This window comes from Heloderma suspectum, chromosome 2 (genome assembly GCF_057233095.1).
Source record: "Heloderma suspectum isolate Gila_16-S chromosome 2, 16-S_ref, whole genome shotgun sequence".
Classification (NCBI taxonomy): Eukaryota; Metazoa; Chordata; class Lepidosauria; order Squamata; family Helodermatidae; genus Heloderma; species Heloderma suspectum.
In genome coordinates this window covers 190,872,683-190,938,798 of record NC_139459.1, presented here as the reverse complement: position 1 = coordinate 190,938,798, position 66,116 = coordinate 190,872,683, and the positions used below count along the sequence as shown (strand labels likewise).

Below are 66,116 nucleotides of genomic sequence, written 5' to 3'. Positions count from 1 at the left end.
CGATGAACATCTAATACAGTGGCATAAAATGGCATAACAACAACAAATATAGCGAAAACAACACAACAGGAATTATTCAGTGATAAAACTGCACATTCTCCTGTGTGCTGCAAACCATAGCTGGCTGGGTCACAGGGAAAGCCTGCGTAAAGAGACGAGTTCTAAAAGATGTCTGAACATCAGAACTGTGGAGGCTTGTCTGATGTCTGTTGGTGTCGGTGAAGTGTTCCAGAGGGTGGGTGCTGCAACACTAAATGCTCTATTGCAAACAGCAACTGGACTGGCACACAAAAGCAACTGGAGCTGCTTTGTTATGAGCTGCTGGAGAGTAGTGATCAGTTCACAAGTGTCACATGAACCTCTGGAGCATGTAGCACCTTCAAAAGTGCTCCCTTTGATGATTGCAGAGATCGGGCAGGGACATAAGGGGTGAGGAGCTCCCTAAGGTAACCTGGTCCAAGTTGGTTAGTGCTTCATTTGTTAACAGCAACACCATGAACTTGGACTGGTAGCTTATTGGCAGCCAGTGCAGTTCTTTTAGCAAGGGTGTAGCTTGCTGTCAGAAGGAGGCCAAAATCAAAAGGGAACAGCTGCACCAATTGAATTCCCAATGTCTTTTGATACAGGTCTTTATCAAGGGAACTGAAGAATATCAAATATGCAATACACACAAAATAAAATATAATGTGCACCAAAGCATTTAAAATACAGTTTTACATGTTTCCAAAAAAATTTCTTGAATATAAATTAGCTACTTAAAAACTTCAGAACATGCTAAACCATCCTACAAATAATATTAAAATTCTCTATACATAAATTTTATAATAAAAAAATAAAAACATGATAGATAATATGTATATACTATGCATTTAAAATACAAGTTTACATATTTTCAACAAAATCTCTGGATACCATAAATTCACTAGTTAAGGGTGCAATCCTATAAGGGTAGTTGGCCTCCTCCGAACTCAGAGGCAGCCGGCTATCCATTGCAGGGCGGGCTGAGCATGGATGGGATCTTCTCTATGCTCTGGCCGCCCCACATTTGCAGCCAGATGGATGAATTCGGCTGTCTAACTGGGGCACATCTGGGGGTGGGATGGGGGCAGGGGGTCAGATTTCTGGGAACTGCTGGTTCCGAGCTTGGTTTCCAGAAACCAAAATATCTTATGGCCATCTAGACACTGTCTAGTGGGCATAGGATTGCACCCTAAGAACTGCAAAACACATCAACTGACTGAAAAATGATGATGAGATTCTCTGTACTTTGATACCCAATGAGGATCTAGCAGGAATATTTATAAACTTACTTACAAACTCCAAAGAAGAATAAAAGGTATTCTACCTTTCAAGGCATATCTAAGGTGGCTTGTTGTCAGAAGGAGGCCCCCAGTTAGCAGCCTTGCTGCTGCTGCATTCTGTACCAGCTGCAGCTTCTGGACCATGCCCAAAGACAGCCCCTCGTAGAGCGCATTACAGTAACCCAATCTTGAGGTTAATAATTCACAGGTTTCTTAAGTTAGTGCAACATAATTTGATTTAGCACTAGTATCAACTTGGATTGTTCGTTGTTGTTCAGTCGTTCAGTCGTGTCCGACTCTTCGTGACCCCATGGACCATAGCACGCCAGGCCTTCCTGTCCTCCGCTCTCTCCCGGAGCGTGCTCAAGTTCATATTCATTGCATCGGTGATGCTGTCTAGCCATCTCATCCTCCGCCGTCCCCTTCTCCTTTTGCCTTCAGTCTTTCCTAGCATCAGGGTCTTTTCCAGGGAGTTTTCTCTTCGCATTAGGTGGCCAAAATATTGGAGCTTCAGCTTCAGTATCTGTCCTTCCAATGAGCACTCAGGGTTGATTTCCTTTAGGATTGACTGATTTGACCGCCTTGCAGTCCAGGGGACTCGTAAGAGTCTTCTCCAGCACCACAGTTTGAAAGCATCAATTCTTTGGCGCTCAGCCTTCCTTATAGTCCAGCTCTCACAGCCATACATTACTACTGGGAAAACCATAGCTTTGATTAGACGGACTTTGGTCAGCAAGGTGATGTCTCTGCTTCTTACTATGCTGTCTAGGTTTCTCAAGGAGCAAGCGCCTTTTAATTTCATGGCTACAGTCCCCATCTGCGGTGATCTTGGAGCCCAAGAAAATAAAATGCTTCCATTTCTTCCCCTTCTATATGCCAGGAAGTGATGGGGCCAGATGCCATGATCTTCGTCTTTTTAATGTTGAGTTTCAAACCAGCTTTTGCGCTCTCCACTTTCACCCTCCACAAGAGGCTCTTTAGATCCTCTTCGCTTTCTGCCATTAGGGTGCTACTGTCTGCGTATCTGAGGTTGTTGATAATTCTCCTGGCAATCTTAATTCTGACCTGTGATTCATCCAACCTGGCGTTTCTCATGATGTACTCTGCATATAAGTTAAATAAGCAGGGCGACAATATGCAGCCTTGTCATACTCCTTTCCCAATTTTGAACCAATCGGTTGTTCCATATCTGGTTCTTACTGTTGCTTCTTGACCCTCGTACAGGTTTCTCAGGAGACAGGTAAGGTGGTCTGGTACTCCCATCTCTTTCAGAATTTGCCACAGTTTGTTGTGATCCACACAATCAAAGGCTTTAGTGTAGTCAATGAAGTGGAAATAGATGTTTTTCTGGAATTCTCTTGCTTTCTCCGTGATCCAGCCAATGTTGGCGATTTGATCTCTAATTCCTCTTTGGAACCCAGCTTGTACTTCCAGTAGTTCTTGGCTCACATACTGCTGAAGCCTAGCTTGTAGGATTTTGAGCATAACCTTGCTGGCATGTGAAATGAGCACAATTGTATGGTAGTTTGAACACTCTTTGGCGTTGCCCTTCTTTGGAATTGGAATGTAAACTGACCTTTTCCAGTCTTGTGGCCACTGCTGAGTGTTCCAAATTTGTTGGCATATTGAGTGCAGCACTTTAACAGCATCATCTTTTAGGATCTTAAATAGCTCAGCTGGAATACTGTCATCTCCGCTAGCTTTGTTATTAGTAATGCTTCCTAAGGCCCACTTGACTTCACTCTCGAGGATGTCCAGCTCAAGTTCAGTGACCGCACTATCATGGCTATCAGGGACATTCAGATCTTTCCTGTATAGTTCTTCTGTGTATTCTTTCCACCTCTTCTTAACCTCATCTGCTTCTGTTAGGTCCCTGCCTTCTTTGTCCTTGCCTGTCTTTGCACAAAATGTTCCCTTGATATCTCCGATTTTCTTGAAAGGATCTCTAGTCATTCCCATTCTATTGTTTTCCTCGATTTCTTTGCATTGTTCATGTAAGAAGGCCTTCTTGTCTCTCCTTGTTATTCTCTGGAACTCTGCATTCAGTTGGATATATCTTCCCCTTTCTCCTTTGCTTTTCGTTTCCCTTCTTTCCTCAGCTACTTGTAAAGCCTCATCAGACAGCCACTTGGCTTTCTTGCATTTCTTTTTCTTTGGGATGGATTTCGTTGCTGCCTCCTGAACAACGTTACGGACCTCCGTCCATAGTTCCTCAGGCACTCTATCAGGTCTAATCCCTGAAATCTATTCCTCACCTCCACTGTATATTCATAAGGGATATGATTTAGGTCATACGTGCATGGTTTAGTGGTTTTCCCTACGTTCTTCAATTTAAGCTGGAATTTTGCAATAAGAAGCTCATGATCTGAGCCACAGTCAGCTCCAGGTCTTGTTTTGACTGACTGTATAGAGCTTCTCCATCTTTGGCTGCAAAGTACATAACCAATCTGATTTCGATATTGACCATCTGGTGATGTCCATGTGTAGAGTCCCCTCTTGTGCTGTTGGAAAAGAGTGTTTGCTATGATCAGCGTGTTCTCTTGGCAAAACTCTATTAGCCTTTTTCCCGCTTCATTTTGTACACCAAGGCCATGCTTGCCTGTTATCCCAGTGATTTCTTGACTTCCTACTTTAGCATTCCAATCCCCTATGATGAAGAGGACATCTTTTTTTGGTGTTAGTTCTAGAAGGTGTTGTAGGTCTTCATAGTACCAATCCACCTCAGCTTCTTTGGCATCAGCGGTTGGGGCATAGACTTGAATTACTGTGATGTCGAATCGTTTGCCTTGGATTCGTACTGAGATCATTCTATCATTTTTGAGATTGTACCCCAGGACTGCTTTTCCTATGCTTTTATTGACTATGAGTGCTACTTCATTTCTTCTAAGGGATTCATGCCCACAGTAGTAGATATAATGGTCACCTGAATTAAATTAACCATGCTTGTCCATTTTAATTTGCCGATTCCCAAGATGTCGATGTTCAGTCTTGCCATCTCATGTTTGACCACCTCCAGCTTACCTTGATTCATTGATCTTACATTCCAGGTTCCTAAACAATATTGTTCTTTACAGCATTGGACTTTCTTTTCACCACCAGACACATCCACAGCTGAGTGTCCTTTCGGCTTTGGCCCAGCCACTTCACTCTTTCTGGCGCTACTTGGAAATTCCCTCTGCTCTTCCCCAGTAGTATATTGGACACCTTCCGACCTGAGGGGCTCATCTTCTGGCATCATATCTTTTAGCCTTGTGATACGTTCCATGGGGTTTTCTTGGCAAGAATACTGGAGTGGGTTGCCATTTCCTTCTCCAGTGGACCACATTTTGTCAGAACTCTCTGCCATGACCTGTCCGTCTTGGGTGGCCCTGCACGGCATAGCTTATGGCTTCACTGAGTTACGCAAGCTCCTTCGCCACAACAAGGCAGTGATCCATGAAGGGGATCAACTTGGATACTGCCCCATAAATCTACCTAACCTGTACTGTATTCAAAGCACTAACTTACTCCCATGTAGGGCACAGGAGAATATGACACACACCTCCTCCCTGAAAATTGGGAAAAGACGCCAGAATTCAGAGGAACAGCTCGTCCGAATAATGACGGACTGCAGTAGCAAAGAGTCAAACAACTGTATGCCCTTTTATTAGGTTTAATCAGAAGGAGAGGACAAGGGAGCCCCTCCCTTGTGACAATCACATACATAGAAAATGCTCATTCTCTTCTTATTAGGCTGGGAAGAAAAGGGAGTCAGAAGTCAATTAAGGAGATAATACTTTGCCCAGTTCTGGCAAGCTGGCTATCTCAAAAGGAGGCTTCTGCTTTGTATGTTTGTATGCCAGAAAGACATAAGGGATGCCTAGATTCTCTGTTACAACTCTGACACACAGCAAGAAGGAACAGAGGACACCTGGTTTATACTAAGTCATACCATCAAGTGCAGTATTGTGTATTCCAACTGGAAGTGGCTCTCCAAGGCTTTAGGCAGGAGTCTTTCCCAGTCCTACCTGGTGATGCTGAGGACTGAACCTGAGATCTTCTGCATGCAAGTGGGTGCTCTGCTACTGAACTACACGCTTTACCACTGAACTTCTCTATGACATACAGAGAAGGAGTGAAGTGGACAGAGGAAGTGAAATAAAGAGCCTTTCCATTAGGCCTACGCTGAAGTTAGAAACTTGTGAGTTCCATAGGAAGCTGATCACTACTCTCCAGTAACTCATAACAAAACAGCTCCAGTTGCTTTTGTGTGCCAGTTGCTCTGCAAGACATGGAGAAGTGTGCAACTAGCCTAGACATAGCCTCAGGGATGGCATCAAGGGTAGGCATGGTCAGGCACCCCTGCAGCTGCTCCCCCTCTTCACCATTGCAGCCTGCTTGCTCACCTGCCTCTCGCTCTGGCCCAGACAACGGTGGTGGCGAGAAGGAGCAGCAGCAGATGCCACGGCCTGCTTGCTCCCTGGCTCTCTGCCTGTCAAGCAAGTGATAGCAATGATGAGAAAGAGGAGGACGAGCAACAGCAGCCGGGGACAATGGTGGGGGAAAGGTAGAGTCACTGAGGGAGGGAGCCCAGTGAGAGCGCCTTGCCCAAGTGCCCTCCAAAATGAAGAGCCAGCCAGCCTTATCCAATCAATCAAATGTTGATATGAGCTAGTGTCGAAAACCACAAGGTACCTGTGTCATCTCAACCCTAGACTTGTTGGCTGAGTGTTTCACCCTCTGTAAAATGGCAACACCAATAATAATCGTAGGATGGTTGCATGGAAGTGCCACATATATTCACTGTTGTGGTGTTATGTTATGTTGGCACCAAAAGGCAACGGATCTGTAGCAAGAACTGAGGAGTAAGCTGACACAAATGGGTTTCCCAGGGTATGAGATCTGTACAAAGGGTTCCTCATGGTATATTCAATTCTGCAGTACAGAGGCCTCTAGAAAGAATCGATCAAAGCTGGATGCTCAATTGGTACCTACCCACAACCCCACTCTCAGAATCAACGGCAGCCCTGTCAATTCACACAGTAATCCAAAAAGGAAAAATGGAGCTTCTGTTTTGCTGCCCATAATTCCTGGGAATGGGGAAATTACATTGCAGTATTTACTTAACAAAGGGTTGGATTCAGATGGTGGATCAACTGCGCTGTCAAAAATAGATTTCCCCTCATCCTCCCCACGGCAGTTCCTCCTGGTCCCTGAAAATGCTACACAAAGAATCAGAGATCCTACTGAATGGGGTTAGCTGTGGTATGGGGGGAATCCCCCAGAACTGAAGCCCTTCCACTTGCAGGCCCATCCTTTCAGGAAGGCAGATTCTGGATCCAACCCTATCAGGTATCAGTGTTCAATATAATATTAGTTTTATTTATTTTTTATTTATGTATTTAATTTCATTTCTATACCCCCCAGTAGCTGAAGTTCTCTGGGCAGTTCACAAAAATTAAAATCACAAGATACAGCATAAAACAATATAAAATCTGAAAGCTTAAAACCACAATTTAAAAGTACAACCAGAATAAAACCTAGCAGCAATGCAGATATTTAAAATACAGATTTAAAACAGTGAAGCAAAAAGGCTAGGATACTAAAGTACTGGGAAAATAAAAAGGTCTTCACCTTGCACTGAAAGGAATACAACGTAGGCACCAGGCGAACCTCTCTAGGGAGCTCATTCCACTGCCAGGGTGCCACAGCAGAAAAGGCCCTCTTCCTGGTAGCCACTCGCCTCACTTCCTTTGGCAAGGGCTCCCAGAGAAGGGCTCCTGAAGATGATCTTAAGGACTGGGCAGGTACATATGGGAGGAGGTGATCCTTCAGATAACCTTGCCCCAAGCCGTTTTGGACTTTGAATGTTAAAATCAGCACTTTGAACTGGGCCTAGACATGGACTGGCAGCCAGTGCAACTGGAAAGGTACTAGTGTATTGTGATCTCATTGGCCAGTCCCCAGAAGTAATGAGTAAAACAAACCTACCCTGATGCTATCACAGAGATGCAAAAGAAGAAGTGCTTGTGAAGAACCAGTAGTGAAATTAATATATTCAGCTCTTTGCTATGCATATATTTTTATGGAATGGCTTCTTCTTCTCAATCCTCCATCTCCCTCCATCTTTAAAAACCAAGTTGTGGGTGAAAATGTCCCCAAGGTTTTTTTTCCCTCTTGAAAGTTTTCATTCCCCACACATCTCTTCACAATCACATCAGTATTTATGCTGAGTGCTGACACTGAAATGAAATGAGCAAGGAAAGAAAAAAAAAAGCTTGGTGCTTTGAAATAACTAAGTCAGAACAAATTATAAAATAATCATGAGTTTCACTGCAGATCATGTTTATTTACTGGACCAGAATTTTCTGTCGCTTGTGAATCAGAAGTTATCGGTCCTTATCAAAATTTCTGCATTTGTTTACAGATACCTTGCTGCAGTGCAAAAGCTGTTAACTTCAGAAAGAATAAATAATCCCGGTTTGGATAAGCAGCAAGGATAATTTAACAGGAAACATGCCCCTAGGCTCTGTCTGTCTGAGGTCTCTACTATCTGAAAAGGTACACATCTTAAAATCTGAGAGACCTCCCTGGGAGAAAAAAGATTTTCTGCAGCATTCACGCAAAACTTCCTAAGAAAACCAACCTACACAGGTTGAAGGGAGACTGCCATCGTGTGAGTCGTGTTTTATACTGAAGGTGGGTGATAACCAAGACAGAATTAAGTAGTAGGTGACATATGCTACAAAATAGAGCCCCAGTTAAATTCAGGGCCACGTTGCAGTATAATTATCAAAGTACTTCTGGACAGGTAGTGCATATCATGCTACCAAAACTGAGGACCTTTACTTATCTGACACAAGACTTTCTGATGGAGATGAGTGTGCTTATCATGCTATCTACATGATTTTTTAAAACCCTCACTTTCTAGAATATTGGAGGTACAGAGGGCCTTACAATTCTCTCCGAAAAGCATTTCTCAGATGTGATCTAAAGTGGGGAACTTTAACACTCTCCACTGTCCAGAACTTTGAGGGATGGATTTATTATTTGTTATCTTCCTTCTACATTATGGAGAGGAGGGAGATCAGTAAGCCGCCTTGCAAGAAGAAAAAAGGCGGGATATAAATGTTGTTGTTGTTGTTCAGTTGTTAAGTCATGTCCGACTCTTCGTGACCCCATGGACCATAGCACGCCAGGCCTTCCTGTCCTCCGCTCTCTCCTGGAGTGTGCTCAAGTTCATATTCATTGCATCGGTGATGCTATCTAGCCATCTCATCCTCTGCTGTCCCCTTCTCCTTTTGCCTTCAATCTTTCCCAGCATCAGGGTCTTTTCCAGGGAGTTTTCTCTTTGCATTAGGTGGCCAAAATATTTCAGCTTCAGCTTCAGTATCTGTCCTTCCAATGAGCACTCAGGGTTGATTTCCTTTAGGATGGACTGATTTGACCTCCTTGCAGTCCAGGGGACTCGTAAGAGTCTTCTCCAGCACCACAGTTCGAAGGCATCAATTCTTCCGGCGCTCAGCCTTCCTTATAGTCCAGCTCTCACAGCCATACGTTGCTACTGGGAAAAGCATAGCTTTGATTATACGGACCTTGGTCGGCAAGGTGATGTCTCTGCTTCTTACTATGCTGTCTAGGTTTGCCATAGCTTTCCGCCCAAGGAGCAAGCGTCTTTAAATTTCATGGCTACAGTCACCGTCTGTGGTGATCTTGGAGCCCAAGAAAATAAAATCTGTCACTGCTTCCATTTCTTCCCCTTCTATATGCCAGGAAGTGATGGGGCCAAATGCCATGATCTTCGTTTTTTTAATGTTGAGTTTCAAACCAGCTTTTGCACTCTCCACTTTCACCCTCAACAAGAGGCTCTTTAGATCCTCTTCGCTTTCTGCCATTAGGGTGGTATCATCTGCGTATCTGAGGTTGTTGATAATTCTCCCGGCAATCTTAATTCCAACCTGTGATTTATCCAACCTGGTGTTTCTCATGATGTATCTGCATACAAGTTAAATAAATATAAATGTAACAATATATAAATAATAATAAAATATTGTCAGAAATAGGAAATGTGGTTGCTTTTGAATCTGTATATCATGTATGGCTGCAAACATATGCCCATTTAATACAGAATAATTTCCATTTAACTCAATGGGACTTATTTCAAAGTGGACATGCGCTGGTGTGAAGGTTTGAGGCCTACAGAGGCAAAGGGGAAAAAAAAGTCAGGCTTGTTTTTTTTTGTGATGGGAAGGGGTATCCCTGAGAAGAATAGTTTCATTTCCTGGGCTAAGTTTCAGTTTCATTTCCCCAGTTAAATGTCATTTCTACAGATTTGAAGCAGTACTTTTGGTTTTGGGGGAGGAGGGTAGAAAAAGAGAGAGTCAGAAAGACCACAGTCACTCAGGAGACCAGAGCCTGAAGAGGGAGCAGGAAGAAGCAGCTTAGAGTAGCCTAAGTACAGCTATGGTAAAGGAACACTGCATTTTCTTTTAAGACCCTTTGTATCACTCAGCTCTATTGTACTATAAATACCTATAGTTGTGATTGCTTGCTTTAAATTTACCAGTAAACTGTTGTGGTTTAACCCCAAGAGTCTGGTGTGTCAATCACCCCATGTCTACAGCCTAAATCCCACATTACTGGGAAAGGGAAGTTAAAAGAAGGAAGGTGGGACTCTTAAGGAGGCAGGAGATCCTTAAGGAGTTGATCAGGGGGTCCAGGTCGTAAGGGGAACCCTGACGGTTGGATTAGGCTGCACATGTAGAAGGAGAAGAGGGGAAAGCAGTCTTGGCTGACCCAGGACCCATCTTTAAGCCCAGTCTGCAAGTTTGGTACCCACGTCCCATTCCCTTCCCTTTTTGTATCTGTCTTATATAGATATTATGCCTGCCCGCAGGGTCTCTGACACTAACTTAAATAACACAAGAACATCCCTGCTGGATCAGAGCAATTTAGTACCCAGGGGTCCTATGCCATTGGGAAACCAAAAAAGCAGGACATAAGGTCAATATTATTGTTCCCCAGCAATTGGTGTTCAGAGGTGTGCTGCCTCTGATCTTGGAGGTAGTCCATAGCAATCGTGACCATTGATATTATCTTGATATTATCTTGATATTTTCTTGATATTATTTTTCCACTGTGCTTAGTAGATTTTAGGTGATTTCAAAATAAATTGGCAATAATGAATGGTATAGGAAAAGCAAAATAAATCTCACAAAAGAGCATTTTCCAGAGATGAAAACTGTAGTCATACTTGAATAACCCATATGTTCTAGTACGGTTGCTAGTCTGCATTGAACAGTGGAGTCTATCTGCCAGCCATGCTTATCTGGTTTGCAGAATATTGCTGTCTTTATTTAGAACTTGTATCTCACAACTTTGCTAGTGTTATTCAGCATTATAGGCCATTTCACACATGCAACAGCAAACATGTTTTCTACTCTGAGTACATGTAGCTCTCTGGACTGGAGCCTAGTTGCAACTCAGGCAGGGCTGGCCATTAGGCAGAGTGTGAAGTGGCCACCACAGGCAGCTGATGTTCCTTGTCTTGAAAGGGTAGAGAATTGTTTAATTTTCACTATTGTATTTCAACTGCCAGGGCAAGGAAGAGGCACTTGTGGGATTTTCTGCCTCAGAAGCCAGAATAACTTGACCAGCCTTGTCTAATGCGTACCTTGAGTGGGGAATGGGGGTGCCATTTGCTGCTCTGCCTGACTGCAAAATATCTTAAGCCGAACCTGGCAAGTATCGCCTTCTTGAAATCACCCCGACACATGTATGGTATTCTTCCTTTGGTGCTATCCTCACCCCAGCAGCCTACTTGCGTCCTCACCTGCATACACCTCACCTATTCCAAACCTAGCACCTCTGTACCCCTTTTGTGCGTGCATTTGTCACAGGGCCACCTTTCAATGTTTTCACCAACAGAGCTCAAGGATGTGCACACAGGGTTCCTGGGCAGTCTCCCATCCAGGCACTGACCAACCTTGTGGTGAGGGAATCTGCCTTAAGCAGCAGTTTGCAGTCGGCAAATGGTCAGTTATTGTATTTCTTACCACCATTGGAGGGCACCATTTGGATTTTCTGCCTCCGGTCGTGGGCCATCCCTGATTTCCATATGCACGTGATATATATTTTCGGTCCACCCACTGCATGTTTTGGGTGGCCTGCATCTCAGAAACATCAGGTGAGATGCAGCCCTTAACATCTGGGAAACGCGCTGTGTGTGTCATCGAAAGCGTGCATGTTTATGAAGTATCTCCGTACACTTCCTTCAGCATGGTTAAGTGGGTGGATTGGCATTCTGGTAAATGTGTATCTCAGTGAAGTGGGCACTGCAGTCATTCCTGTTGTGCTGGGCTGGACGCCTGATTTGCCCACCCCCAAATTAGTGGCTTGTTCTCTGCCACGCTGCTGCCCCCTTGTTCGCTTTCAGAACCAACCCACCGCCATCGCTCCTCCCCCAAGCAACCTTTTGACATCGGTCCGGTGAGCAGGAGTCCATTATCTGTGCCAGGGTTCAACCTGGAACTACACAAAGGCGCCCCTGAGCAGAAGCAGAGTGTCCTCACGCGCCGGGAACTGGGGTGGTGGGAGGGCTTCTTTATTACAGGGCTGGTGTCCCAGTCAAACCCTGAGCCCAGACAACACACCCGCCCGCCCCAAATTTAGCGCTGCTCGCGTCTCGCCCGCTGCCGCGCGTCGCCGGCGTCTCTGGCGGGTCCCCCCTGGCAGCGCCGCTTCCCCGCAGCGCGCGGCCCCTTCGTCCCCCGCCCCGCCTGCCAGCACCAGCAGCGGCCCTCCCCTCTCGCCCTCCCCGCCCCCCGCCGCCCCGCGCCGCCCCGCGCCGCCCCCCGCAGCCAGCCAGGCGGTTTCTGTCAGCCGCCAGCAGCTCCTCGCTTCCCGCGCGAATCCCCCGAAGCCGGGGCTGCTGCAGTGCCCCCTCCGGGGCTGGGGGCGGCGCTGGGCCCGGCCGTCTCGGGGCCGGATGAAGCCTCTTGGCCGGGGCCGGAGCAGCACCTCCTCGGCGAGGCCGGGCTGGCGGGTGGGTAGAGAGGGAGGGAGGGAGGGAGGCCGGGCCGGGGGAGCCGGAGCCCTTTGTGTGCGTGTGCGCGAGCGGGGATGGTGCCCGCAGCCTCCCGGGTAAGGGGCGACCCTCCCTTCCCCTTGAAGGAAAACGGCCCCGCCCCGCCCACACAGGGCTTCAGGCGTCGCCCCTGGCAGCGCAAGGGACCCCTCCCAATCGCACCTTCCCCCGTTCCCTCCAGCCCGCTTTTCCCCAGCCCCATTCACTCCACCCCGTCCTCGTCTCCCCTCCCCTCAACTCGCCCCAGGATCGCTATTCCCGTTGGGGTTGCGGGGAAGCCTGCACGCCGCTTCCCTCTGCGCCCCGAAATATCCCCCGGCCCTTTGTGCCCCGCTTCTGCAGCCTGGAGAGAGAGAAGCCCCTTCATCCCGCCGTCCCTTCTCCCGACCTCCTACGCCTTCCTACCGGACTTGCTCCCTTTCTTCTCTCCCCCCTCCCGCCAGCCCCCCATCCGACATCACCTTGCCTACGATATATCCCCTCCGCCCCCAAATCGCCTGCACTTTTAAGACTCGTTGGCCCGCTTTCTCTGCCTCAAAACTTTTTGTTTTGTTTCGCCACTCCCCTTCTCCCTCATCATCCCACCGTTGACTCTGGACCCCTCCTTGTCCCATCTCACCCCACACTCCAGACGAGGGATTCCCTCTGGCAAAATCCCCATTCATATCCAAGTTGACATTATTTCCACGCCTGTTTGCTTTACCAATAAAACCATGCTCTGGATTGACAAAGATCTTGTTCCGTTTACCTGTGTTCCATCCATTCCGTTAGTGCATGCTTCTCTCTGCAGTGATGTGGAATGTATTTTTTTAAAAATCACTTCTTTTGATTATTAAGCGATCTCCATCACATCATGTTCTTGCATGAAGAGTTGGTATAATGCCCACTTCTGTGTTGGTGTACAGCTTTTCTGTATTCTTTCATCCCACTGTGATGGCAAAGTCTGATTGCTCCCTAGTGTTTTTGAGTGCCAGATTCTTGAATCTGCTAAGATAACATGCTAAGATAACATCCGTGCCTACTGCCTTATTAACAGAATGTTAGGAAAGCACAAACGGGAAGTTAAAAATGAGCTCTGTGCTTCACATATTTATTTTATTATTGGTCAACTGGGTTAAAAGTTAAAACCCATCTGAAGGCTCAAAAACAAAGATGCAACAGGTTGCGTTTGAAGGAAGTGTGCAGAGAGGACTTCAGAGTCCTAGTTGCCTGTTATCAACTCAGTTTTCAGAATTTCAGCCCATCTGTTAAAAGAGATTAGTAGAACTTCACGCAGAGAATATACATCTTAAAAGGAGGTTTTTACTTTTCAGATAGTGTCATAAGAAGCGGAAAGAAAAAATAAACAGACAGGAATAATGGTTGAAAAGAACCTAGAAGGGTAAGGTATGAATTGGCAATCCCAGTTTTCTCATTCAGGGAAATGGACTCTGTATCTCTTATGCAGAGATGTGTGGTTAGCTGGTTCCAGAACTGTGAATAAGCAGAGGTAGAAAATGGTCTGGGAAGAAGTGTGCCATATTACATTATGGAGAATGCATTGGTTTAAAACATGGGAGGAAATTTGTTCCTGGCTTTCTGCTTTCTAGTATGTGCCATCCAAATACACACCTACTTTATGTGCAGAAAGAGCATTTACTCCAAAGCAGCCATGTTTTCTTGTTAAATAAATAATACCTATATTTATTTGGTTGTATACTAAAATCACATTTACCTGTCTTTCTGTTCACAAACTGTCCAAGGTTTTATGCACATCCAATAAGCACCTAAACTGTAACTTTGCATTTTCTTCTCTGTAGAGTCCCTCTTGCCCAGTGAGATTCAGAGACTGGCAGCACCCCCTCTGGTGAAGCTGAAGAACGTGCAAGTCTAAGCAAGAAGTGAGCAGGAGAAGGAACTTTCCGGAAGTTGCCAAGATGGGCATGAGGATCAAGTTGCACAGCACTGACCACCCCAATAACCTGCTGAAAGAACTTAACAAATGCAGGTTGTCAGAGACGATGTGTGATGTTACCATTGTGGTGGGTAGCCGTTCCTTCCCTGCACACAAAGCAGTGCTGGCGTGTGCAGCAGACTATTTCCAGAACCTTTTCCTCAGTACAGGACTGGATGCTGCCCGCACCTACGTGGTGGATTTCATTACTCCAGCCAACTTTGAAAAGATCCTGAGCTTTGTCTATACCTCGGAGCTCTTTACAGACCTGATCAATGTGGGTGTCATTTATGAGGTTGCTGAAAAGTTAGGGATGGATGACTTGCTGAAGGCCTGCCATTCCACCTTCCCAGACTTGGAAAACTCAGCCATCACTAAACAGCCCTCTGTCTCGGGTGAAAGCCGGCCAAGTGGTGCTTTGGCTGAGCCGAACCATTCTCTGGGTGAAATCCGAAACAGTGGAGAGCATTTGGGACCAGAGCGGAATTGCAATGTGCATGGTGAAGCAGCAGGAAGCTATAAAGAAGATTCTGCAAATGAAGCTGGTCATAATTTAATGCATCCGCAGACGCCCAAAACTGAAGAACAGGAGTTGCCTGCGCAGTTCACTGGTGCCATGAGTATTATGACACAGGCTAGTCTCAGCAACATCAGCATGGCTGTTCAAACGACTGTGAACTCTTGCCAGCCCTTTAAGATCCAGAGCAACGGGGATTACAGCAAAGGCAATTTTTTTGCCTCTGATGCCTCACTGGATATATCCACAGGCAGCAATTCCTGCCCGAGCAATAGTGACCACTCCAAAGACCAGGGCTTTGGGCAAATGGAGGAGCTGCAGCTTGAAGACCTGGGGGAAGAGGAACTACATTTTGAGGACCCCAGTGAGGAGCTAGGTGCTGCAGAGGAAGTGATTGAGCTGAGCGATGATAGTGAGGAGGAGCTATCCTTTGAGAATGACGACCGGGATAACAAGGCCATGCCTTGTCAAGTGTGCAAAAAGGTTTTAGAGCCCAACGTACAGCTGATCCGCCAGCATGCGAGGGATCATGTAGACCTCCTGACTGGCAACTGCAAGGTCTGTGAGACACACTTCCAAGACAGGAACTCCCGAGTCACTCATGTCCTGTCACACATTGGAATATTCCTCTTCTCCTGTGATATGTGTGAAACTAAGTTTTTCACCCAATGGCAGCTCAACCTCCACCGCCGAGAAGGGGTGTTTGACAACAACATTATCATCCACCCCAGTGACCCACTGATAGGGAAGGGCAGCTTGTTCAGCGGGGATCTGGCATGTTCTGCCTGTGGGAAATCACTGGCCAAAGATTTTCATGTAGTTCGGGAACACATCTTGGACCATGTGAACTTGAAAGGCCAAACGTGTGGTGTGTGTGACCAGCGGCACCTCAATCTCTGCAGCCTGATGTGGCACACACTTTCCCACTTGGGAATTTCTGTTTTTTCTTGCTCTATTTGCGCCAACAGTTTTGTGGACAGACATCTTCTGGAGAAGCACATGGCAGTCCACCAAAGCATGGAGGAAGCCCTCTTCCGGTGTCACTACTGTGGACAGGCTTTCAAGTTGGAAGCTGCTTACCGCTACCATGTCAGCCAGCACAAGTGTAGCTCCAGCTTGGACCTGGTCCGGCCCAGCTTTGGTGACCGACTCCACCAGCAAGCTCTACAGAAGAGGAAATTGACTGAGGAGTTCCTAAGTGAGGACATGGCTCTCCAAAACCAACCTGGGAACAGTAAGTACAGCTGCAAGGTGTGCGGAAAGAGGTTTGCTCACACCAGTGAATTCAATTACCACCGGAGGATCCACACGGGGGAGAAGCCCTATCAGTGCAAAGTGTGCCACAAGTTCTTCCGCGGGCGTTCCACCATCAAGTGCCACCTGAAAACACACTCTGGGGCCCTCATGTACAGGTGCACAGTTTGTGGACACTACAGCTCCACCCTTAACCTTATGAGCAAGCATATAGGTGTGCACAAAGGCAGCCTTCCGCCTGACTTCACCATTGAGCAAACTTTCATGTACATCATCCATTCCAAAGATACGGAGAAAAACACAGACAGCTGATACAGCAGTATTGGGGAAGTAAGCATTACCTGCAGTGGCGGTGAAACTTCCTTCAGTTAAAAAGAAATAACATAACTTTTAATGGTCAGGCATCATCAGCATTGTACTTTATATTTCCCTTTGCCTTGTTAGAGGGTTTCTTAAATCGCTGTCCCGTGAAAACAACAGCACGTTAGATCTGTTATTGTTCTCGAGAAACCTGTCGCGTTTACCTCCTGCTGAGTCCAAGGCTCATCATTTCAAATCTAGGAAGCAGAGTATTTTTTCCCCTCCATTGGACAGGTTTCCTCCCTCATGACTTTCCCCCTCCCCATCTCTAATCTGAGATAATGAAAATATTTATGCTGCTAAGATATATTGATGCTCCACATCAGTAGGGATAGTAGGGGAGAAAGTGGGAAGTAAAGTGAATGGCTTCTGTGCTGTTGTTGGGAGGATGTAAGTTAGAAAAACTTACAGTGCAATCCTAAGCATGCTTACTAAGAAGTAAGACTCACTTTATTTAATGGGACTTATTCCCTGCCTGGTAAGTGTGCTTAGGATTCTTAGCCTTAGCTTCTTGTCAGAGAAATTTGTATTTTCCTCCCATCAGGGTTGTCAACCTTTTTTTTTTAAAACCAGCCCTTGCTCCTGTCCCTTTAACAGCAGTGTGATCTGTAGACATTAGTGGATGATAGTACTATGAAAAGCTTCACCTGCTGATTTCTGTAGATCAGTATGATGTTAAAGGCACAAGAGCATGCTAGGCTTGGGTTTTTGGGTCAGTTGGCAACCCTGTCTTGCACCCAGCCTCAATTTGCTGTTTGCCCTTTCTCATGAAATAATTAGTCTGGTTTATAAAGGTCGAATTGGAGCAAGGATAACAAAATAAAAAGGGAACACACAAATGTGTGATGGGAGTGGAGGAGAGTTTTGCCAGATGTAAGTATTTTGGATTAATTTTCAGATTGGGTTGGGAGAGTGCCCTGAGAAAGAAATCAGCTTTGGTGTGGGTCATAAAAATTAACCATTTTAACAGTGTTGTTTAATTTCCATCACCCTCTTTCCAAAAAGAAACGTTTCTAGGGAATCAAAGAACAACGCGTGGCTTCCTTCCTTGCCCTCCTGCAATATTACCTTAATGCTGGTGAAGGGCTCTGCCATTCATATCATCTGTCCTGAACAATGAAGCAAGGGTCCAAAAGCTCAAGTTCTTGAAGGTGTCTGATGGAGCTGTGTGGACAGTGCTAAGAATCCTCCTTTTATGTTGCAATCGTATACACACATACTTGGGAGTACGTCCCTTTGAATTCAGTGGGCTTACTTCTGAGTAGATATGTATAGGACTGCACAGTTGTGTTTAAAAAAGATATTGTTGCCTTAAGGAAATGTCTCTAGAAGGAGGAATGAAAGTTTTAGGGCCTTTTCAAATGACCTTTTTTTGGGAGGGGGTATGCAATAAGTAGACAGTTCTTACACATTTGTTTGGAGGGCTTCAGATGTCTTCTCAAATTAGCACATTTATCGCAGGGATATCCCATTTTCTGGCACATAAATGCTATTATTTTGTTGCAGGGAAAATACAGTCCCTTCCTTCCCCCCTGCTAGCATATACATTGTAGTTGTTTTACAGGGAGTATGGTTGTGTGAGCATCAGAGGTGCCCATTAGGGTGAAGATGGATGTAACTTTTGTAGAGCAATGGGGCCAGTTTGAATGTGCCCTCAACACATTCAGTACAAATATACCTTTTTCTCTCTTAAGATTGAGCTCTGCCAAAAAAATCCCATCCATAATGTCCAGTTCTGCAAGTTTCCAGTGAAAGCCAGCTGTGGATGGCACCAACAGGCTAATGACCATTACACCACCAAGACACATGCAGCCCCAGCCCCAGAGCAGTTTGCAGATTTTCAGATATTTCCATTTTTTTTAAGGTAAAGGCTGAATATATAAACACATAAAACATTTGTGTGATGTTGACTTAAAAAAAGAAGTGGGCAGCCCACCTGAAGCATGGAGAATGGGGCAAGGCTAATGCCTAATTAGCCAGCATTTGGCTTGATAGAGTGTATGCCTGCTGTGCAAATTGCTGTGCTGAGAGGATTAACTTGCAGTGACTTATTCTTAAAGAGTATGTCTCTCTTAATCCTTGGATAGTGCCTGTGACATCACAAGCACCAAGCAAAGTTAACTTCCCCTAGCCTTGTTGCAGAGCAGTTTTGTAAACTTTAAAAATGATTTATTATCTTTTTTTTAAGTCTTCAGTAGTTGAGTGCCCCTCACAAAAAAGACGTGGGAAACAACAGCGAAGCAATCCCTTCTCCCTCTCTGGAGCAGCAAGGGGCTGCTTCTTAAGTTATTTCCCCCTCCAGCCTGAAACACACCTCCTCTTTAAAAAGAAGCAGCAGCTAATCAAGGCACATCTTGCCCTCTCCTTGTGCCACTGGCCTTTTACTGCAGGAAGGCAGGAGCATACTACTGGTACTGGTTTTGTACTGGCTAACTGGTACTGGCTAACATAAGGATGTGTTGGCAGAAAGTGCTTTGTGTGTGTGTGTCCTGAAAAGGCCCAGAGTATTTGCCCCCTGTGGCAATGAAAACTCAGCACTTGTGTGATTTACAGTGAAAGCTCTGCTGTCCCTCTGGGTGAGGATCAAGCTTCCCTCTTTTTGGGTGGTGGTGGTGAATCACTAAGGTGCTTGCTGGAGGGATGCAATTGAAGAGATCGCACAGAGATAGCTGATCATGACTCAGTTTGGATGACATGTGTGGCTTTGTCCTATGGAGTGTGCTTCACCTGCAAACAAGATTCTCCCTGAGTGCAGTTCTGTGAGATCCATGCAGGGGGGATAGATGATGGAGGTGAATGTTGATATATGTAGCAGCTGGCTTGAGAACTGCCCCTAGGAATAATGCTAACTACCTCATAAGGTGGAAACCCTGGAGTTTTAAAAGCCACTGTTGTGCACAAATAGACTCTCAGGCTTCCCTATATAAAAACACTGTTGTTAAAGGAAAACAGAAATTCATGTAATGTTGCTCTAGCCCTGACCTACGAAGGGGGGAGAATGAAAATCTGTACAGCCCCAGGAATCTCAGCTCTGACACTAGTTCTGGTAGGGCGGCCTTGGGCAGGTTTGCTTTGCCTCTCTGCTAACCGTACCTACCTCTAAGGATGTTGTGAAACTTAACTGTTTTGATGTGTGTCAAGGAGAAAAAGCACTTATTTATGTCTTGTTTTCATATCCAAGGTTAAAAAGAATGTTACTGTCTTCTCACATAGCTCTAGTGTGCAACAAATAGTCAGGCATATCTCTTTGTTCCTTTCCCTCTTGTGGTCTCAGGATAGCAAACACCAAACAAGATATGCTAAGGAATTGACTGAACTTATATGGCAGACTGGACTTATCCCCTGAACCTATATGGCAGACTGGACTTATAATATAATTAATGCTGGCAGCATTCTTTGTAAAGATCTAAGAACCGCCTTGGGATGTAACCACTACTAGTACTGCTGTTGCTCTTAAATGAATGGCAGGGCCAGGGCTACCCGAATCTAGACCTGGAGGGCTTGAGCAGGAAGCTGGAGCCTAAAGTGCAGCACGCCAAAGGTCCTGCTGTTGACTAAAGGCAGCCAGGCTCTTAGTAGTTACACAAGGCCTGGCCAGTCAAGAAGCTCCATGCTACCTATCAATTGCCGGGGATGATCTGTATGCCCCATTTCCCCTGCTGTGCCTGAAGAGACCTCTGAGGCCTTCGCATGCATAGCTCCAGGTGAGTCTCCTGGTTCAAGTTCTGGAGTGCCAGACAATTAATCGTTTACGTATCTCCAACATTTAACCCAGTGCTGGATGGAACTGTGTTTCCCAAGTGCTGGAGAAGGAGCTGTATTGGAGTAAGAACTCTTTCCTCATCCTCAACTCAAATTTCTAGACCTGCTTTCCTCTGGTTCCCCAGTGCCAAACCTGTCCTCCTGGTACACAAGGCAAATATGGCCAGCTACAGAAACTTCTTTTTTGAAAGCATTCTGCAACAGAGGAGTAGTGAATAATTGGGTTTAGTAGTTTAGAGTATTGGGAGCCAGAAAACTGGGGCCTTTCGGGTTCTGAACCTCTGCCTCAGAGGGGAACTTTGGTCAAGTAATGTCACCCGCCTGCCTCAAACACACGCACCCACTCACCCTAAATCTCTAAGAATGGAGGTGAGTGGGAGAAATATCTAAAAATACCTACCTCGCGAGGGAAAAGATGTGAGGTGTAGTAAATGTCTGTAAAGTGCTTTGGAACCCTTAGGCTTGTAGAAAGACAAAGTATTGTAATTAAATAGCTTCGCTGTGTTCGACATGCTGCCATTTGTGAAGAATCTCTCCCTGCCATTAACACCACTGCAGGGGTGGGTTCAGGCATGGAACAGGAATTCCAGTCTAATGCAGAACACTGACATTTAAAAAAAAAAATGTTTTGGAGACCAGTGCTTTGTATGCTTTTTTTCTAAACTCAGAACAATGCCCTCTTCCTCCTTTTCCTCCAAAGATCCAGATGTCTTGAAAGACAACAAAACAAAAACAGAGCATCGTGATGGCTGTCTAACCTTTTGGTTAAGTTAATTGTAGGTACTGACCTCCTGGTTATTTAAGTGTTTACTATCTATTTGCTGTAAAGTTTGTATATTTTGTAAAACTTTTCTCCTCCTTCAAAGAAAAAAAAAGGTAGATGTCTAAAATCGTTGTACATCGGATTCTTTTATACTCCATTGTTTGGCACAAAAGTGTGTTTTTTATTTAGAATAATAAAATGAAAAATTCAAAGAGCTTGGTGCAGTGCTGTTTTTTGAGTTCTTCACACATTGTGGTAGACCAGGCTTCCACAACCTGGTGCCCTCTGGATGTGTTGGACTGCACCTCCCATCAACCCCAGCCAATGGCCATGCTGACTGGGAATGATGGGAGTTGCAGTCCAACACATCCAGAGGGCACTAGGTTGGGAAAGGCTGTGGCAGACTCTTAACAGGATGCTTTATTTCAGACCATATGTTAGGGAAGGAAAGAAACAGCCTTCATGCCAAGCACTGGGGAAGAGGGCAGCTGTGAGAGTATCTGAGGCAATTTCTTCTGCAGAGCCCAGTGCGACATGACAAAGAAGATTCCTGTCCTGGGTGCATGCCAGAGGAAGACTTGGGGGAGTGCTGTAGCCTTGTCTGACTTTGTTCTCAGGTTTGGGAAAGGCAGCCTCTCTCTCATGCTATTTTTGCAAAAACAGCATAATGAGAGACTGATCCTTGCCTGAGTTTTCTGTTTGTCCCAGAAGATTTAGGGAAAGCAGTGTGTTAGTGGCAGCCACAAATAGCAGCTGGCTATTAAGCCAAGCCAAAATTGATAGACTTGTTATATTTCAGCCACCATAAGGGGCACTGTTTGGGGTTTTCCCTGCTCAGGAACCAATGAGTCATTTCTGATCAAGAATGGTTTGGCTTACTTTGCTTGTCTTGTTATCAGTTGGATAGATATGATTTCCTGAACATCCTCTGGCCATACTGTTTGCAAATTAAATGTTCATAGATAAAGTATTATTGCAAAAGTTAGTGTCTTTTAAGCTTCCTTCCTTGGATTCTATCCAAGTTTTTTTAAAATTCAGAAATTTAAACTTAAAAATATTTCCTAAGCCCTGGATAAGTGTCCTGTTTTCCTTAAAAAAAAAAAAAAGTGATTTGTTAGCTTCATGTCAGTTCTAGTAAACTTCTCTCCTTTAACACCCCATTCATATTGTTCAGAGATTAAACTTGGCCTGGATCTATATCCTATCAGAATTCTTGTTTTTGATATAGGTCAAAGTACTGAGGAAGTGCTGAAAACATTTTGCTCATGTACCACATTGACCTCTAGGAACATGCTCATTACTGTAGCCACCAAACCCTCAGAACACATGATGAGGGATCTCAAAACCACACGGTCCTGTTCATGCCATATTGCTATGGAGATTCACTATTTTGGCATGTGACAGCCACAAAAACTTTTGAGTTCGCGTGTTTTGTTTTTTTTTGGCATGTGTTGGCTCCCTGTCCATGGTCCTGTGTACACCTACCATCATGTGTGAGAATTCAGCTTTTGACATGCCATTGCAAATAGGCTTTCCAAGCTTCTGAGGTCATGCAAAACCTTGAATCCTTCAATCTGTGAATAGGCCCTAGGTTCCACTAGGCCAGAGCCCTGGTCAACAGAGTTAGCAAGGGCTCCTGCTTGATTCAGGAACAGGAACTGCAATACCCCACTCCCTGTCCAGCTCAAGAACTTAGTCATTTCTTTTTCTATCGAAGAGATCCATGGAGTTTACTCCAGACTGTTTGGCAAGATGTAGTTCCTAGAAAAGGAGTGGGCAACTCCTGCCACTCCCTCAAAGGCTGCATTCCATTGGAGGGAATTTGCCGGGGGCTGCATATTAGCAGTAGGCAAGAGTTAGAGCGATCCCATATGCTCTCTAAAGGTCAACCCCACCCCACACAGTTTCTCTTGTGTTTCTCTCTGATGAGAGAAAGAGAGGAAGAAACGGATGACCTTAAAAGAGAGGGAGGGACTGTTTCTCAGTGGTAGTGCACCTGCTTTGCATTCCAGAGGTCCCAGGTTCAATCCTCATCATCTCCAGGTAGGGCTAGGAAACAATCCTGCCTGAAACCCTGGAGAGTTGCTGCCAGCCGGTGTCGGCAGCATTGGGCTAGATGGACTCAGTATAAGGCAGCTTCCTATGTTCCTAGAGCAAGAGCATGGGATGGTGAAGATCTTAAACTTCCCCCCTCTCATCCCCCCCATCTGTCCACACAGATAACATGTTCTCTCCACCCACCCAATCTATTCACACATACTCAGTGCACTTCTCTCACAGTTCCCACAACACTCTCACACACATTCGGACAGGAATGTCTTTTGAAAGCAGAGATCCATCTGCATCCGTGTGTTCAAAGTGCTCCTTCCTGCGCAGGTGGAGAGGGGCTGCCTGCTCCCCACCCAGGCAGGGAAGGCATTTTGAAAGCACGAATCTGGCCAGCTCTGCACTTCCAAAATGGTCTTCTCTTCCTGCTCAGGCAGTGAGAGGGCCACCCCTCTCCCCACCTGGGCAAGGACAGCATTTGATATGGGGCCAGAGATGCCATGGGATGCCGTATGCCTGGCAGAGATGCCGTGGGCCGAATTCAGCCTGTGAATTGCCCATCTCTGTTCTAGAATCTAAAATATTGGATGAAGTTGTGATAGTACAGAGACAGAAAAGCAGATCCTACATGGGCTGGCCTGACTCTCCCACTTTTTAATCAAGCCGCCCCCTTAACAGATGCAGCAGGAGGGCTTACATCATCCGAAACACTTATGACAAAATGGAAAGAAGGAACCACTTCACTGTGCAAGCCCTTTTAAATAGGCCAGGGGAACAGGCTAAGGATCCCTTGAGTGGAGGCAATAAGTGGCAGTCATAACTGCTTCTCCCTGTACTGCCATTGATCTGCGGAATGAAACCAATATGACAAAGATGGAACAGAGTGCTTAATACTTGACACTACTCAATCAATTACTGTCATTTGTGGGCTTGGGTGAACATGCAATTTTAACCCTGGTGGAGGGAGTCAAGAGGAACATTACATTATCCAATCCAATCCAGTTATTCCCTCATAGTGACTAATGCAGAACAGATATTTTTTCCTCCATGCCTGTCATTTAATTCATGGTCTAATCTAGTCTTCCTCCCCAGTCTAGTCTGCCTAATTCAAATCTCCTCAACAGAGACCATGCTGCTTCTATGCTGTCTAGAGACATGACCACAAACGCACATGATGAATGCTCATAATAAATATTTAGGAAGAGGACTGTCCCAAGCATTCAAAATCTAGGTAGCACAAGGAAATTGTGTTTGTTAGGAGTGTTCCCCTGATGGCAAAAGATTGGATGGCCTGGACTCAGAACAGAAGGAGACCAGGAGGCAGAGAAACATGTTTTTAGCTGTAGCAAGATGCAAAGGATAAAAGACAGCTGGGAGCCAGGCTGGGACATACACACAAAAATGCAAAAAATGTCAGGGTGGTTTCCCTTACAAGAAGGTCTCAGCATTTCCTGAGAGCATGACCATTTAGCAGTGTTCTTTCTTTTGATGCTTCACAGGCTGTTCTCTCTGCATGAGGTTGTTTCTGGGGAGACACTGTGTACATTTAACTGGTTTGGAAAAAAAGGCCTGGGTGCAAAACTGCTAGAACTGAGTTGCTGGTATCCTAATTCCCCAGCCACAAGAAGAAACCAGTTGAATGCTCACCAAAGGCTTTGGTAGTAGCTGTACAGATTGTGCTAAAGCTGTTACATCTGTGTTTCGTAGACTGAATCACAGAATCATAGAAACATAGGGTTGGAAGGGGCCTATAAGACCATCAAGTCCAACCTCCTCCTCAATGCAGGAATCCAAGACAAAGCATCCCTGACAGATGGCTGTCCAGCCTCATCTTGAATGCCTCCAGATTGTCAGGTATCTTTCATTCCATCATCTGCTCATGAATGTAATCAGATTTTTTACACCAGAATTTTGTTCTACTTGAACTAATTTGTATTAGCATCAATGCAGATTAGTGCATTTATGCAAATGTGCATTAGCAGTAATGCACACTTGCGCTAATGTGCATCAGTGCAAGTGTGAATTAGCACAGCCCCCCCCCCTGAAAAACCAGTCTGCAAATCCATGGAATCCATGTGACTTGGAAAAAGCCCATCCACCACAGCATCCACAGGTCAGGTTCATAGAAGTTCGAACTCATTCGAATCCATTGAGGATTTCTCTGAAACAGCCCATTCCACCCTCACAGCCTGCTTCAGTTATATGTCATTCAGCCTATATATGCATGGGCTGTTTAAGAAGTGGGACGGCCTCATCTTTTCAAAATGTAATTTCTATTCCAAACTCTGCACAAATAAGAGGATTTTCACAGAAATGAATATTTTCATCATTTTAACATTGCAGGGCAGCAGAAAACAGACCAATCATTAGCAGAGTTATTTACAGTGGGGTGGGGTTGGGGGTTGAAGAGAGGTGGGTGAAGATTAATAGAAAACCTCTCTTTTGATTTATTAAACTCAGTAGATTTGACACAGCAGCATATAATCTCCCCCACATTTCACCCTGTATGTCCCACATCTCTCTAGATTCCACGAAGCGTGGTGACAATGAGAGAAAAGAGCCTCTTAATGAAGAGCCTGCCCTTTGGTGGTGAGAGAAAGTTCTGAATATACTCATATAGTGGAATGGTGGCAATGAACCAAAAGAAGCCAGGGAAGAGCTGTTTAATTTGGGGAGATGTTGTCTTTTGTGATGACAATAGAGTGTTGGGTGCTAGAGGAGGAGCCGTCTCCACCCTTCTGATCCATTTGGTCTTTGGGGATGTACCTGATCACAACAGAGATGAGCTTCCCTCGGAAGTTTTTGCTCAGGAAGTTGTACAAGATGGGGTTGACCACGCAATGGACGAGGGTGAAGCAGTCTATGATATCGTAGAAGAAGTAGAGGAAATCGAGCAAGTAGCAATTGAGGAAGATGTGGATACCTTCGAGCGTGAGCAAGAGCAGAACCAAGTGGAAGGGCAGCCAGCTGACCAAGAAGACGATGATGTAGGCATAGATGAGGAGGCAGTGCTTCCTACCCTCGGGCTTGTTGCTGCGCTTGATGTGTTGGGCAGTCAGTATGTTGAAGATGGCCATGATGGAGAAGGGGATGAGGAAGCCAATGAAGGCAGTGAGAAAAGTGAGTGCCTGGGTCCACTGACTGTAGGTCTCCAGGGGGGCCATGAAGAAACAAAAGGGCTCGGTGGTTTCAGTCACCTCCATGTGTGCCACCTCCGGTAGAGGGATGATGGCAGCCAAGGCCCATATGCAGCAGCAAGCGATGCGCCGCGCAAGGTGCTGGTGTCGGTGCCAGAAGGGGGAAGAGGTCGTCAGTGACACGTAGCGGTCAACGCTGAGGCAGGTGAGAAAGAAGATGCTGCTGAACATGTTGGCAAAGTAAAAGTAGTGGGTGAAGCGGCAGAGGAAGCTCCCCCAGAGCCAGGTGTAGTCAAGCATAACTTCCAGCATCCAGACTGGTAAGGAGAGGATCACCCCTAAGTCTGCGACGGCCATGTTGAAGATGTAGAGGTTGACCAGGTTCTTGTGGCTTCGAGTCTGCCAGTTGACCCAGATGACCAAGAGGTTCTCCACCAGCCCCACCACAAAGATGATGAGGTAGAGGACAAAGAGGGAGACCCGCTTAACGTTCTCATCCAGCCCCACCTCGCAGTAGCTGAAGGTGTAGTTGAGGAGCTGGAAGAGCTCTGTCAGGTTGTGGTACTCCTTGGGCTCTTCCATGCTGGATGGGAAGGTGAACTGCAAGAAGAAGCAAAGGAGAGTTGAATGCTGGTAGAGCTAGCCTGGGTTTTCTCCCTCGGAACCAAAATAAGGAGGAAGAAAGATCAGCGCTGGGAAATGTGACTGGCATCACTCATTAGCACAGTTGCAAGTCCTTCATGGCAATGGCACTTACCGTCTGATGCTTTTATACTTTGGTTCTGAATCCTTAGAGGATTAATTTTTTTTATTTCAGATTTTAGATGACGTTGTACTACAGTGGTGATTCCCATTTAGGTAAGTGTACTATCAGTTAAAACGTACCGGGCAGCCTGCACTCTGACCATTCACCCTAGAGTTAGCATCGCCCATGTGCCCCTGCAGCTCACAGGGGCAATCAGCATCCCAGTCCCAGGTGCCACATTTCATCCGAATACAGTGCATGGAGAACTGGGAGTGTGTGAGCAGGCTCTTTCATAAAGCAACACACTATCTGGGACAGGGGTGCTATTGAGAGGGGTGGAGACAGGTGGGAGGGAATGGAAAGCAAGCAGGAAGAGGCAGAGGCTTGGCAGGCCAGTCAAGAGGATCTACAGGTGCAATATGGCCCACAGACTGCAGTGGAAGCAGAGCTGTGCACACATGGGCCTCTCGAAATTCTCCACCTTATTTGTGGGCAGAGAAATTTGGGAGACAATTTTACTGCATTTCTCCAGGGGCAGGAGAAATTCTCAACAGTTTCTCCCAGGTAGGGCTCCCCATTGGCAGGGCTCGTTGCAGCACAGCTTCTTTCTTTTTTTTGGTAAGGGTTTTTGTGTGTGTGTTTTTGTGCTGCAACAGCATCAGCTGAGTTGGCCGGCTGGCCCCCAGTTTGCATCCTCCACAATGCAGGGGTGTGTGTGCGTGCGCGGGGGGGGGGGGGAGGCAGTGTTGTGTCTAGATCCAGGGATGAGGTGGAGTTTGTGCTCTGCCAAAATCTGTCCTCCAATTTCCTGGAAGTTTTCTTCCCCTGTGAAAGGGGCTTCCATTGTTCTGCCTTATTTTATTTTTGTGGTGTTTTTGAGCTGGCCTACTCACAGCTAGCCTCCCAGGCTGCCTGCACCTCCTGATCTGAAAAGGCCCTATGGGAGGAATTACCTCATGGTGACTTAAACCGGGCTTTAATTGAAGTGCAGGAAGCTGAGGAGGCTACAGGCTGCCAGAGAGATGATCGTACAATGAAAAACAGGACACTTGTGCTCACTCCTCAGCCACCCCTGAAGTAAGGTAAGCCCAAGAAACCCAAACCCAACCCATGAGAATTTCTCCAAAATTTCTTCACCCTTGAATTTCCTTTTGGAAGCAATTTCTCTTCTATCAAATTGAATGAGAGTGATCGAAAAAAAGTGTGACAATTTTTTTGGCACAACTCTAAGTGGAAGATCAGTGGGAGGCCACATTCCCTGTATGCATAACATACCAGGCTCCATCCCTGGCATCCCCAGTGAAAGGATGTCTCAGGTAGCAGAGTTAATGGCGTTTGCTATTTTTAGAACAGTCATGGTGTCAAATGGGGTTGCCTCCTTTTTGCCTCCTGGCAGAGTTGCTGTACCATCAGAGGCTGCAGAGCAGGCAGGAAATCAGCAGACACGGACGCCTTTATCAGGGCACATCCATGCTGGGAACGTGTGTGAACTGGCTGGACCACAAAGGAGTGAATTACCCCGTTGAGACTCTCCTGCTCTCAGTAGGAACTGCTGCTGCCCATTTTGTTTGCTGCGACTTGCCTGCACGCTGCTCCCCCTGGTGGAACTCAACAGGAAAAGCCACGGAGCAGAGACTTACATGAAACGGGATCCGAAGAACGTTATTCAGGAGTAAGCTCCATTACGTTCAGTGGGACATACTCCCTAAGTGGCAAATATGCTTAGAATCGCAGCCTTAATTTAGTCAGCCCCAAAGTGGGTCTGCTGCCATTTGCAAACTGCCATCAAATCCAGAACAGAACAACTGGTGAGGAGCAAAGGTTTCTGCATGGGTAAGATGGCCAGGCAGAATAAACAGTTTTACAGTTACCTTTATTTCTTTAAGCATATGTAGCTGGCCTCTCACGAGTTCAAGGTAGCTTACTATGAAATGCTATCGAATAGATAGATAGATTAACAACAATTCAAAAATATATTTAATATATTTAGCTTAAATATGAATACTCTGTTGTTAATCTTTCTATCTTTCTTACACATTTTACCTTAAGACTGACTACATCCACAGTGGATCCAGATCCTCCTAACCTCGTGTGCATGTGTGTGTGTGTGTGTGTGTGTGCGCGCGCGCGCATGTGTGTCCCTCTCTCACACACATATACATATTTATTTCATTCCTATACCACCCAATTGTTGAAGTTCTCTGGGTGGTTCGCAAAAATTAAAATAGACATGCACACAAACACCCCCCCCTCTATTAAAACAACTACATATCAGCTAACTCTGTTAAAAACAACATCAACCCACAGTTTATACACAGAACTTAGACACCCATCTCACCTACTACCGGGCAACTCAGAGTAGCTTCCCAGGATAGGCTTGCATTCAGACACTGACTATGATGTCTGCTTATTTATGATAATGAAAGACAGTGCTTTTCAATCTTTAGGAAAGACTTTGCATATTGATTCATTTGCTGAGCGTCCCTGAATGTCTGCTGTGGAACCCCCTGGTGTTGCAGAGGATTCAGGAGCATACTCTAGGGGTACACACACAGACACACGGTTTTCATGGGCACTGGCTGGGCTTGTGAGTCGTCACCTGCTGGACAACCCTGCATGAACTGAGAGTGTAACCTAGAACAGGAACCCAACCCTACCCTTCTGACTGATATTGCAGGGGAACGTCCAGTGGCACTGGGCAAGCTGCCCTTCAAGGGAGCTTTATTTATTTTTATTTATTTATTTATTTATTTCTATACCGCCCAATAGCCAAAGCTCTCTGGGCGGTTCACAAAAACTAAAACCAAACAACACACAATAAAACAATTTAAAATATATAGAACATTAAAACCACAATATAACAATACAACCACAATAAAACCTAGCAGCAGTACAGGAGTTTAAAATACAGATTTAAAACAGCAAAGATAAAAATTTAGAAAGCTAAAATGCCTGGGAAAATAAAAAGGTCTTCACCTGCCGCCGAAAGGAGTACAATGTAGGCGCCAGGCGAACCTCACTAGGGAGCTCATTCCACAGCCGGGGTGCCAGAGCAGAAAAGCCCTCCTCCTAGTAGCCACCTGCCTCACTTCCTTTGGCAGGGGCTCACGGAGAAGGGCCTCTGATGATGACCTTAAGGTCTGGGCAGGCACATATGGGAGGAGGCGATCCTTCAGGTAACCTGGCCCCAAGCCGTTAAGGGCTTGGAATGTTAACACCAGCACTTTGAATCGGGCCCGGAAATGGACCGGCAGCCAGTGCAGCTGGAAAAGTACTGGCGTAATATGAGCTCGCAGGCCAGTCCCTGTTAACAATCTTGCTGCCCTATTTTGGACCAGCTGAAGTTTCCGGACCGTTTTCAAAGGCAGCCCCACGTATAACGCTTGTCCACCATTACTGATCTTTTCACAGAGGGACCCCAAGATTCCTAGGGTTATATCCAACATTGGCAGCAGTGCAGCTAGGCCTGGGCCTTGGGGCCAAAGTCTGGGGGCCTGGAACCAAGCCCCCCCCCCGATTACTACCCAGGGAGTGGCAGATGATGAGGGCATCCGAAGCAAACTCCATTTTTCCTGTAGTCAAGATGACTTCAAGTGAGTCTAAAATGCCAAACTGCTCAGAGTGACAGATAGATGAATGGATGGATGGATGGATGGATGGATGTGTGTAAAATCAGGGTTGGCAAACCATTTTGTTTTTCTTGTTCTAATATATCAGGAATGTAGTAGCAATTTTAAAACACAGAATGGTAGGGCAGGGTGGGGAGAGAAGAGGAATGTTAGTTATGTGCCTCAAAACTGACCTAATGCACATGATTGTCTAAAGCATCCACCCGCTGCAGAAGACCATTAAGCCCAGGGTCTAAAATTACCTAACTGTGCCCCTGGATGTTAGTCTTACTTAGAGTAGACCCAGTGTAATAAATGGGCTTAAGTTAGATAAACATTGGATACAACCCCTAGGACACAGTTTAAGAAGCTGCCTTATAGTCAGGAAGGCTGCATTATACAGAGTCAGACCACATTAGTCCGTTAAGCTCAGTGTTTTCTAAACCAGCCTCCCCCCCATCTGGTGCCCTGCAGATGAGTTAGATTACATGCTGGCTGAGGATGATGGGAGTTGCACTCCAACACCTCTAGAAGGCACCAGGTGGGGGAAGGCTAGTCTACACTGACTGGCAGCGGCTCTCCAGGGTTTCAGACAGAAGTCTGCTTCCAGCCTTACCTTAAGAAGCCAGGGAATTGAACTGAGACCTTCCGCATGCTCCGCTGCTGACTTTTGGCCCTTCCCCAAAATCACTGACATACAGATGCGACTGATTTCATGTTACTTTGGAATTCTCTCAGTGGTATCATGGAATCCAGCCAGAGCCAATGTGACGTTGTGCTTAACAGTGTTGAAACAAGACTGGGGAGACCCAGGCTCAATTCCTACTCAGCCATGAAGTTTGCTGGGTGACCTTGCACCGGTCACTCCCCTTCAGACTGACCTACCCCACAGGGTTGTTGTAAGGATTAAATTGGAGGAGGACCCAGGCATGCTGCCTTGAACTTCCTTGGAGGAAAGGTGGGACAGAGAAAAAATGAATAAGCTAAACTTCATGATCAGTGAGGATGAGATGCTTTTCTGGAACTCTAAATAAGCTAAACTTCATGATCAGTGAGGATGAGATGCTTTTCTGGAACTCTAAATAAGCTAAACTTCATGATCAGTGAGGATGAGATGCTTTTCTGGAACTCTAAATAAGCTAAACTTCATGATCAGTGAGGATGAGATGCTTTTCTGGAACTCTAAATAAGCTAAACTTCATGATCAGTGAGGATGAGATGCTTTTCTGGAACTCTAAATAAGCTAAACTTCATGATCAGTGAGGATGAGATGCTTTTCTGGAACTCTAAATAAGCTAAACTTCATGATCAGTGAGGATGAGATGCTTTTCTGGAACTCTAAATAAGCTAAACTTCATGATCAGTGAGGATGAGATGCTTTTCTGGAACTCTAAATAAGCTAAACTTCATGATCAGTGAGGATGAGATGCTTTTCTGGAACTCTAAATAAGCTAAACTTCATGATCAGTGAGGATGAGATGCTTTTCTGGAACTCTAAATAAGCTAAACTTCATGATCAGTGAGGATGAGATGCTTTTCTGGAACTCTAAATAAGCTAAACTTCATGATCAGTGAGGATGAGATGCTTTTCTGGAACTCTAAATAAGCTAAACTTCATGATCAGTGAGGATGAGATGCTTTTCTGGAACTCTGTGCTTGTTCACAAGTGCCCACTTTAATCCCTACCTGGAATCCCAGAATTCAACTCTTCAGTGGGTTATGCATTAGAAATAACAAATAAAAGATCAGTTATTAGTGATAGGGGTTAGGGTTAGATAGATGCTCGCTGAGTTTTTGGAAAAGGGTGGGCTATAATTCCAAATACTGCATTGTATCTTGCTCTTTTTGAATGAGGAAGAGTGCTTCCAGATGAGTGGTTGGATCCAGACTGAGTCATACCTAGAGTAGTCCCACTGAAATCAATGGCTAACTTAAGGCCCATTGATTTCAATAGATCTGATCTAAGTATGACTAACTCTGGATCCAAACTGAGGCTTTTATTATGTCGTCACTGCCTCATTCATGGAATTTTACAGAGCGCTGGAACTTCATTGTCTTCCATTTGTAGCCCTCTCATGTTTTCCCACCACTTTCCCCAACTTTTTTTCTTACCAGAAAAAAAAAATCCAGTAAGGAAGAAAAGACAGAATAGCTGCACAACACCTCGTTTTGAAGCGCCCTTGTCAAAAAGAGAAAATGTGTATGACCTCTTCATAGAAGCAGCTTTCTAGTGTGTATTTCCCCCCTAACTACTAAAGTACATGTTAAACATTTAGCGTTGGATCCAGACTAAAAGAGCAATCCTAAGTGGGAGGGAAGAAATGAGGCAGATCTGCCATCTCATCATGTACAATTCTGCCGGCTTGCGCTGGTCAGGGCACAAGGTGTGTGCGCCCCCACAGAATCTTCGGCAGGGGCGTAAGGGCCTCGTTGGATTCTGCCCATTTATTTATTCAATTTATACCCTGCTTTTCTACCCCCCAAAATGGCATTCAAAGCAGCTAACTATCATAAAAACATCAATATATTTATATTAGTACAAAATGCTCCAACACTGAGCTACACCTCTTTTGCTTTCCCTCTACATGTTTCTTTCCTTCCCTGCTTCCCATGATCCTTTAACCAGAGATGCTGTCATGGACTAAATCTTGGATCTTATGCATGAAAACTTTGTGCTTTGCTACTGAGCTATGATCCCCCTAACGTTTACCCACGCTGGGACTGGTTTTTGAAGATCTGGAGGTCAGGCACTAATAAGAGGTCCAAATGACAGCTTTTTATTAGACTGAAGGTGGGGTGGGTAGGTGGGCGGCAGGCTTTTGGGTTCCACAGAACTCTTCCTTCAAGCAGGAATAAGAAGCTTGAAGTAGGATCTGGCTTGGTGAAGGGAGAGCTCAGTACATCTCAAAAGCTTGCTTATCCTACCAACACAATTTGTTATATCAAAGGTATTGTCAGGCTGCAGAGAGAAAATAGTTTTTAAGAAACTTGGAAGTGGTTCAAGAGAGGTTGTGCTTCCCATTTCATAGACATATTATTTTGGCTTATCATTGCTTCCAGTGAAACAGGTCTGTAGGGTGTTTTTTTTTTTTTTAAAGCAATGCAAAACCCTGCCACTTGTTTAATAGACAAAAGTGGAATGAGCGTACAGTGCTACATGCAGCAACCCCTTTCTCAAACTCCCTCCGACTCTCAAAAAACAAAATGTTGTAGCCTGTCTCCAACCTTAGAGAAGACCTGTGTGGAAGTAGAACAGAGGATCTATAACTTGGCAGCCTCTTGCACTAAAAAAAGCCAGTCATTGGGTGAGGGAGAAATCTCACATTTTCCCCAGGGCATTTGGAGGAAGGAAGAGAGTGCTGTTTCTTAAGTAGAAGGAAATCTGGCATCCACAACTCTAGAAGTGTCTGTCTCTGGGATATAAGCTTAGCTGCTAGTGAAAAAAAAATCTTTTTGGAGAAGTTATGGAAAGCTTGAGGCTGATGCATCGCTTACCTTATTGGAAATCAAAGATGATTGTGGATGTGCTGTGGTGAGGGCTTCCTGCTCCTCAGCCCCTCCAACTTGATAGCTCCACTGGGTCTATGGTGCAGTCTTTCCAGGAATGGGTGTTTGCTGCTGGCTGGCTTGTGGGAGCTTTTCCTCCCTCCTATCTCCCTCTGCACAGGAAATGAGCATCATAGCCTGTTACCCTGAAAACATGGCCTTGGCGCAACAGGAGCTCATGTCTGACATGGTCCCATCCCAGGGATTTTGCCTGAGCGCACACAGGTTGGACTCAGCTGCCCAGGCCCCAGGGACAGATATATATCAAAGAGGCCCAACAATATCTTTTGAAGAACTACAGAGGATGCTGGTTTTCCTGAGGTGGATTTCCTTTCTCTGCACTGCTGGTTGGAAACCAGCATCCCTGCTTAAAAGGGGCAGCCAGCCCACAGAGTGAACCAAATAGTGGGTGGCTGCTTAAGCATCAGTGACGATGCACCCAAGGGCACCCCTGGGCATTTCCACACAGTCAGCAAGAGTTGGCCTCTTGGCCTCTAGGGCCAGCCTTGGAGTGTAACCAAGTCACTTGTAGTTTTAGAGGGGCCTAGAGATCCATAGTGCTCTCTTTAGGTTCATTATAAGTGCAATTTCCTTGCTAGTGGGCCTCTGAGCATGTGAGATGAGTCAAAGGTTGATAGCGCGGCCTCAGCACATTCCACGCTAATGAAGGCTAGTATCTTATCAGGGCCTAGGATGTGTCTGAGAAGTGAGGCTATGTTTGCGCTGAGTTACAGGTGGCTGTGCTGGGAAAGTTCTGATTGTTTCCCCTTTGCACAAGAACTGTTAGTCTATGCTGGGAAAGTTGCAGATAAATGCTAATTAACACATGCTGCTGTCACGCTGCCTCACTGCTGACATGTATGGTATAAGACCCATTGTACCCCATGGCGTTGGGTTCAGAGAAGCTGTCTGATTGAACCATTGGGTATGTCTGTGTGCTGTAAGTACTCAATAAAGTATCCTTGTAAGCAAGCCTGGGTCTGGCTTATCACTATCTTGGCACCTCTAAATTATGTTATAATTATGTTATGCAACTGGTGTACATAGGCTCACTGCCTCAGGTACTGGAGGTAGCACATAGCCATCAAGCCCAGTAGCCATTGATAGCCTTCTCCTCCAGGAATTTGTCCACCCCCCTTTTAAGCCATCCAAATTGGTGGCCATCACTACATCCTGTGGTAGCGAGTTCCATAGTTTAACAATGCTATGCTAATCTTATGTTACAGGTCACTGTTCTCCATCCTATGCCCTTTCAGTAAAGTAAGAATGTAGATGGAGACTGTGTGGGAGAGGCAGAACTCTGTGGGAAGAAGCATGGTAGTGTCAGTATCACAGTGGAGGTGATGGCATGTTATCTAGACCTTTCCACATCTCTACATTCTTCCTTCACTGGAGTGGTGTGGAATGGAGCTATAGGGTGGCAGCTAGAGATATGAAGGGCCAAAAAACAAACAAACAAAAAAACAAAAACAAAAACTGAGGAAAACACTGAAAAAGTTGGGACTCCCCATTCCCCCCCCCCCCGGACCTATTTTTTGTCTTTGGAAACAATGGGTCCCTCCCCAATTTTCTGTTTTTTCCACCACCCCCTGTTTTTTTTCTCCACATCTCTTCACATCTCTAGTGGCAGCCATGACTTTATTCCTGTAATGTAAGAATGATCCCCAATTCACCCCAACTGAGGCTGACGGGAAGGGTTAGAAAGGGTCAAGTGTCCTGTCTAGGTGCATAGGGTCTTGTCCCAGCTTTTTGCATGATCATGGCTATCACCTCAAGGACAGCTGCTGATGTGTAAGACGCCAATAACACCAGCAGTGGAAATCACATTCCCTGCCACAAAGGGTCTTGCAGTGTGCAGTAGATGACAGTTTTGCAAGCATTCCCATTTTTTTAAAAAAAATGTGCTATAAAAAGCTGCACTACTGAGAGAGCAGTGACAGCCCCCACAGACTGAGTGTGACAAGCCTGCAAAGTGTGTGGATCAGTTCCAGATGGGCAACCAGGTTAGCCTGTTGCAGGAAAAATGACAAGAAGTCTTGTGACACTGAGCACGTTTATTGTGGCAGAAGCTTTCATGGGCCAGATAGAGACCACTTTGCTAGATACATGAAGAGCTCACCTGAGCGGCAGTCATGTATCTCCCCAAGTATAAAGAGAGAGACATGAATATATAACAAAGGATATATAACAAAGAGAGACCTAAATGCCAAAACACAAGAGGCAGCTATAGAGATGGCTGAATCTGTCAGTTTCACTTTCGAATGTTTAAAATCTCAAGTTCTTTCTCTCCCAGATATGATAAATCCCTATCGAAAACAAACTGAAATGACATCCTCACCCATCGCCACCAGCCAAGTTCAATAGGTACAGCTATTCTTAGCATGGAGGGCACCATGTTGTACTTGCCTGCCATATACTGTTAAAGGGAGGGAACCTGTAAGAAAAAAAGGGGGTGGCAAACTAATTCAGCACCACATTCTTGGACAGCAGCAGAAATGCACAGACAGCATAAATGAATACAAGATCCAATCAAATGACTGCAAGGTCTAGTCAAATGAATACAAGATCCAATCAAATGACTGCAAGGTCTCCTCTCATCTAGACTACTGTAATGTGCTCTATGAGGGATTACCCTTGAAGACAGTTTGGAAGCTGCATCTGGTGCAGAACGCGGCGGCTCGCCTGATTAAAGGCAGCCACCGGCATGATCACACCACTCCGGTGCTGAAGGAGTTGCACTGGTTACCAGTTGTTTTCTGGGCCAAATTCAAGGTGTTGGTTTTGACCTTTAAAACCCTATGCAGTTCCAGCCCAGCCTATCTCAAGGAGCACCTCCAGCAACACCAGACAGGCCGCTCAACAAGATGAGCCTTGGATGGCCTTCTCTCTGTCCCATCAGCCAGGACAGCTAGGCTGGTGAGGATGAGGGAGAGGGCCTTCTCTGTGGTGGCCCACAGTCTGTGGAACTCCCTCCCTAGGGAACTCTACCATGCAGTAAAAACATGGTTGTTCAGGCAGACATTTGGGGTGGGTTAGGGTATTTTTAGAAATATGATGTTTTAATGTGGAATTTTATTGTTTTAAACCGTTGTATTATTGTACATCACCCAGAGTGGCCGGGTGACCGGCCAGATGGGCAATTAAGAAATTTAATAAATAAATAAAGATCTAGTCAAATGAATACAAGATCCCATCATTCTTGACTAACGGTGCTTCCAGATCAGGCTTTTATTGTGCAATTGCCCTGCCTCATTCTCAGAATTTTACAGGAGGTCCAGATGACATTGTCTTCCATTGTAACCCTCCCATGTTTTCCCACCACTTCTTCCATCTTTTTTTATTACCACTGTAAACTCACTGAGGAGAAGAAGATGCAAGAGCTGCACAACGCCTCCTAATTAGTAGTGCTAGGAGCCCACCATCTGGAGCACACTAACACCTCAACAGGAACAATTACCTTCTGAAATGAGCCAGCCATACCAGTCTGTATGGGTCCAAATTGCCCAGGGTAAATTTGCCAATGACTTCCAACTCAGTGACTTCACACAGGAATTTCTCTTGGATTTTTTTTTTTTTTTTTTTTAATGAGAGTATGGGAACTTTGAAGTCTGCTTCAGAATGTCCTCGGGGACTGAAATAGTCTCCCCCTGTTTTCTGAGTATTATCATTTTAATGTCTGAAAGATGTTCTTTAATTATCTGGTATAGGGACTGATAGTGGAATTCTATGCGTGTCTAGTCAGAAGTAAACACCACTGCATTCAAAGGGACTTACCCTCAGGTAAGTGTGTACAAGATTGTGGCCTAACTTAATGATGGATTGATCATTACATTTCTATACCGCTCAATAGGCGAAGCTCTCTGGGCTGTTCATAATGTAAAGAGCAGCAGAAAGGCGTTATTGGCAGATGATGGCATATATCACATTAGAAGATCAGACTTGTGTCCCCTGCCCCCTCGACAGAAGTGAATTTGAAGTAGGTAAGACTCGCTTGATAGCCTCCACTGTGTGTACAAGCTTTGAACCCTAGCAGTGTGTATTCAGTGGCATATTGCCTCTGATCGGAAAGGCTCCAGTCCAGATAGGTATCATCACAAGACCTCTCCTCTGTTCATTTTGTCTAATCCCCTTCAAAGGCATGATATACTGGGGGGCATATTGGAAACCCAGAATAGTGGGAAAAGAAGTTAAGAAGCAGTCCTGGAAGATAAACATGCTATTAGGTGGGGGTGGAGGTTGAAGTCCAGGGCCTCTGACACAGCTTCTCAGTCAGAGATGATGGCTCTGCACTTTCTGGAGGGGAAGGCAGTGAGGAGGGGATGTTGGCCTGGCTCCAGGAAGGGGGCCAAAGGCCTTAACATTGAAAACAATTGCTGGAAATCTCCATTTCAGGTGCGGTCAACAATCAGTTCGGAAGGAAGGCCTGGCTGGGACAGGGAAATGCAGTAGCACAGATAAGTCAAGCCTTTTAAACAACAACAAACCAAGCCTGGAGATCAGGTAGCCTTGTCTTGTGACAAAACAATTGTCCTGGGATGTGGCATTAACTCATCTGATCTAAGGCTTCACCTGTGTTTCCCCACTCCCTGACTGTAATTGTCCATAACTGGGTGAAGAGAATATTAGTGCACTGTTTCATCTAGTATGGGAAGGCAAGGGTATCATTTGATTTCTCATTACCTGGCAACTGGCAGGTGAGGCCAGATCTACCCACATGTAGGAAATTGTAACTACATAATTTTTCAGTACTAAAAGGGACTGTACCATTTCAGACTGCAGGTGGGAGATACCATTATTGAATGCTTCCTGTGTTAAAACCAAAACAAACAAAAAAATCACATAGGAAACTAGCACAGCAAGGAGAAAGGTTTTGAGCCCAGCCCTCTCTCTGCTGTATTTTCTTTTTTCATGTAGGGAGTTGTTTTTTATTTTTATTTTTTAATGTAGAGGAGTACTCAAGATGTCATGCCCCCAACCTGCAGTCTGAAGTGGTTAGGGAAGTATGGATTGTGTAAAATCCATTCATCTGTGTTTCACAGATTGTCAAACACCCATCAACGGAATTGGATTGTTTTGTTTCCAAATTTGCACAAATTTGCATTTGCACAAATTTGCATCTGCGCAAAATTGCATGTGCAAAAATGTGCAAATCTACCTGAAATGCACATTTTCACACTTTAGCCTATGGGGGAAATGCACATTTTTGGCCATTTTTAAAGAATTTTGCATACTTTTCAATGAGAAAATTTGTGCAAATTTCGGGAAAGTTAGAAAACCAGTCTGCAAGTTTGCGGAATCTGCCCAACAGGAGAAAAGGCAGTCTGCTGTGGAATACATGGGTCAGATTCATGAAAATCTGAACTCATGTAGTTTCACTGCAGATTTCTCCAACATCCCTAGAAGTGGTACAACCCATTCTGCCCCTCAGTGGGGAGGAAGCAAAACAGTCAAATGAATAAATGGTTTAAAGTAAGTCTTGAAAGTGCAATCCTATGCATGTTTAGACTGAAAAAAGGCCTACAACTCCCAGCATGCCCCAGCCATCTGCGAGTTGTAGGACTTTTTTCTGTCTAAACATACATGGGATTGTATCCTAAGGAATAAAATGGTAGGAAGGGAGTGCAGTAGTTATATTGCCCACAGAGGTAGGTTATTTCTGGAAACCTATCTCGAGCTGCAGGCCAGGACTCAGAAGTAATTGTATGTCTCATTTAGTGACAGTTGGTTCTACTACTGACTGTACCTACTGACTTGTAACTGAGCAGAGGTTGGAATAAGGCTGCTACTCCTCTCTTTCCTGGTCATAGAATCATAGAATAGTAGGGTTGGAAGGGGCCTACAAGGCCATTGAGTCCAACCCCCTGCTAAGTGCAGGAATCCAAGTCAGAGCATCCCTGACAGATGGCTGTCCCGCCTTGTCTTGAAAGCCTCCAGTGTGGGAGAGCCCACCACCTCCCTAGGTCATTGGTTCCATTGTCGTATTGCTCTAACAGTCAGGAAGTTTCTCCTGATGTTCAGCCGGAATCTGGCTTCCTGTAACTTGAGCCCATTATTCTGTGTCCTGCACTCTGGGATGATCGAGAAGAGATCCTGGCCTTCTTCTCTGTGACAACCTTTCAAGTACTTGAAGAGTGCTATCACATCTCCCCTCAGTCTTCTCTTTCGGTCTTCTCGGTCTTTCCTCAGCTTCCTCAGGAACTCTCTTTCCATATATGTCTCTCCCTCTTCGCAGTTTTCTCAGGACCATTCTTTGCAATCTCTCTTTTTCTCTCTTCACGGTACCCTCAGAACTTCTCTCCTCTCTCAGAACCAGTCCTTCTCCCATAGCCCCTTAAGGTAAAACAGGCTTGAACTCCAGACATCCCATCTGGCATTGCACAGGGCTACAGATTGCTGTCAGCCTGCTGAGGGCAACCAAACCACCCCTTGAAGTGGCAGCTTGGCCAAGAGTTGTCCACTTTCATTGCTGTATCTTTCCTCTCCCCACCCCCGAGTTTGCAGGATTTGGTAACTTTGGAGCTCTCCAAAATACCTTTTTCATAGATGTCCTTCCTGACAGATGGCACATAGAGTGTGTGTTGTTTGAGAGCTGCTTTGTGTTGGTGGAATATTCTACAGAGATGGTGACCTCCTTGAAGACAGATGCTGCATTGCCTCATTGATCTTACACAATCCACTGGACCTACCACACAGAAGTACAACAAAACCTTTCAAGTAGCGCCATAATATTGGCTTCAGCCCACGTCAGAAAAGCAGTGATGGCTTCTGGAAATATGTTCTATATGTCCCAAGCTAATTTTGGCCTTTCCCAGGAAAGAATGAGGTCATATCACACCCAATGGGTGTGGGCCTATGGACCTGATGATGCCCTGTACCCAAACAAAGAACTGGGCCAGATGTGATGCTATGCCATGCATAAAGAACACTCCCTGGGAGGTTTATGTAGATGATTTTGGGTGGCCCAAAACTAATTATAGGTTGCATACCTCCATGTCTGTATTCATTTATATGAATGGCAATTTTTGTGAACCGCCCGGAGAGCTTCGGGTGGCTATTGGGTGGTATAGAAATAAATAAATAAATAAATAAATAAATAAATAAATAAATAAAATTTATCTGTATATTGGGTATTATTTGCATCAGAGCATCATGCTTGAATGTGTCTTTCACCTGAACAAAGTGTTGGGCCAGATGTGTACACCAGAAAATTCCATTGGAGATTTGAGTATATCGTTTGGGGTGACCTGAAGCTTACTGAGGGCTGCACATCTCCAGTTCTGTATTAATTTCAACATACATTGGATATTATTGCCATGGAGGTGCCATGCTTGACAGTGTCTTGTGCCCCAATGCTGGATGGATGTGAAACCTTGGCATCTTATCAAAGCCACTCTCCTTGAAGTTTTGGTATATGATTTTGGTTGGTCCAAAACATAGTCTGGGCTGCACATGCGAGTTCCTTATTAATTTATACCACATTTTGGCTATTATTGAGATGCTGTCAGTATGCTTGACAGTGTCCTGGTTCTCACAATTACCATAGCCCACCATGGTTTATTTAAGCCATGGTGGGTTGCGGTGCCCCTGGGCTCCACATTGCCCACTCAAGCCCCATGCTGTGGCTTCTTTTGTGTCATCTGAACCTGGTGGGGGTGGCTTGCTGGGGTGGCTAACAAACCACTCCTCAACCCTACAACAGACCATGAGTTCTGGGTGGTCTGTTAACCACCCCCAACAAGCCACCCTTGCTGCATTCAGACAACATGAGAAGCCACACCTGATGAGGTTAATTATGTAAATTGGGCCGGCACGCAACTGGCATGCACAGCATGGTTAACCACCCTTGTGTTGTGTGAACCGGCCCAGTGTCTGGTGTTCAAACAAAGCCTTGGGTCAAGGGACACTGTACTGGGGTGTGGATGTTCGTGCAAAGCTCTCTGAGTCTTGTATTCCTCCTATGGATGTATGGATTTTGTATTGGGGGGGGGGAGGCATTGCTTACTGGGATCCTTATCCGCAAATGTTCCATATGGGTCAATGTATGTATGTATAAGTATGCCAAGTTTCATATTTTTAGCCCCAAAGGCACGATTTTAGGTTTCACTGCTCCACTACACTGCCTGATCAACAGGATGAGAAATTCCCAAACTTTGTGCTGTGGCACGCTCAGGTATTCTTGATTGATTGATTGATTGCATTTATACTCTACCTTTTTCCCTCTTGCAAGGAACCCAAGGCAGCATTCATAATCCTGCTCCTCCTCTCCATTTTATCCTCACAACAACAACAACCCTGTGAGGTAGGTTGGGCTGAGAGTCTGTGACTGGCCCAAAGTCACCCAATGAGCTTCCATGGCCGAGTGGGGACTAGAACCCGGATCTCCCGACTCCCAATCCAGCACTTTAGCCACTACACCACACTGGTATTAGAAGGGAATATGCTTCAAGAAACAAGTCAGTAGCAACATTGGTCTCCTCCTGTGAGTCCAACCTGTGAGTCCAAAGTACCCATCCACAAAGGAGCATGCCCACTCTGTCTCAGTATGGCAGGGTGCGGTAACTTGTGGCAGTCCAGGGGTTTTAATCTGCAACTCCCATCACACCTCACCATTGGCTATGCTGGCTAGGGATGATGGAAACTGTAGGCCAAAATATCTGGAGGGCCACAAGCTGCCCACCCCTGCTGTATTATATGAATCCCCTAGTCAAATTCCACGAGAAGTGGGGGGGGGATTCCACCATTTCCCCCTTGGTTGTGACAGGTTTATTCAATTTCTCTGGATGCGAAGGCAGATCTAACAATTCCAAGCGTGTATCCCTTGGCTCTGTTGCACATACCCTCCTTCACAGCTCCCCACTTGAGGCTTCTACTAGAGCCAGAGAAAGGGAATTTTTTTTTTGCTTTGTCTGGAGCAGCGATAAATAAATGGTCTTTTACGTTACGGAAAAGCTACTTGAGAACGGCTCTTTCTGAAGGCCCTGGCAGATAGCAGGTTATATAAACAGTCTTCAGGAAAAGAGAAAGGAAAGGCTGATAAGAAGCTAATGAAGGTGGCTTTGTTTCCCCATCTTGTCTTTCACCCCCCTCCGAATCAAACGTTGTCAGCAGTTTGGTTCCGTGTGAAATCCTGCAAAGGAGAAGAGTCTCTGGCACTCTTTGCAGAGAGCATTTTCACATGTGACACCAACAGCATATTTTTGACCTAGAATACACACAGCTTCAGTTCAGATGCATCCTCACTAGCATTGTCAATTAACTGACATTTTACTGCTCTTGACCAGGAAAACTGTACTTCATACAGTTTTAGACATACACATATATAAAATAGCTGTATTTTATACAGTTTCAGACCCCTAAAGAATTGGGTCTAAAAAGGCAATACATGCTACATTTTGCTAGGGCAGACAGTGGACAAAAGAGGATACCGCTTTGCATAGTATTTGCACATGCAAATTTATATGTATAGGTGCAAATTGAGAAATAGTAACTTTGATTCAGATAGAAACGCAAGACATCTCACTATGGTGGGGAAGGCTGTGACCAGTCTGCTGTCCTGCTGCTAAGTACTGATGGGCAACTTTGAGGCCTCTCCCTGCTCTCCCTTCTTCTGGTTCTTTAAACTGGACTTAGACTGGGCAGCCATCCAAATGGAGGACTGCCCTCGGTAAACTAGGACACATGGCCACCCTAATTGCTTTGCAAGCTGAGGCAGACAAGAGTAGCCTGTAGGTAATGGGGAAACCCCATAATCCCGACACCCTTTTACCTTGGTGCTGGTGCAAGGTAGTGAACAGGCAGGGCTAGGAGTAGGAGCTAGGAAGCCCACAATCTGAATCCCACTGCAAACTCTATGAATTCAAACAAGGTGATATGAGGCAGGCCGCTCTTCCCTCCTCGCCCTACTGGCATACCTTGGCAGCCTGCTGTGTAAATACTACTTTGATAATACATGTCAAGAAAACTGTCCAGGTGACCTGTGTGCCTGCTCTGTCTGCTGTCCCGATACTAAGTGCTGATGGGCTACTTCGAGGCTCCCGCTCTCCCTCCTTGAGGTTCCTTGATTTTAAGCCAGACTTGGACAGGACCGCCCATCAAATAAAGGACACCTCCAAGGCTGGCCACCCTTGCACGGAAGCACCCCTCATCCCCGTTTTGTGAGAATTAAACTTGTTGGCGGTACGTCTTTCTCTCTCTTCCTCCATCGCTGCTTCTCCCCCAAGTGAAAGCAGGCCTTCTTGCACGGAAACAAAGCCCAATGGGGCAAGAGTGTTGTGGCTGGTCAGCTTGCATCTGCTGTTGCTCTCTCCCTCTAAAGACAACCTGCTTGGGAAGGGAAAGAGCGGCCTCTCGTTCATATCATGCTTCCAGATTGCTCCCAGTAGCGCCTGGTGCTGCTAAGGTGCCTTTGTCTCCTGCGGCTCAGTTTCCTCTGCGCCGCCTGGGGCTTCCTGGCCCTCCCGCTAGCCTATGCCTCTCCTGCCCACTGTGCCCCGAGGATCTTCCTCCTATTGTCTTGCAGCATGCCAAGATTCCCGCATTTGAGCGGGGTCCTGGAAAAGGGCCAGATTGATGGGCTTCCTCTTGACGGCAGGATGTGACATTCCAAAGCGGCAGTGCTTTTCTTTTGTGCCTGTGGGCAGCATTCCCCCGCCCCCGCTGTGGGGTTCAGTGGAGGGCACAGGGGATGCAACAAATGGCATCGGTTCTAACATTTGCTGGGCCAGCATCCGGATATGTGGAATAGGGGTGCAACTAACTCCTTCACGGTTAAGATGAGAAAAGACATGGCAACAAAAGTGGGAGTCGTGCTAAAAGGGGTAGGGTAAGATGCCTGACGCTCTCTCTAGCCTTGCGTATATTTATTTATAGTCTCGTGTGTTTATTTTAGGGCTGTCACCCGATTCAAGAAACTCTTAGGGTGCAATTCTATGCATGTTTAGACAGAAAGAAGTCCTACAACTCCCAGCATCCCTCAGCCAGCCATGCTGGCTGAAGGATGCTGGGAGTTGTAGGAGTTTTCTCTGTCTAAACATACATAGGATTGTGCCCTTAGTTGATTATGAGTGAATTACAGCACAAGCCAATAAATGTCTACTCAGAAGTAAGTCCCATTAAGTTCAATGGGGATTATTCCTAGCCTAGTGGGTATACAATTCATTGCAGTCTTAGATGAATCAACCAGTTATATGTGCAAATGAGTAGAAACAATAATCCAGAAGCAAAAACAACAACACACTTTGTTTTTAAATGATGCACTCACTAGGTTGTATCCAATGTTAGTCTAATGGAAGATCCATTCATTTCAATGGGTCTACTCTAAGTAGGACTAAAATTGGATACAACCCATTGGGTTGCAGCAGGCATTCTCTCTTGGGTGAGACATAAGGAGGAAGGCCTCTTCTACAGAGCAAGCCTATTCATGTTTACTCAGAAGTAAGTCTCACTGTATTCAGTGGGGCTTACTCCCAGGTAAGTGTACCTAGGAATGGTGCTCTAAGAAGGTGCCTTTCACTCATGGATTTCTAAGTATTCACACTAAAAATAATTTTTAGAAAACCCTGCTGCCGAATTAATCAGATAATTTTATTGGTAAATCAAAGATGTTTTAATTGACTAGCTCATTAATTTTTAAACTTTGCTGCTCTATTTTATCAATTGATTTAATTAATAGCCTGCTCTATCCCATAGGCTCAGGACAGATTACAGCCATTTTTTCCAGACCCGTATATTTTTGTCCCTGAGGCAATCACAAGCAAAGGACACAATATAACTAAAGTGAAGCACATTTAAGTCCTATTGATTTCTATGGGAGAAATAAAGGTATGTCTGTAAATCTCCCATTATATGACACTGAGTTAAAAGCATTTAGTCAGCCTTCCCCCACCTAGCACCCTCCAGAATTCCTAGGATTCCTGACCATTGGCCATGCTGGCTGGGCTCACGGGCGTTGAAGTCCAAAATATCTAGAGGGCACCAGGTTGGGGAAGGCAAAGCTAAGTCATTAATAGAGCAATCCCATGCACTCAGAAGCAGGGATGTACAGATTGTGCGACATCTGTTCCATCTGCATTTTGCATGGCTGGCTGGGGAATGCTGGGAGTTGTAGGGCTTTTCTCTGTCTGAACATGCACAGGATTGCACCCTTAGTTAATGTTAATTAATTTAAATGTGTCCACATGGTCGAAGCCTGCAAAAACACTTTCAGTCACTCGGGGCAGACTTCCCTAACCAACGCTTAGCTTTGCAGTCTCTATAGCTTGAAGCCAGGGGTGCTTAGCAGGCAGAGGGGTTTCTATGTCTGCTCCCTGCCTGCTGCTATGGGGCAGCCCCCCCCCACAGGGGAATGAAGAGGGAAGACACCTCCCTCAAGGGGCTATAGGGGTACACCATGGCAGGGGCTACGCCTACACCCGGGCAGGTAAGCACTATGTGTCCAACTCTGATAGCCCTTAGGTTTTCTTGGGCTATTCCAACCTGTGTGAAGCCAGGTCCTTTTGTTAGTAATACTATAACACAGACCCAATAATGTCTCAATAGACAGTGTGAAGGTGAGGTTTCAGTAACAATATTCTCCCTGTTCCAGCTAAGGGCTATATATGCCTGGAAGCAGGGTTCCCAGCTGGATGAGGTACTGTATGCGCAAATGGGCCCTGCATGTGGAGCTCCATTTCGCAGTTGGGGCTGCACACATGAAGCCATTTTTTAAAAGCTAACACCCTACCTATGATCTCTTTGGGAGGGAGAGCAGTGGGTTTCACTATCCCTCCACATTCTGCATCTTGTTGTTCAGTCGTTAAGTCATGTCCGACGCTTCGTGACCCCATGGACCATAGCACACCAGGCCTTCCTGTCCTCCGCTCTCTCCCGGAGTGTGCTCAAGTTCATATTCATTGCATCGGTGATGCTATCTAGCCATCTCATCCTCTGCTGTCCCCTTCTCCTTTTGCCTTCAGTCTTTCCCAGCATCAGGGTCTTTTCCAGGGAGTTTTCTCTTCGCATTAGGTGGCCAAAATATTTGAGCTTCAGCTTCAGTATCTGTCCTTCCAATGAGCACTCAGGGTTGATTTCCTTTAGGATGGACTGATTTGACCACCTTGCAGTCCAGGGGACTCGTAAGAGTCTTTTCCAGCACCACAGTTTGAAAGTGTCAATTCTTCGGCGCTCAGCCTTCCTTATAGTCCAGCTATCACAGCCATACATTACTACTGGGAAAACCATAGCTTTGATTATATGAACCCTTGTCAGCAAGGTGATGTCTCTGCTTCTTACTATGCTGTCTAGGTTTGCCATAGCTTTCCTGCCAAGGAGCAAGCGTCTTTAAATTTCATGGCTACAGTCACTGTCTGCAGTGATCTTGGAGCCCAAGAAAATAAAATCTGTCACTGCTTCCATTTCTTCCCCTTCTATATGCCAGGAAGTGATGGGGCCAGATGCCATGATCTTAGTTTTTTCAATGTTGAGTTTCAAACCAGCTTTTGCACTCTCCACTCTCACCCTCAACAAGAGGCTCTTTAGATCCTCTTCGCATTATGCCATTAGGGTGGTATCATCTGCATATCTGCTCTTGGCCAAAGAACCGATTGGTGAGGTTTTAAAAACGTTTCTAAAAAGTGCTCCACATGCATAGCTTTGGCTTCTCTGTAGTTGATCACAGCCGTTGTCTTTGGAGCACAATCCTATGCATGTTTAGACAGAAAAAAGTCCTCCATCTCCCAGCATTCCCCAGCCAGTATGGCTGGCTGGGGAATGCTGGGAGTTGCAGGACTTTTTTTTTCTGTCTATACATTCATAGGATTGCACCCTTACAGATTTTCTACTCTGTGTAGATAGATAGATGCATAGATAGAGCCAATTAATAAAAGGACTTACTAACGCCATTATAATGAAGTTTGTATCATATATGCTCATTTTAATGTTGTCAGGAACTTTAAGAATAAAACTTTCTACAGCTCCTTTGGATGTTATTCTGCTTCTTTCAGGCACTTAGCTTGCTTCTTCTTCTAATAACCACCAGATGGTGCTAACACATTGCAGAGTCCTATCCCGGAGAATGCCTGCTTTCTCTTGAGAAACATACATTGACTTTATTATTAAAAGAGCAACTCTGAATCATTTAATTTGGATGGTCATGTTTTGCCAAAGGCAAGGGTTCTTTTTTTGGATTCAGAAGCAATGAGCACGCAAGTGAGTTGAAGTCAAAAGATTTTATTTAAAGCAGGCAAAAGGATATTAAGAATATATGATACCAAGCAAGCTTATTTTCCTCAATCAGTTGTCGGAAGCCCCAGTGGACGACAACGAGGAGACCCCAGTCTGTGACCGCTGTGCAGCACCTTCCTGTCGAGGTCTGCATCGAAGCTCCCTTTGAGTGGAACTACAAGGTTTTTTATACCCTAGAACCTCCAGTTGCCATGTGCCGTTTAGAACAGCACCTCAATGAATCACACCTGTTGTTTTCAGGTCTCATGATGATGTGTTTACATGGCTGTACCACCCAAAAGATAAGCTGAAGCGAGTGGACAGTAGCCAGCCCCACTGTTTATGGTATCCTCCCGCATTCCAAGGCCGTACCATCCCAACCAACAACTGAGCTTGGAAAACAAATTTCAAGCCAGAGGACCTCAGGGGCCTTAAGGAGGCCTAGGTCTTAAGGTCTTGCAGAAGACATGGGAACAGAAGGAACAATTGTGGCACACCATCTCTGTCTCCTCGGTATACAATAGTCTTCCGGTGGTTTTCCTCTACAGGTCAGTCATGAAGCATATCTTTCATTTATATCATATTCAAACCAGGTCCAATTCTTTATGTTCTAACAGAACAAAATTGTTGAAATATTGGGACTTGCCTGAATCAGACGACTGTTCTTCACTGACCCTGTTCCTTGTCCTTGGAGATTCTAGGAACTCAATGTGTAACCATCAGCAGCAATGAACAGAAGATGTTCATTGAAAGCAATGAGATCAAGGGTCAAAAAACAGCCAAAAATGCACCTTTCCTGCATAGGCTAGAGCATGAAAATGCACATTTTGGAGGGATTTGCGCATTTTCACAAATGTGAATTTGCGCAAAATCAGAAATTTTAAAAAATCCAATTTTGTTGATGAGTGGGTGACAGACCAAAAGGTGCCTGATAATCTGTGAAATGCAGATGGAATGGATTTTACATAGTCTGTACATCCCTATTGGCTGCAGAGGCTCTACAGGCTAATCTGAGTGTCCCACTGGCTCCATTAATTTCCCTGATAGGAGAGCCTCTTTCAGATGTTTGAGGGGGGCCCCCTCTGTGTCTTCAAGGAACATGCACAGGTTGGGGGGTGGGGTTGTAGCGGCAGGCTCTGTCCCCACACTACTCCTACACGTATCCTGTTGTATATCTGCAGCGAGTGACATAACATGCTTGAGGTGTGTGTGTATGTGGGGGAAATACATACACAGAACCTGCCATCATGAGCCCCCTCTGCTCCCTCCAGAAGTTCAGTTTCCTCCTCCTGATATCTGAAAGCAGCTCTTTTAATGTTCTAAACAATTGTGGCAATTTGTCTAATGTGAAACCTGCAGATGCGCCAACAAACCCCTCTGAACAGTCAGAGGGCCAGCAATACAGCCATGTCTAGTCTAGGCTTAGACCAGGATTCAAGATTAAACATAAGCCGGAATTTAGACCTGGGGTCTTAGTGACTTTACATGAGGCTGTTAACCCACTGCATATACTTCTGGTTTTGTTGCAGAACTGAGGTCCGAGCATTAGATAAGGAGTGTTTCCTTTTCTGTTTTTCTGCTACATAGCATCTAGGTGATACTGTGGTATAGTGGAATAGCAGAAAATACACAAGAGGAAATAGTGCTTCCTTTCGACACCAGAAATAATACCCCATTTTCCCTGCTCTTTAAAAAAAAACTCATAGAAAGTGCTGTTTACAAACAGAAGTGAAGGATGCATCATCATCTGAAGAACCCATAAACCGCTATGAGTAGGGAATGACGAGCACACAACAAATATATTGTGTAGAAAAGCTCTAAGATAAATGACTGTCTCCCCATTTGATTTTCTACCATGCTCCTTATCTGGCTAAGTCGTGTCAAAGCCAGCTTCAATCAGGCAAGCATGTGAACCAGCCATACTTATTCTGATGCCCATGGAATTTTTTGCACAATCATTTTTATTATATTTTTGTTTCTTTGCCATAATAAATCTCCACTGGTTACAAATTTATTGCATGGACTACATGTCCACAAGCTGACACAATGTTAAGCATGCTAAAGCAAAACTTACAGGATGATTCTAAGCATGTTTTACCTAGGAGCAAAGTCCACTATGTTTAATTGGAATTACTCCAAAGTAAGGATGCATAAGACTGCAGCCTTAGGATACATCATCGATCAGTCCAATTAAATAGAATGCCTGAAGCTATAATTCATTGCAGAATTGTCATATAACCAGGAAATTCCTAAAGAACTGACACTCCCTACATAAAGAGGCTTGGAATATCAGAGTACCACCTGTGTAAGCACTGGGTCAACCAAAAAGAAAAAGGATGATGAGGATGAGGATGAAGATGATGGTCATCATCTTTATCATGGACTGAGTCATGTTTTCTCCTGTGAAGAGGCCCTATCTTGTGTGGGAGCCCTTTGATCTGCTCAACTATTAAGGAATGGGCATGTAAGCATGCAAGACTCACACTAAACACTGGAGGGCAGCAGAGGAAAAGAAATGTAACTCATTATTTTGATATTTTTCTCCCAGAGGCTTATGCCCCTGTTCCAGTAAAAAAACAAAAACAAAACCTGCAACAAAGTGTTTTGTGGCACCTTAAAGACTAACACATGATTTATGGCACAAACCTTCATGCACTAGAGGCTACTTCATCAGGTGCACATGACGAAGTCCAGCTAGACTTGGAGCTGGCAGGTTCCTTGCAGAAAAAACTGGGACTATTTTCCTGTGTCAGTGTGCTCAGTTCTAGGAATGTTCAGTAATCAAACAACAGTAGTAACACTCAAAACTAGCACAATAAGGGGAATACACAGCTGGCTTAGGACGTCCTGCCAAGTCCTCCGAGCATACTTGAACCTTGAAGCTATTGAATATTTAGAGAAGCCTTGCTAGAGAATCTGGTGTTCGGTTGTTCTCTGCTACCACCTAAAGGCAACATGTTGCAATGGCTTCACCAATCTGCTGTAAGCTGAAACACCAGATTCCATCTTGCTTGGGGTGAGTGCTTAACAGGCTGGGGCTGAAGCCGTTTGGACTCCACACAACTGTCCCTCAAGCCTCAGGTGGGCCCAGGGCTGGCCCTACCATTAGGCGGAATGAGACAGCAGCCTCAGGCGGCAGATGCTGGGAGATGGCAAGCTGTTGCGGGATAGATGTCATAGATATCACAGAATCATAGAATAGTAGGGTTGGAAGGGGCCTATAAGACCATCGAGTCCAACCCCCTGCTCAGTGCAGGAATCCAAGTCAAAGCATCCCTGACAGGCGGCTGTCCAGCTTCATCTTGAATGCCTCCAGTGTGGGAGAGGCCACCACCTTCCTAGCTAATTGGTTCCATTTTTGTATTGCTCTAATAGTAGGGATGTACGAAAGTCACTTACCTTTTCGCGGATTGTGTTCGTGGGGGGGGGGAGGTGCTCCATCCCTCCCCCCAGAATCCTCGACGGGCGGGGAGGCGATCCGGTCCTCCCCCTGGAATCCTGCCAGCTTGCTCTGCTCCGTGGCTGGCCAAGCCCGTCTGCAGCCAAAGTTCCGGCCGCGGACGGGCTGCTGCAGACGCAAATGGCAGCCGCTGTAGTGGCCGCCATTTGCGTCTAGCCAGGCAGCCATGATAGGCTACGTAAGTATTTACGTAGCCTATCACAGCTGGGCAAAAAAACAACAGCGTACGCAAATGGCGACGGCTGCCATTTGCGTTCCCTATTTTTTGCCGTTTTAGTCTACGTAAATATTTACGTAGGCTATTATGGTGAAAAAAAGGGCAACGCAAATAGCGTAGTGGGCGCTATTTGCGTTCCTTTTTTTTTCACCGTAATAGCTTACGTAAATATTTACGTAGGCTAAAATGGTGAAAAAAAAGGAATGCAAATAGCGCCCACTACGCTATTTGCGTTCCCCTTTTTTTCACCATAATAGCCTACGTAAATATTTACGTAGACTAAAATGGTGAAAAATAGGGAACGCAAATGGTGGCCGCCGTAGCCGCCGCCATTTGTGTACGCCGTTTTTTTTTGCCCAGCCATGATAGGCTATGTAAATACTTGCGTAGCCTATCACGGCAAAGACCCGGATGCAAATGGTGGCCGCAGCAGCTGGTCGAAAAACCAGCTGCTGCCGCCGCTGGACCCACCGCCAGACCCACTGCCATCCGGAACATCCGCCCCAGGTAAGCCTCGTCCCCGGGGGGAATCCGCAGGGGGGGGCGGGGTGTGGCAGGCCTGTCCGCCACGGCTTTCGGGGGCTGAATGCCAGTGCATTTGGCCTCACTGAAATCCGTGGCGGAATTCTCCGCCATCCCTATCTAATGGTCAGGAAGTTTTTCCTGATGTTCAGCCGGAACCTTACTTCCTGTAACTTGAGCCCATTATTCCGTGTCCTGCACTCTGGGATGGTCGAGAAGAGATCCTGGCCTTCCTCTCTGTGACAACCTTTCAAGTACTTGAAGACCGCTATCCTATCTCCCCTCAGTCTTCTCAAGGCTAAACATGCCCAGTTCTTTCAGTCTCCCCTCATCGGGCTTTGTTTCCAGTCCCCTGATCATCTTCATTGCCCTCCTCTGAACCCTCTCCAGTTTGTCTGCACCCTTCTTAAAGTGTGGCACCCAGAACTGGACACAGTACTCAAGATGAGGCCTAACCAGTGCTGAGTAGAGGGGAACTAGTACTTCAGTGTGGGCCATGCGGCCTGCCCTGTGCCCTCTAAGGTTAGCCTGCTGCCCTCAGGATGATGTTGTCCTACTGCTAGTGTCAAAACAGGATCGAACTACCTGGCTGATCAGCTCCTGTACCAGGAAGGGGGGGGGGCATCTTGTCTATTTGCCTTAGGCAGAAAAATATCTTGGGCTGGCCCTGGGTGGGCCAGCATGTAATAGCTGGTTGCCTGTGCTAGGCTTGGTGGATCACAAGTTGTTGCAGGTGTGCAATGTACGACAAATGGTGGTAGCAAAATCCCACCTCTCGGGTCTATTTCCTTGGTAATATAGATTCCTTTTACTTCAGTGCCTGGTATTATCCCCTCCCTTCTTCGTTAGATTTTGACACAGGACTCAGCATAGAGACAGTGAAAGAAACTAAAGTGACCTGCAGCTCTGCACTTCTGGCTTTTGACTGATACCACTGCATGAGTGACAGCAACTTATTGTGGACACGGGGTGGTGGCGGTGGGGGGATCCATCCCACGTTTTATGCCTGGGGTTGTCCCAAGAGCTGCCTATTGTGCTGGAGACCCATTCTGGCACCTGGCACCCTCTCCTTAATGGGCTTCACGGTTCCCCATTGGTCGATTGAAGGGAAAGGACTTGTTTTTATGGGTGCTTCTTCTGCCAAAAGGCAGCCCCTGCCTGTCCAACCCCATGAGCTACGTTTCTCCAGCCCAGCAGAGCTTCTGATGCACCCACCGCAGGCGCCAACCCCCAGGGTGCAGGGCGGAGCTGAACACATGCGAAGCCATCAAATCCATGAAAAAAAAAAAAAGGAAAGGGGGCAGCAACAGATGCAGCTATATCCCTTGGATAGCTCTCCACAGCAGAAGAGGTTTTATGTCATCGTGGGGAAGAAGGCCAATCAGTATTACTGTTCTAAAGCATCAATCTTTTTTCTTACTACATGCACTGGTGATCAGAGCTGGCCAAAGTCATTTTGTGGCCAGAGGAGAAGGACAAGATGCCCCCCCCGGCGCATTCCATGTACTTGGCTCGCATCTCACCCTAGTGAGGAAAGCTGTGAGCAGGCGACCTGTGTGCCTGCTCAGTCTGCTGCCCAGGTGCTGCTCCGTGGTGCTGGACAACTTCAAGGCCCCTCCCTGCTCTCCCTTCTTCTGGTTCTTTACCTTTAAACGGGACTTGGACTGGGTGGCCCTCCAAATAGAGGACTGCCCTCAGTAAACTAGGACACATGGCCCCCCTAACTGCTTTGCTAGCTGAGGCAGACAGGAGTAGCCTGTAGGTAATGGGGAAACCCCATAATCCCGACACCCTTTTACCTTGGTGCTGGTGCAAGGTAGTGACCAGGCAGGGCTAAGAGTAGAAACCAGGAAGCCCACAATCTGAATCCCACTGCAAACTCTATGAATTCACACAAGGTGATATGAGGCAGGCCGCTCTTTCATGAGTCTCAGTCCCTCCTCGCCCTACTGGCATACCTTGACAGGCTGTTGTGTAAGTACTACTCTGATAATACATGTGGAACTCTTGAATAGTGCTGTTAAGCACTAAAGACTGTTCTAAGAACCAGACTGCTCAACATTTTCCCTAAAAGCCTGAGTATGAAATGTAGCCATTTCCCCATGTTTCCCTTTCTCTTTGGGTAGAGGAGAGGCGTGTAGTTTAGAGCCTCAAAAGATTGTGGGGGCTACTTGGGTTCTTCCATACCTGCTCATTCACTCTCTATCAGGAAGCCAGGTGGCTGTTTTCCTGTTCGCACAGGCCAGCAGAGCTGAATGTTCTGTACCTGCCTCTAGGACCTAAAAGAGACACGGCTTTGCCAAAGCTTGTAATTTCATTTAATTAAAGGAGTGATCAAGTATTCCAGCAGCCTCCAATTAAATGGTATGGCAGGGCGGAGGCAGGGCTGAAGGTGTGTGTGTGTGTGTGTGTGATTGTCGCTGAGGTCAGGCTGCCATTTTCCTAAGCTTGGTCAAAATGTGCCCTACCCAGGGGCTGGGCCTGACATCACAGCTGACATGCCTGTAGGGCAAATCGGGCATTTATCCTGGCGCCAGCCTCGTGCCCATGTGTGGGTGGGTGTCAGGCAGCTTGGGCACCCCTACTGCCCCTGCAGATGTCCTGACTAGCCATTTCACTGGAAGGGAGAGAAAGCAGGGCCGCCTCTCAATGATTTTTTTTTTAAAAAACACTTAGTTAATTAATGATGGAGAGTTACTCAATTAATTAGTCGAGTAGATCTGCATACATTTCCATTTAAATCCATAGTTTGGAGAGGAAGTACTTTTTCCTTGTTTTTAGATCATGCACCAATTTGCCACAGTGGGCATAATCTTAGAAAAGCCACTCCCTTGGGTGTGGGCTGACCACCCCACCATTTTTTGTAGCACTTGTATTAAAATTGATTCACTTTTAAAAAAAGAAGGAAAGGAAGAAAAAAGACGGCCGTCTGATTAATCTAGGGCATTTTGTTTAGTCAGTCAAAAGGTTTTTTAAATCTGAACCAGCCTTCCCCAGACTGGTGCCCTCTGCAGCTCCCATCATTCACAGCCAGTGTGCCCAATGGCATTGCAGCCCAGCACATCTGGCGGGTACCAGGTTGGGGAAGGCTGATTGAAATGATGGCAGACCTACGAAGAAAGTGACAGAATAAAGCTTTTGGTTTTCAGTCCGTTGTAAGACCCAGGCCACCATTCCCGCGGGATTTATTGAGTCTCACTTTATGCAGTTGTTGTGTTAAAAGCAGCCCTTCCTCCCAGCTTGCAAAATGGGGCATTGGGTAATTCTCTGGTGAGAGAGCTGTTAGCACTGCTGAATAGGAGAATCCTCATGCCAACCCACAACAAAACTGTTTATCATTAGCATACAATAGCTGTAGCTCCCGCACATTTGGCAACTTTTGCTCTTTGGGTGGGCGATGTTTGTGACCTGAGCATCGTGACCCTATCCACATTTACTCCAGAGTAGGGTGCACTGTGCACAGGAGTGCAGCCTGTAGGGTGGGCAGATGCAACAGACGACAGGGCTCCTGCACTTTTAACCGTTGGGTAGGAGATGTCAGCAGGGGCTGCTTGCCTGACAAGCTGCACTGGCTGAAATTCCCTCTTCTACACAACTGTTACATGTGTGTAACAATGTTTTAAGGAAGCATGATGTAGTAGTAATGGGGGACTTCAATTTCCCCGATATTTGTTGGGAGACAAATTCTGCAAAACATGGCCCCTCCAGGAAATTCCTGACTTGTGTGGCGGATAACTTCCTCCTACAGAAAGTAGAGGAAGGAACTAGAGGATCGGCTATCCTTGACTTGATCCTAAGGACTTAGTGGATAAAGTAGCAGTTACAGGAACTCTGGGGGAAAGCGACCATGTTGTACTTGAGTTCTTGGTTCTAAGGGAAAAAGCCGAGTATAGTCAAATGCGTACCCTGGATTTTAGGAAAGCTGATTTTAATAAACTCAGAACAATGATCAGTAAGGTCCCATGGCAAGCGACGCTAATGAGAAAAGGAGTGCAAGATGGGTGGGAGCTTTTAAAAAAGGAAATTCTCAAGGCACAATCACAAACAATTCCAACAAGAAGAAAAGGTGGAAGACAACAGAAGAAGCCAATGTGGCTTCACAAAAAGCTTAGGGATGACCTGAAAACAAAAAAGGACACATATAGGAAGTGGAAAGAAGGCCAAGTAACAAAGGAAGAGTACAGGCAGGTAGCACAGAACTGCAGGGATGGTGTCAGGAAGGCTAAAGCTGAGAACGAGCTGAGGGATGCTAAAAACAACAAAAAAGGCTTTCTTCAGCTATGTGCATAGTAAAAGGCAGAGGAAAGAAATGTTTGTTCAGCTATTAAATAAGGATGGCAAAATGATAACAGATGACAAAGAAAAGGCAGAGGTGCTCAATTCCTACTTTGGCTCAGTCTTCTCCCAAAAGAGGGTCTATGACCCCCCTGGCAAAGGCGAAGTACAGGCTGAGGGGGCAGGATTGCAGCTTGAGACCGACAGGCATATGGTCAAGGAACACCTAATTACTCTGAATGAGTTCAAATCTCCAGGGCCAGATGAACTGCATCCTAGAGTAATAAAGGAACTGGCAGAAGAACTCTCAGAACCGCTGTCTATTCTCTTTGAGAAATCATGGAGGACGGGGGAAGTGCCAGATGACTGGAGGAGGGCTAATGTTGTCCCTATCTTCAAAAAGGGTAAAAAGGAGGAACCTGGGAACTACAGACCAGTCAGTCTGACATCAATCCCTGGGAAAATTCTGGAGCAGATGATAAAGCAATTCATCTGGAAGCTCCTTGAAAACAATGCAGTGATTACTTGAAGCCAACATGGATTTGTCAAAAACAAGTCCTGCCAGACGAATCTGATCACATTTTTTGATCAAGTAACCTCCCTTGTGGACCGTGGGAATGCTGTAGACATCATATACCTCGACTTCAGCAAAGCTTTCAACAAAGTGCCCCATGATATCCTGATGAGCAACTAGCTCAAAGTGGGCTAGATGAAACAACGATCCGGTGGATCCACAGTTGGCTACAGAATCGGACTCAAAGAGTGCTTATCAATGGGACCTTCTCAAACTGGGGTGAGGTAACGAGTGGGGTACCACAGGGCTCAGTCTTGGGCCCAGTGCTCTTCAACATTTTTATTAATGACTTGGAGGAGGAGGTGCAGGGAATGCTGATCAAATTTGCAGATGACACCAAATTGGGCGGGATAGCTAATACTTTGGAAGACAGAAACAAAATTCAAAGTGATCTGGATAGACTGGAGTGCTGGGCAGAAAACAACAGAATGACATTTAATAGGGATAAATGCCAAGTTCTGCATCTAGGAAAAAGAAACCAAATGCACAGTTACAAGATGGGGCTCAATAACAGTACAAGCGAGAAGGATCTTGGAATGGTTGTCCATCACAAGCTGAATATGAGCCAACACTGTGATGTGGCTGCAAAAAAGGCAAATGCTCTTTTGGGCTGCATGAATAGAAGCATAGCTTCCAAATCCCGGGAAGTACTAGTTCCCCTCTACTCAGCACTGGTTAGGCCTCATCTGGAGTACTGTGTCCAGTTCTGGGCACCACACTTTAAGAAGGAGGTAGACAGACCGGAGAGGGTTCAGAGGAGGGCAACAAAGATGATCAGGGGACTGGAAACAAAGCCCTATGAAGAGAGACTGAAAGAACTCGGCATGTTTAGCCTTGAGAAGAGAAGACTGAGGGGAGATAGGATAGCGCTCTTCAAGTACTTGAAAGGTTGTCCCAGAGAGGAAGGCCAGGATCTCTTCTCGATCATCCAGAGTGCAGGACACGGAATAATGGGCTCAAGTTACAGGTTGCCAGATTCTGGCTGAACATCAGGAAAAACTTCCTGACTGTTAGAGCAATACCACAATGGAACCAATTAGCTAGGGAGGTGGTGGGCTCTCCCACACTGGAGATGTTCAAGATGAGGCTGGACAGTCATCTGTCAGGGATGCTCTGGTTTGGATTCCTGCATTGAGCAGGGGGTTGGACTTGATGGCCTTGTAGGCCCCTTCCAACCCTACTATTCTATGATTCTATGTGTGGGATCCCTGTCGACTTTTGCATCTGCCTGCCTCTTAGTCTGAAGTTATTTTCCCAGGCTTTTATTATGTCTTTTAACAGTCAATCATGGCATTTTTTTTTCTGGAAACCTTAGTGAATAAATGGAGAACCTGCTTTTTTGTTGTGGTTTGGAGGAGACCTGTTCAGTCGTAAATTAGGCACTGAGCTTCCTCAGACAGCAGTGGAGCAAAGCAGTAGAGAAGGGGTGTTTTCTTCTCCTCCAAGCAGGCAAAGGGTATCTCTACACTGCAAATGTCTTTCAATGTTATTATACTCTTTCACTGTCCTGGCTTCCTCCAGGGGATCCTGGGAACTGTAGTATGGTGAGCGTGTTAAGAATTCTGTTAGAAATCCCTGCCCCCCTTCATAGAACTGCAGTTCCCAGAGCTCCATGGGGAGACAGATAATTATTGCACATGCTTATGGTGATACAGTCGATATACCCCCAACTGCATTGGGAAATGAGAATCACCCTCCTGTTTCTCTTCTGTCCTTCCTTGTCCTCAGCAGCTTCAGCACTTTCTCTCTTCCTGAGCATGAGCTATTAATGCAGTGCTTGAATTAGGACAGGCCAGAGTAGGGGCTTCTTCACATGGAGCTTTTATCCTGAGATTGAGATGGCTCTCTCTCTCTTGGACGTTTGTGGGCTCTTTACATGACACCGTGATCATTCAAGACGTCTCCTGGACTAAATGCCCTTTGTTCCATTTTTAAATAGATTGCAGATAACGAGCTATCAAATCACCCCATTGTGTTCCGCTTCAGTTACCTCCATGAAAACAGTACAAGCGGCAAGAAGAGGAGCGAGATCAATGAAAGATAATGGAAGACTCAGATATGGGGAGAAAGAGGGGGGGAGAAAGGGGGGGAGAAAGGGGAAGCATGTGAAAAAGGGAGTCATTGTGATCTTGCATTTAAAACGGAAGCAAAAATCCCCATTTTAAATGCAGGAGTATGGCGCAGAGTGGTAGGCGGCAGTACTGCAACCAAAACTCTCCCCACGACCTGAGTTCGATCCCAGCGGAAGCCGGGTCTTGGGTGGCCGGCTCAGGTCGACTCAGCCTTCCATCCTTCCGAGGTCGGTAAAATGAGTACCCAGCTTGCTGGGGGAAAGGTAGCCACGACTGGGGAAGGCCATGGCAAACCACCCCGCTACAGTCTGCCATGAAAATGGCAGCGCAAGCGGCGTCCCTCTAGGGGTCAGCAATGACCCAGTGCTTGCACAGGAGGAAACTTTCCTTTCCTAGAGATTACCTATGCCTGGCCTTCTTACCTTTTGTGATGGCTGCCTTAGCTACTGTTTTTATAAGGCTGCGAGGCAGGAGGGGTTGATTTGTCTAAAATTTAGGGGAGCTGGGAAGTTGGGCTGGTGCATTTCATGAAAGGGCCTCCTACCTTTTTCTCCATAATTCAAAGATCATTTTCATGGCAGTCATGAAGAAGTTAGAAATTGACAAATGACTTGGCTCTTAAACAGGGGATTCTCTGCCTTTGAAATAAACACTAACTTGCTAGGAAGAAGCAAGGAAAACAGGTCACCAGGGGGTTAAATTCTAGATCTGGAAAGGTAAGAAGATGAACCGAAGTAGCCTGTTCCTTTTCTGAGCAGTATTAGCGGGCATGTTCCAAGTGGAAAAGGTGTTAGAATGGAAAGGTGGACTTTGGGCTCCCTTGTCCTCCACCCAGCTGAGCTGAGGAAAGCCTTGGGAGTCGGGCCTTTCTTGCTGAGCTTTCGAAAAACACGCTGCCTTCCCAGCACAATTCAGCATTTTTGGCCGGCTTCCAAGCATCTGAGCTGTGGGGCGAGGCAGGCTTTGCCTGAGCAGGCCTGAACAGAGAGAATCCAACCGATGATTATTAGTTCTCAGAGGAAGAATAGGGCTTTGTTGTCAGAACTGGGTGGTGGCTGACTGAGCAGTAAGAGGAGTGGGGGGGGGGGGCTGCAAGCATTCAGGGGCTTCTAACTAGGCCTGGTCAGGGTGGTGGCCAACACAGCATGAGGAGGCCCTCAGAGAGGAAGGGGCTAAAGGCAAGCTAAGACACTATCCTAATAATAAAGAGGCAGTCGGAACAAAGTGTGTACCTGCCCCCTCCATGGGCCCCTTCCCTCAGTGAGTCTACCTTCTCACCGCCATTGTCACCAGCTGCTACTGTTCCTCATCCTCTTTTCCGTCATTGCTATTGTCTGCTTGCCTGACAGGCAGAGAGCCAGGGAGCAAGCAGGCCGTGGCATCTCCTGCTCCACCATTACCTCTGACTGGGCCAGAGTGAGAGGCAGGTGAACAACAGGTTGCCATGGTGAAGAGGAAGAGCAGCTCCAGCGGGCGCTTGTCAGTGGGCCTCTGCTGGGGTGTGGGCCTGCCCGACCATGCCTACCCTTGATGCTGGCCCCGTGTCCAGGTGCCAGTTGTTGATGAACAACTTCAAGGCTGCTGTTTCTCTCTTCCTTATGCTCCTTTATCTTTAAACTGGAGTTGGACTGGACAGCCCTTTAAACAGAGGATGCCCTCAACCAGAAGACTGTAAAGTAGGACACATGGCCACCCTATCTTTGGACCTGGTACACAGAACCATTTTCAGACAGTAGGTCTGACAGCAGTGTTAAGGTGGCATGTGTTTGCCCCAGGTATCTGAGGGCCTGCTTCTGACTAGAAACGGCATTCAATTGGGGCTTAAAATGACAGCACAAGCTTGGCTCTTTGGGGGATATAGTTTTTTAGTGTTTGGAATGAAAGAGATTTGCAATAAAATAAAATTCACCCACATTTCCACTCTAGAGTTTCAGCTGGGAGCAACCACCCCAAACAGGAAAAGAGCTACAGCTGGTAGGCTGGATTGCCCGTCACAGGGTGGTTAATAAGCCGTAGCGGCCTGTTAACCGCTCTGCACGCGCTGGTCCCATCGTGAGAACTAGGTCAGTAAGAGTGCTCACACACAAAATGTTTGCTTGCAGAAAAACACACATGTTCAAATGCCTTGGCCAATCACAAGAGGCAGCATGGATGAAGTGTAACTGATTGCTATGGAAGGGTCCAGAAAGTAATTTCTTCCCAGGTTAAATAGGCTAGTGATAAATATGTTGTCTTTTCTAGAAGCCAGTTTCCTTGAGTCATTTGGAGCGATCTGCCCTACAGGGATGTTGGTGTAATGCCCTTTGTTCTTTCTGATTCTCTACTTGCAGGGAACCATGGTCTGAATTGTGTCTGTTGTTTGAAGGAGCCTGCTTTGGGGTTGGAGTGGATGAACTCCATGTCTTGTCTGCCCCTATGACTTTATGCCATCTTTCTTACCCATTCACCAAAAGTCTACCCCCACCTCAGATGATAGTTTAGGGTAGAAAGTTGCAGCCCCAATGGTCTAAAGAAAGGGGAGATCCAAAAAAATGGGCACAGTGAGCACAATTTATTTTGGCCCTAAGAAATGTAAGGTTTCTACTGGGTATATAGCTTGTGTAACTTAAAAGCTTGCATACTGCTAGTGTAAGAATATGCAGGTTTTTGAGTTACACAGAATCTTCATCCAGTAGAAAAAACTAACAACCGGTTTACAGACTCTGATTATGAACCCTATGATTTGATCCTCTACAAGACAATAATTCATGGTGGACCAGCTTTGCTGAAACATGGCTTGACTACCTTCACCAATCTCTCCCTGCAATTCAGCTGAAGTAGAGTGTTGGGTGCATTCTAGGGAAGGGGTGGGCAGGAAGTATATGTCCAGATGTTTTGGATTTCAACTCCCAGAAGCCCCTGCCAGCATGGCCAATGGTCAGGAATGCTGGGAGTTGAAGTTCAAAACATCTGGAGATCTACTTTTTGCCCATCCCTGTTCTAAGGAAAAGTCTCAATTTGTATGGGGTAATGGTGCAGTGTAGCAGGTGGAGTTGATGCTCTGCATGAATTGAGAGGGCACCCTAGAATGATGTGCAACACAGAGAAGGAGCCCATGGTAGACACACCGGGGTCCCTCAGTGGATAAATCAGTATGGCAAAGCCTCCTTGAGGTAAGGAGGTCTGAGACTTCCTGGTCTGTACCATTGTGTTATCAGAGGTAGGGGCAGAATTCTGACTAGCTTTTAAGATGGAGCTTGAAATGAACACTATTATTATTTTTGACATACTTACCAGCTTTGATTTGAGAACAGTGGAGGAGGGGAAAATACCAGGTCCTGCGAGAACAAGGTTCAAATGCCTGGCCCTGGGAGCCTGAAAATATACCCGCAGCGCTAAGAAACAAAGGGCTGGGCTTAGCGAGCTCTTCAGCCATCTTTGCTGAGCTTCTGGGGTTTGTTTTCTGCTTCGGGTGGCCTACAGAAAAGCTTTACTGCTTGCATTTTCATATCTTGCTGACGGTGGGCAACAGAGCTGGTTCATTCTAGCTGTAAAAGCCGGGTGGGGCCCCTGAGTCAGAGCAAAGCTCCTGACTCAGCTTGTCCTTGTGGCAGAGAATACCTGGGTGGGCAGGGGAAGGGGAGGGGTGTGGCTGGCTGCCAGGCCTTCTGAGTCACGGTGAGATTCCACACCATGCCCTGTGGGTGGGGCAGGGCAGGCGGTTGCTTTAGAACTCCATAAATTGCCAAGCAAAGTCCTGTGCTAATCCGAGCGGGAGTGGCCCGGATCTTTCATTTGTCAGGCCGCAGCTTGATCAGCCAATCAGTGGGTGCCAGGTTGCACCTGGCTTGGAGAAGTTTCTCAGGCTGGTGCTGTGCCACATACCATGAGCCATGTTTGCATTAGGGCTGTATGTTTTAGGCCGCTGCACTGTCCCACAACCAAGCCTCCCCCACCCGCCCCCGGCATTTTAATCGCCACCTGCAGGGTCCTGCATGCTAAACCCCAGGGAGTGCACACTCTGCTCTCCATCGTGTTGGAGACATTTCTGCTTCAGTGACCACATGTTGCCGCCCCTGGCAAAAGTGTCTCCAATCATGAAAGCAAAAGTAGAATACTAAATGAGATACCTCTTCTCCAGGGAGAGACAGAGGTAGAATTAGTTCCCAGAAATAGTTGCTGTTCTCCTGTATCATGCTAGTATATGTGAACTAGCATCAGTCAGCATAGGGACTGGCACAGTGGATGTCTATCACCCATGCATGTTGCCCATTTCTGGCATACGACTGAGAAGTGGCCATAGATGAATCCATTTGGAAAGGCTCAAGGAGCATTCATATCCAATGTCTTTGCTGAAGATAGGACCATGGAGGGACCAGACCATGCAATCCAGATCAGAGCAGGCCACAAGGAGAGAGCAGGAGCAATAGGGTTTAGAGAGCCACAGCCACAGTAACTTAGGTCTAAACTCCTGCTCATCCATGAAGCTTGCTGTGTCACCTTGGGCCACTAATTCTTGCTGCTGAACTTATCTGGCAGGGCAGACTAAGAAGCCTGTTATGAGGATAAAATGGGAAGGAAGCCATGTATGCTGCCCTCAGCTCCTTGGAGGAAGGGTAGGATTAAAAAAAATCTGTGGCGTAAATAAGGCTGTTGTTGTACCAGGCCTGATTCTGTGTCATGGAGAGCTTGGTTGATGTGTGGCATCTAGCTGGGACTTGTTGTTTGCATGGAGATGTGTGCTGTGACACTGGGGAATCAGAGTACAAACAAATGCAAGGAAAGGAAACAAGATATACTCCCAAAATGGTACTATCTCCAACTTGTGGGCTTCGCACGGACACCTGATTGGCCACTGTGTGAACAAAATGCTGGACTACATAGACCTCTGGTTTGATCCAGCAAGCCTCTTCCTATGCTTTTATGGTGCTGTTAAAGGGGAGAAAGACTTGAGCCTCTGTTCCAGTGATATCATAGGCAACATCCAAGTGTCACCATCTATGAAAGGTGGCACAAAGCAATTCAAAACACAACCATAGCAGTGGTTACAACTGCAGGGAGTGGGGCAACTGCATTTTCCCAACAACTCAGTGTCTCAGTTTGAGTGCAGAAGTCCAGTTTAAGTGCTCTTTTCCAAGAATGAATGCCCTAGCTGGGATGAATGGGTGGTGTGTGTGTATGTGCGTGCATACGTGTTCTTATGTGGGAACACACCTGGTTCCTCCCCAGGATGTTGGAAAGGGCTGCACGTTCACTGTGTAAAAGCAAAGCCATTTGGAAAGTCCCTTAATCTCCAGGCCAGTTTATGTTTTCATGGTGATGTGGGGCTACCCAGCTGCTTGGAAAGCTAGCTGAATGCCACTGGGATGTGGCATGCTGAGAGACATTTTCACACGGTGAGTACTGTTGTTCCCAGACTTATGGCACAGGGAATACCTCTTTAAAGGAATTCTGCTTGTGCAGAAACGACCTGCTGATACCCAGACATCAATACCAAGGCGGTTCCCTGTACATCACACCCAAATAAGGAAGGAGGCCCTGGGAACACGACACGACTGGTGGTGACAATGGCCAAGCTGCTGGGCCTGTTGTAAGAGCAGTAGCAGCGTCTGGGTGTGGTGTGGTGTGAACTCAGCTCTCTGGTTCCCATTCTCCTCATGTGAGGAGATGTTCCTTTGGCAGCCGCCTGTTCCACGCCCAGCAGTAAATCTCTGCAAAAGAAAGCAGTGAATTCACGTCCCGCCCCTGGGTTGCCCTGCCTGCAAAAAGGCTCCTGGCGAGTTACGGTGGGCTGCTCAAACCCTTTCACCTTGTCTCTGCCAAGAGGAGTGTTTGGGCAAAGAAAAAGGTAATCGTGGCACTGATGCTTATTATTTTGCATTTCACCAATAGCCAGTGAGCTGGTATTCTTTTCCCTGCCCACTGAGTCCAGTGTTGGCTTGCGAGTCATAGAAAGATCAAGATAGAAGGGATTCCCCTAGGTTTTCTAGCCCAACCCATTACCTGCTGCACAGGTGGGAAATGGAAAGCAGCCTATTTACGTCACCATGCTCCTTGGTGACAGCACCTCCTGCTGGCCTGCCTACTTGTAGTGCAATGTTTAGCATCTAGATTGGCCAGAAGGAAAAGCACATTAGTGAAGGGTCCAGCCCTTTGCTTGCTCTGCCTCTACTCCTGTGCTGCTTAGGTATCCCTAACAGGCTGATGCCTTATGATCCAGAACAGTATGTTACCTCCCTGGGAGGGAGAAAGACAGAATGGGAAACATATGGATGGTGCTTCTCCCTCCCACATGCTGGATCAAGCAGCAGGGAGGCTGGCAAATGTTGACAAATAAAACTGTCTCTGTTTCTTTAAACGTGCTGCCTTTACAATGGTCAAGGGAAGTGATGTTGAGCAGACAAACAGCCACTGAACAAGGCATGGCAGCCCTTAATGCAGGCAGCGATTTTCACTGGGGGGGCTGGCCGAGGGGCCATAGGAAGTGGTGCAAGTGCTGCTTTGTCGGCAGAGAGGGAGGTCCACCAGTGGGATGACACTGGCACTGCTGGGTGTCCCACAGAACAGTGGCGGAAAGCTCTGCCAGCATAGATGTCCTGCTGGTAGTGTTCCGCCAGCAGAGGGAGGGAAAACTGGACATGTTAGGGTGTGTGTTGGGGCAGGCGTGGGTCTGTCGGATCAAAAGGCCTTTCATCTCCCTGACATGCCCAGCCCTGGGGCTTGGGATTTAAATTCCATTCTGGAATTCTGGGGCAGAGGATGTGGTAGTTGCTCCACCATT

The 66,116-nt window shown here is 46.2% G+C and overlaps 2 protein-coding genes across 4 annotated transcripts; one reads left to right on the top strand and one right to left on the bottom strand.

Moving 5' to 3' along the window:
* The first annotated feature begins 12,252 nt into the window (after positions 1-12,252).
* ZBTB39 (zinc finger and BTB domain containing 39) lies at positions 12,253-21,144 on the top strand. Of its 3 annotated transcripts, XM_084836910.1 has the most exons (3): positions 12,348-12,422; positions 13,680-13,747; positions 14,166-21,138. In XM_084836910.1, the coding sequence occupies exon 3, from the start codon at positions 14,283-14,285 to the stop codon at positions 16,380-16,382; it is 2,100 nt and encodes a 699-aa protein (XP_084693036.1). In that variant the 5' UTR covers positions 12,348-12,422; positions 13,680-13,747; positions 14,166-14,282; the 3' UTR covers positions 16,383-21,138. The 3 variants fall into 3 exon arrangements, with proteins under 3 accessions (XP_084693035.1, XP_084693036.1, XP_084693037.1); XM_084836909.1 differs by lacking the exon at positions 13,680-13,747 and having other exon boundaries at positions 12,253-12,422; positions 14,166-21,144; XM_084836911.1 differs by lacking the exon at positions 12,348-12,422 and having other exon boundaries at positions 13,728-13,752.
* A 3,773-nt stretch (positions 21,145-24,917) lies between these two features.
* ACKR5 (atypical chemokine receptor 5) lies at positions 24,918-34,071 on the bottom strand. The gene is made up of 2 exons (XM_084832311.1): positions 33,987-34,071; positions 24,918-26,738 (listed from the first exon to the last, which is right to left on the bottom strand). Exon 2 carries the CDS (start codon positions 26,718-26,720, stop codon positions 25,665-25,667), a length of 1,056 nt encoding a protein of 351 aa, XP_084688437.1. The 5' UTR covers positions 26,721-26,738; positions 33,987-34,071; the 3' UTR covers positions 24,918-25,664.
* Between the last annotated feature and the right edge of the window lie 32,045 nt (positions 34,072-66,116).

Coding starts and splice junctions, on each gene's coding strand:
- ZBTB39 (XM_084836909.1), top strand. CDS start 14,283: ATGGGCATGAGGATCAAGTTGCACAGCACTGACCACCCCAATAACCTG.
- ACKR5 (XM_084832311.1), bottom strand. CDS start 26,720: ATGGAAGAGCCCAAGGAGTACCACAACCTGACAGAGCTCTTCCAGCTC.